The sequence below is a fragment of the Alnus glutinosa genome, chromosome 12, assembly GCF_958979055.1.
Source record: "Alnus glutinosa chromosome 12, dhAlnGlut1.1, whole genome shotgun sequence".
Taxonomy (NCBI): domain Eukaryota; kingdom Viridiplantae; phylum Streptophyta; class Magnoliopsida; order Fagales; family Betulaceae; genus Alnus; species Alnus glutinosa.
Genome location: NC_084897.1, coordinates 14,461,347 through 14,533,435, shown reverse-complemented (window position 1 = coordinate 14,533,435; position 72,089 = coordinate 14,461,347). Strand labels below are relative to the sequence as shown.

The 72,089-nt window shown below is 36.4% G+C and overlaps 4 protein-coding genes across 4 annotated transcripts; 1 reads left to right on the top strand and 3 right to left on the bottom strand.

Annotated features, from left to right (window-relative positions):
• Nucleotides 1-7,523: 7,523 nt before the first annotated feature.
• On the bottom strand, nt 7,524-8,875 carry LOC133883052 (putative F-box protein PP2-B12). The gene is made up of 3 exons (XM_062322238.1): nt 8,470-8,875; nt 8,263-8,381; nt 7,524-8,180 (listed from the first exon to the last, which is right to left on the bottom strand). Exons 1-3 carry the CDS (start codon nt 8,755-8,757, stop codon nt 7,676-7,678), a joined length of 912 nt encoding a protein of 303 aa, XP_062178222.1. The 5' UTR covers nt 8,758-8,875; the 3' UTR covers nt 7,524-7,675.
• An 8,644-nt stretch (nt 8,876-17,519) lies between these two features.
• Nucleotides 17,520-22,335, top strand: LOC133852576 (uncharacterized). The gene is made up of 5 exons (XM_062289349.1): nt 17,520-17,714; nt 17,811-18,497; nt 18,609-18,921; nt 21,083-21,222; nt 21,358-22,335. The coding sequence occupies exons 1-5, from the start codon at nt 17,520-17,522 to the stop codon at nt 22,333-22,335; spliced, it is 2,313 nt and encodes a 770-aa protein (XP_062145333.1).
• A 21,099-nt stretch (nt 22,336-43,434) lies between these two features.
• LOC133852415 (F-box protein At2g02240-like) lies at nt 43,435-44,763 on the bottom strand. Its single transcript, XM_062289172.1, has 3 exons — nt 44,476-44,763; nt 44,257-44,375; nt 43,435-43,938 (listed from the first exon to the last, which is right to left on the bottom strand). Exons 1-3 carry the CDS (start codon nt 44,761-44,763, stop codon nt 43,446-43,448), a joined length of 900 nt encoding a protein of 299 aa, XP_062145156.1. The 3' UTR covers nt 43,435-43,445.
• Nucleotides 44,764-48,823: 4,060 nt separating this feature from the next.
• LOC133852575 (putative F-box protein PP2-B12) lies at nt 48,824-49,639 on the bottom strand. The gene is made up of 3 exons (XM_062289348.1): nt 49,533-49,639; nt 49,071-49,272; nt 48,824-48,991 (listed from the first exon to the last, which is right to left on the bottom strand). The coding sequence occupies exons 1-3, from the start codon at nt 49,637-49,639 to the stop codon at nt 48,824-48,826; spliced, it is 477 nt and encodes a 158-aa protein (XP_062145332.1).
• Between the last annotated feature and the right edge of the window lie 22,450 nt (nt 49,640-72,089).

Genomic DNA, 72,089 nt, shown 5'->3' with positions numbered 1-72,089 from the left:
CTGTCAACACACATGCGCCAAGAACCATCTTTCTTTGGTACTAGCAGGGTAGGAACTACACATGGGCTCATGCTTTCACGGATGTAGCTCCGATCTAGCAACTCTACCACTTGTCGCTACAACTCTTTCGCTTCCTTGGGACTGAGGCGATCAAATCGACCTAGGAATCATGTCAATATGATGTTGGATATCTTGCATAGGTGGTAGTCCATGAGGAAGATCTTCTTGCATTAGGTCAAAAAATTATGCTAGCAGCTGCTGGACCTCTGGTGGCAAATCTGGAGTCTCATCTACTGCACTATTCCCACAAGCCAGTAAAGCATAAACTCTATCTTCATGCTCAACTTTGACTAAAAACCTGGACATAGAAAGCAGGTTAGTATTATCGACTACCGGGGCAGGATTGATTCCTTCCCAACGAGGTGCCAACACAATCTTCTTCCCTTTGATGCTAAAGGAATATGTATTCTTCCTGCCATCATGCACCATAGTGCGATCATACTGCCAAGGTCTGCCTAACAATATATGACAATCGTCTATAGATACTACATCACACCAAGTATTATCAAAATACTTCCTGCCAACAGAAAAGGACACTAGGCATCGTCTATCTACTTTTACCTTACTCCCTTTGTTGAGCCACGACAGCTTGTATGGCTTGGGATGACAATCTGTCTTCAACTGCAATTTCTGGACAGCCTCTTTAGACACTATGTTCTCACAACTGCCATTGTCAATGATCATTTTGTAGACTTTGTCGACCACTGTGCAAGTTGTGTGGAAAATATTGGTTCTCAACCAATTGTCTCTAGAGTCGCCCTTGGGAGTCAGTAGACTCTTACGAATGACCAAAGTCTCTTGGCCATCCCCATATAGTACATCTTCATCTCCATCATCGTCATACACTGAATCTCCAATCTCCTCATACGTGTAGTCTACCACCTCTTCCTCAAGTAGAAGGTTCTTGCCCTTCTGGTTGGCAGGTTTCCTGTAATCAGTCGCCCTATATCCCTATTTACCACATCTAAAGCATTTAATATTAGGGTTAAAATTACCCTGCGTTGGCGGCTGGACATGATGGAATTCTTGGGGCCGAACCTGGAGATTGCCTTGATCGCTTCTGACCACTGGCCACTTATTCTGCTGCTTCTCTGTGACAAGTGCACTCTGATAGGCCTCAGAAACGGTCTACAAGGAGTGCAAGCTAAAGGCATCTTGTAGGGGCTGTCGCAATCCTCCCAAATATCGCGCCACCATCTGCTCTTCTGTCTCAGATAGATCGTTCCGTGCAACCAACTGATAGAACTCCTCTGTGTAATCATCCACTGATCACATGCCTTGCCTCAACGAGTGAAGTCGCTGAAATAGGGTTTGAGTGTAGCCGAAAGGAAGGAAGTGACTCTTCATCTTGTTCTTCATCTTCTCCCAATCGGTGATCTTGGCCTTGCCTTGCCTCTCTCTTGACCGCTTCAACTACTCCCACCACTCAGATGCTCTACCTTTTAATTTGATGGCGACTAGTTTCACTTTGTCGCGATCGGGGACTTCCTTATACTCAAGAATCCGCTCTAACTCATTCAACCAATCGATGAAACATTCAGGTTGTAACATGCCAGAAAACTCGGACAGGTCTACTTTGAAACTAAGGCCTCTATGATGACTTTCCTAACCACGGTACTCCCGGTATGGAGCAGGATTGTGATACGGGTTGTCGAAGGTGGAATCGGAATCGGAGTCTCCATCTCACAATTGCCGACTTCCTGCGTCCCTAGGCGCTGGGTTAACTCTGCAACTTGTCTCTGCAAATCCTCAATCATCACATCCTGAACGTGATGATCACGATGCGGAGCTTCCTCATTCAGAACCTACCCATGACGACCACCAGGTATCGAAACTGATGAAGAACTCTTCTCAGGAAAGTGTTGAAGCTCTTATCCCAATTGAAGCCGGGCAGAATAGTGATTATTCTGTAGGCTATTCAAAAGGCAGTTTGCAAGGAAGAAAACAGAAAAAATTATCCCAAAACACAGAGACAATCTCTGAAATTCAATGAAAATATCAATAATTAGTGGTGCCGGAAAACACTCACAAGTCAGGCTAATATAGCTGAAAATTCGACCTTTAGTAGGGTTTTACCAAAAATAGCAAAACCCTAATAACCCTAATAAAAAGAAATACAGAATAAAATAAGTAGGCTGCCAAAAATCTGGCCCAAATTGGGCTCAAATCACCTCTTAAACAATAAATGGAAAGTTACCATAAATGGAAAAAAAAAAAATCTAAAATTATGTTTTTTTGAAGGGAAAACAGCAGATTTTGGGATAGAAACGAGGCGCACCAAGCATAGCTAGGCAGCCATGACGTGCGCGCCAAAGAGAACTTTCCGAATTGGGGTCATATGCGCGAATCGGACACTCGTAACCAAAGTTATGACCAAAATACTGCCGCACACTTGGAAATTGCCCCAATTAGGCCAAATCACGATTTCTTGTCAATCTTGCGCTGATCTGCCCGCTTCAGGTAATTCAGCGCCATCAACGTGCAATCTGACAGCTCAGCATTGTCTGATTCGGATCCCCTTGCATCAATTTCTTTACTCAGTTTGTGAGTAACGGCTACTGCATTTCTAGTTTCTGCATTCCTAAGCAAACTTGTGACATACCAAATCAGGCTCTCTGCTTGTGACATACCCTTTCCTCTAAGTCATCTCTCATCTCAGCAATAATTCTTCACAACATTCAACAAACAGAAGCTCCTTAGGTTGGCAGCAACACCCTGGTCAACGAATAGCTGCTGTAGCTGCCTATAGTTCCTAGATTCCAAGATTCTTGTTTTCTGCTTCTGACATGTAATCAACTTAGGATTATGTTTTATATTTGTTTATTCTTTGCACTGAGGTTTAGACATTTGTTTGTATTCAGACTTTTGGTTGTATTCAACTCATTGGACTTCACCGTGTAATATGTGACCATTATAAATAAGAACTAAACCTCTGTTCTTCGTAAGTAACCAAGCAGAGACTTCTTAAATTCTTACACCTGATTCACTTTTTTGTATGTATTTTCTAGGTGTACTCATTGATCTTCGACCTTTTAGTTGATCTGGGTCCTGTGCTTGTCTACAAGTTCCAATTACATTTGTTGATAGCGTATACGGAAGTTCAAAGCTTGAACGATCTGAAATTGTGGAATATCTAAAAGGCCTTGCATATCTATTGGTTTAGAGATGTCGTTTAACGATCGAATGGAAGCTAGGTTTTTTGAATCATGTTATTGACAGCAGAACAATTTCTTTGCATTAGTATCATAGTTTAAGTTATATGTATGTGTAATCATTTTTTGAATTGTAATGATTACGATTATGTTGGTTGTTTAAAGTATACTATTTGTGTATCTTAACTTTAAGCAATGTTTATCAAGTTGTATCGGTTGGTTTTTTGTTTCATGCTCGTTGTGCATACATTATTTGTGAATCAGCCAATCAGGTATTTTAATTGGCCTAGAAAAGAAAAAAAAAATGAAAGAAGTTGAAAAAAATAATAATTAATTAATGCCGCTAAGCGGGCATTAATACATTTAATGCCGCTTCTCCTCAAACGGCATAAATTAACGCCGTTTGCGTCCTAAGCGGCAGGAAATTAATTTAAGACCGCTACATTAATGCCCTTTGAGAAGCGGCATTAATTAAACGGCATAAAAATAAGGACATTAAATGTAGTTTTTTTTGTAGTGTCATGTTGTAGCACAAATGGTTGAGACATATAGAGACAAATCCACTTCATTACCTTATGTCGACCGCATAACCAAACTGCTAAAACATCTTGGGTTAGTCATTCCTCATTATGAGCCTAGTCAAGTGCCTCAAGGATACTTTGGAAAGGCTATCGTAGGAATGTACTGATCATGAGCTCAAGTTCAAGCTTGCGAGGTGGCTCTTGAGGTACCTGCACCAACAGTTGGTGGCCGGTGACTCTAGAGCCTTTTCCTATTCATCCTCTATCTCCATGGCTGCGTTCATGGAGCAAATCAATGCTTTAACTCAAATGTTAGGCAGTGTGGACAAGAGGATGGCATTTATGGATGATCAGCACCAGATAGCAAAGGAGAAGAAGCAAAGCTGAAACGGCATATCAATTGGTGGCTATAGTGTAACGCCGCTAAACAATTAATTAACTAGTAGTTAACTTAGTACGCATCCTAAAACTTATTTACCAAGTAAATAAGTTCCAAGCGATCACTCTGTAACACCCCCAGATTTAATTAATATAAATAATTAACTTAGAGAGTTACTAGCACAATTTCCTAAACTAATAAACTCGTAACTAACTTGGAAAAACTACCCTAAACAACTATCAGATTGATTAAAATAGCAGAATTTGAAAAATAAAATACAATGATCTGATCGGCCATGATTTAAACCTCTATAGACCACTCACATAATTATTACTCAAAAACCTTAAAGATAACAACCTCAAACTATCACAAAATACACCATTGGAATACAACAAAACGTACAGAAATAAAACTCAAACACCCTTGAAATACCACTTACATTATTAAATAGATCGAAGTACCTGCATGAGGATCCAGTGGAGGATCACGAGGGACCAAAAGATGACCCAAAGGAGGATCCAGAGTAGTGGGATGATGAGGATCCTAGGTTGGTAACCCTTTTACGTAGTAGATTATGTTCTATGTATTACCAGATTTGGGGTTAGCCTAAATTACATTATTATAAGGGGGAAGAATTAGTGTAGCACCCTGTATTTTAGAATTAGGTTGGGCGTTAAGTGAGCCTAATGTCTTGGGCTTAGAGTCTCCAGACCCATCTATTTGGGCCTATAGTAAAATAAGTAATTGATCATAACTAGAAACCTTTCACCCCTAAAGAATTTATTTCTTAGAGACAAAATCTGATTTTGATATGTTTTTAACAAAACTTGTTTCTCAAGTTCTGATCCATTCGGTTACTATTTCGGCCCTAAAAGTTTGTTTTTGGACTTTGAGCTCAAATAATTATAAGTTGTTTTAGACTTTGAGTTTGAGTTGATCTAAGCCCATAGAAGAGATCCTAGTTAGGAGGAACGATAGCCTAAGTGGGCCAATCCTGACTCAGTCCCCATGGTAGAATGTAAGCCCATCAAGAGTAATGGAGGGCCCAATTAGACGACATCTAATAGCCAATCATATTGGGTGATGAGTAACCTCACAAGGATTCAACACATTGGTGGGTGATGCCTCACGTCTTCTCAAAAGCTCTTTTGTTTATCACTCAAAAAAGGCTCTCGGCTTATATGTTGTTCATAAATATATTTACAATATTATATATTTCAAAAGTAATTCATAATCTACGAATGAGATATTGCCATGTAAAGAAAAACTCTTGTTTTTCACTCACAAAAGGCTCTCAAAAGTGAAAATACCCAAAATACCTCTCTTTTTTTAAGGAAAAAAAAAATACTAGGATTTAAGTGTTTGTTAGAATTTATTCGATTTTGCAAAAATACACATACATGAATCTTTGAAAATTTTTATAATCTTTTTTTAAAAAAAAAAAAAATGAACACAGTGGTATTTTGAAAATTTTAATAGGATTTAACAGAAATTTCTAACAGGAAGCCACTAATTGAGACTTTCTGAAATTTCACCTAGAATTTAATTTGGTGGCGGGTGGCCCCAACCCACGTTCATGAATTGATATAAGATCCTTCAAAGATCATGCACAACCCCAGAATTCAGGACATAATTATATTGGAGGGTACAGTGCAACAGGTGAAAGATAATCTTCAAATATATGAACAAGTGAAAGATAATCTTCAAATCACGGGTTCGTTTGGTAAAACTTTTTAGAGCATTAGGAAGCTAGAATGACTAGAGCTAGGGAGAGATTACAGAAGAGTTTGTTATGTTTTACATATATATAAGTGATTATTTGTTGAAAACATTTTATTATGATGTTGCTGCAAATTCAGGGACGGAATTAGGGGTCAAAAAAAATTATTGGTAGGGCAGTAGGCTAAATTTTTATTTTTTTATTTTTTTAAATTGAGGGTCGATCATAGCTTATACCACCCCCCCTAAATCCATCCCTAGCAATGATTATTTATTAAGTTTATCTCGAAATTTTTGAAAAACTTTAAGCTTTTGAGGTTTGAATAAAAGTCATTTCATTACCCTTAAATAAGGCTTGAAATTTCTTGTTATTTCTCGTGCCTCTGACCCAATAAGTTAACTAATATATATATAGTCCTTACAAGCGGGATGTTACAACAAGTTTGGAATAAGAAATTGATAAAGTATAAACAATATTTCACCTCAAAAAATTTGTATATGCAAGAGAAGCTACAGCTTTCGTGACAGAGAGTAAAAATATATTTAAAATTCACGCTTGAAGAATTCAGTGACAAACATTAGATCCAATTACACTATAGTTAAAACGAGGCACCTTTTAGCTTATACCTAAAGAGAAATGACACTTAAAAAAAAAAAAAAAAAAATTATTTATTGCTGCGTGAATAGTGTCATTTTTGGGCAAAAAAAAGCGACACTATTCATTTAACGTCGCTTAAATAGTGTCGCTTTTGAAAGGTTATTAATCATAGGGTTGGGACTACAAATTAGAGTCGTTTTACTGTTAAAGTGACACTAATTAAAGTTGCTTTTGTTCAAGCAACTCTAAACAGTAAAAATCGATTGCTTGAACAGTGAACGACTCTAAACAGTTAGTGTTGTTTTACTATTCAAGCGACACTAACTGTTTGGTGTCGCTTGAACAATAAAGCGACATGCATTAAACAGTTAGTGTTGTTTATTGTTCAAGCGATGTTAATTTGAATAATTTATTAAAACAATAATCAATGGAGATCAAAGAAGAGAAGGAAAAAAAAGAGAAGAAAAGTACAAGAAGAAGGGTGAGATTCACGTAGAGGGAGAGAATAATCATTCCTTTAAGAATGAGAATGGTTATTAGTGGAAATGCAAGTAGTTGAAATCTAACAACTATTTTTATTTTTTATTTTAGTGACAACACATAATAATTCTTTCACTGAAATTAAATTAAAATCAAAATTCAGAAAATACTCAAGAATGAACCATTCTTGAGGTGGTGCGATCATCTCTAGAGACCCTATAGTGAACCCTTGAGGATCTACAGGAAAAGTGCAACCACCCTCGATGTCATTAGGAGTAGACAAGACAACCCTCAACGACCATGCACTATTAGCTAGGGGTGATTGTAGCTGCTAGGTGGCCACCCTCGGCCAAAATTAATTAAGAGTTTTTTGTATTATTATTATTATTTATTTTTATATATAGGTTTGAAGGAAAAAAAAAAAAAAAAAAAAAAAAAAAAAAAAAAAAAAAAAAAAAAAATTCTGAAAGCTCCATCTATTCTTTAAGCATTTTATACCAAGTAATATTGAAAAATCCTTCATGTAAATGGAATACAGAACAGATTTTATTAAGTAATGTTGAAATCAATTGTACAAATTAAGTCAAACTCATAACCAAAGAAAAGAGACAAACTTGAAAAAAACAAACACTCAATTAATCCCTCGTTGATGTCCATATATATATGTTGCAATTTAAAATGCAAAAGCCATTCTCAGTAACGGCTAATTGATGACTATTTCAACCTTAAAAAAAATGCAACAGATGGACAACAAATTAAAGCACCCTCACTCTTTTGGCCTGATCTCAATCCCTTGAACAATGAGGCCGCCCTTCCAGTTGCCTCCCTTCACCTCCAAAACACTCATTTCCATTTCCCCATCATCATCATCATCGTCTCCTCCATTGAAGAACTCACCCAGCTCGATCTCCAACCATCCATCTCCTCTCTCCTTTGGACACTCGCCATCCTCCTCCTCCTCTTCTCTAGGCTGCGGCGCCTGAAACCCCATCATCCGGTTGCGGTTAAAAAGCCCAACTCCCCGCGGTACAATCTGGTAACGCAGCCTCCGCCCTCTCTCCGCATCCAAAAAGACACTTCGCTTATGCCCTTCACTCCCAACAACTCCGACCGCAACCTCGACAGGTTGGTTTTCAAATCCGAATGATCCTGCCGTTACCTTGAACACAAGGTAAGATGTATACAGCGTGGCTGGAGACAGCATGCGAGTATTAATCTTTCCACGGATTTCCAGCCAACAAACACTGAGAAGCTCCGCCACCTCCGGGAACCTGTTTTTTGCATGTGAATGAAATCGATCAGAAAACCGCAAAAACGGTTGGGGGGAAAAAAAAAAGAGACAGAAAGAGAGACCTAGCTTCGGGTAAACAAGTCCGTCTCCAATAACAAGGAGCTTCCATCCAGACAATGGCGAGGTCCTTTGGAGATAGCATGTAGCATATCTTTCCACTCCTCCTCTCCAACGAAAAGCTCTGGGTTAAACGTCAATGGCACAGTCAGATGAGGGCATAATGAAACAACAAAACGTTGAAGGCGTCGAATATATATACATATGCATACCTTCCTGCCGTCGTCGATGAGGAGGGGATGATCGCAGAGACGGAGATAGAGCTCCTTCTTGGAAGAAAAAGCGAGCGAAGACGAATCGGCGGAACGGGAGATTATGCTCTGGTACTGGGGTGGAAGAAAGCTTTTCCAGAGGGCGTCAGATTCGGCCGCCGATCTGAAGTTTGTGGAAACCAATGACGACCTGCAGGCGTCCGACGGACTCGTGAACGACAGCACGCTGGCGATGCAGTCTTCGGGTAACACGTAGAACGAGCCCACCGCCTCTGTTTCTGTTGCCATACCCGAACAATCTCTCTCTCTCAATGTGAATTTGACGCAAATCGTTTTCAATTCCTTTTTTTGGTTCTCCCACTTGGCGGTGGTGTTTATATAAACGAGGAAATCTAGCAAAGCTTAGCGGCTAAGGTTCGTACGTGTGCAATTCGTGGCCAAGGTTCTAGATATAGAATAATATATATATATATTCAAGGAACATCTTCTTTTCTCCATTTTTTTTTTTTTTCCTAGTGGATAATAGGAAAGGTTAGATATTATATTTTTGGGTTAAATACATTTTTAGTACCTGAATTTTGATAATTTTATTTTTTGGTATCTGAGATTTAATTCGTATCGCAGATAGTACTTGGATAGACAGACTTGTTACCTCCATCTATTTTTTCGTCCAATATTTAACGGTCTGTCACGTGTCAACCGCTAAGGTTGACATGTGGCACTATATAAAAAAATATTTAAAAATTAATTAAAAATAATAAAATAATAATAATAAAAAAAAAAAAAGAAGAGCCACCCCTCCTTTTTTGTTTTAATTTTTTTTTTTAAAGTTCTGAATATTTATATTTTTTAAAAAAATTTATTAATTTTAATTTTAAAAGATTTTAATTTTAATTTTTTTAATTTTTTTATGTTGTGTCACGTGTCAACCCTCAAGCAGACCATTAAATATTGGACAGAAAAATTGATGGAGGTACCAAGTCCGTCTTTTCCCAAAACCTAAGTATTATCTGCGATACGAATTGAAACTCAAGTACCAAAAAAAAAAAAGTTGTCAAAACTCAGGTACTAAAAGGTATTTAACCCTATATTTTTATTAAGATAGATGTCACACACTATTATCTAGTTAATCTATAATTGGGCATTTTTTTTTTTTTTGTTTAGAGATGGAAACTAAATATTTTTCTTCTATCAAATATATATTCATCCAACGTGGGTGGCTGATATGTCACTCCTAACAAACCATTGAATTAATCTTTATTAAATAAAAATAAATAAAATCAATCATCGATTAATTTGGAGTGCTACGTCAATATTATTAGATAATTATAGCTAGAATAAAAATATAATACCTAGCATTACTTATAAATAAAACCTGCTATGATAGATTTTGGTTTGCCACAAGTGGTGTGAGGTGATTGCTTCAGAAGTAATAAAACGAAATTCTATAGTAATTTATTTAAGTAATTATTTTTAAAATACTAAATTAAAAAAAAAAAAAAAAAAACATTTGTTTGTAATATTTTATTTGTGATTTGTATGTTGTATTTCTATCCTGACCGAGTCCTAGTGTGATTTTTCCAATTGTTTCATGACATCGATCTAATATAATAGCAAATCAGATTGCGTGATGAATCGGTGATGCCTCACATCTTATCAAAAACTCTCTTGTTTTTCACTCACACGCGTACAAAAGTCTCTTTAAGGCTCTCAAAAGTCAGAAAACCGACCCATACAATGATAGTGGCTTATATGTTGTTTGTAAACATGTTTACAATGTTATTCATTTCAAAAGTAATTCATGATCCATGAATGATATTTAAGTAAAAATTTCCTGAGAAAATAAAGTTCTTTCGAGGATTATAAAGAGTTATAATCTTTACAATAAATTTTGGAGGATTATGAAGAGTTAATTGTAATATTTGAGGAAAGGAAGTAAAGAACCTTTGTGGTTATTGAGGTATATTTTATTTGGGCAAATAATATTGCATGCTGTGTAGGCAAGAATAGTTGAGGAATATTTTATTTGTGATTTGTATGTTGTATTTTTTATGTGCATCATACATCCGCAATGGAATAATCTAGGGATTAGAACTTTATAAAAATATAGAGAAATCATGCTATAAAAATTGTTAGAACAGTTTCTGGTATGACGTGAACGACGTGTTTTTTGACGTTCTTCACGTTCCTCAAAACACTGCAAAACCCTAGACTCCAAACAATTAAGTTTAGTCAAACCTGAATTAAGTTTTTTACTCCCACTTAAACTAGGAGTGCTTAGAATTTGATTTGGTTTGGGAGTCCTTAAAATATAAACTAGACTCCAAACAATACCTAGAAGTGGGGTTGAATAGGTGTATGACAATATAATACATAATGAAAAATTTAATCAACCACAAACAAAAAATCATCAAAATATGAAAAGCAATAAAACAATTGATACATGTATTTTGTGACGAAATAGAAACTCTTTGAACTCAAAGAGAAAAACCACTTCGGGTTAGCCAACCTAGGAAATCAATCCGATAACGAAGAATCTGCAAATTATAAGATGTTAAAATACTTACAAAACCTTTGCAGTCGAAACACTATTGAATTACAACAAGTGACTTACTTGTCTGCTTCTCTTCCAAAATCTCTGGAGAGTTCTTATTAATCTCCTTAAACGAAACTCTTGTTGGCTTTAATTGTTTAAGGTTGAGGGTTAAACAATAACCAAAACTCTAAGAAAGATTTAACATTAATAGTCCAGGTCTAAAACCCTCTCTGAAGGTACTGAATTATAGAGTAGAATCCTTAATAAATTTGTGCTTGGAAGTCCCTTTAAATAGACCTCTTAAGAAAATTCAATTTGAGTTGGAATAAGATTCAGAAAAATTCATCTAGATTTTCGGTCTTATATTGCTGGGCAATTTTGGACTAGTAAATGTTCGAATTAGAGAAAACCTCTATTTGAGATATTTGTTGACTTTTCTGCTAGCATTCCAACACCGCTAATTTCACTCTAATCCGATACTTGAACCAAAACTCATGGTTAAAATACGGAGACGTGCTCAATTTGGAATTGACAAATCCGATTTTAACTCCACTTAATTAAATTCCAATTTGCTCATTTCCTTGATTGATTAGGCTTAACCACATCTTCTAGGTCTTCCAATTTGAGTTGAATTCTATAATGCCCCAAATTTTAAGATATAAAATATTATATCTTAAAATAGGATTTAAGACCTAATAATAAGGTAAAAGAATAAATATGAATATTTATGCAAATAAATATTCATGAACTCCGATTTAATAAAACGGGAATTATTACTAGACTCTTAAAAAATATTATTGTGTTAATAAATAGACAGGCTTAAATAAATCAGTATTTTATTATGTTATTGATGGCCGTTGACTCACTTGAAAACATTTCAAGTATGGGATTGTGGAAGAATCCGCAATCACCTACTTATTGGTGCAGGTTCTAAAGATGGAGAAACATTTTATGCTAGCTTGAGGATTTTAAGGCTAGCGTTTATTTAGCCAGTTATACTTCTTTGTAAACACTTGTGTTTGTATTTCGTGTGGTATGTATGTTTTAGTAGGTTTTCCCTGTATATTTATGTGTCATCAGTGACATTTGTTGTAATGTTTTTAGTGTAAAGTTAAATGACTCTTAGTGAATGTTTAGAGGTATTTCAGTCGGCTCTGATACCAAACTGTAACGCCCTGTTTTTACAAAAAAGCCTAAGAAAAAATTTTGAATTTTCACATGACATTAAGACATCATCAAAGCTAAGATTTGGCAGCAGAATTTTTTTTTTCTTCTTAAAATTATGTGTATAAATACTTTTAATATGTGTAATCTTTTGTAATCTTGTACATGATTGTGTTTATTTACTCCTTTAAGTCGCTAAATAAATGACATGATTATTATTTAGGAAAAAAAAAATTAGGAAGGATTGAATGAACACTCTTTATCAAATTGAACAAATTTAGATGTTTACTATAGAAAGATGTGATGCTTCGACAAGATAAGAAAAGCCAAGATGTGCCCTCTACGAAATAATGATGGAAGGATTTCACCTCTATCTTCACTACGTGATTCCAGCCTTAGCTTGACTCATAGCCGACACTACTGAACAATCCACTGAGGTAATAGCACAAGTACTCCCGACGAGTCAAACGATTTGAACAAGTAAGTCATTTAGTGTGCAATATTTCTAATCAATAAATTTTGGTTTGAAAAATAAATGACTTCTTATTTTAACAAGTGTGTGCAAAAGTGTGCAACAAAATATCAAAATGCGGAATTAAAAGAGACAGATATTTTGTTGACGATGTGGAAACTTAGTTAAGAGAAAAACCACTCAGGGGCAGCCAAACCTAGGATATCCACTATTCAGAAGACAAAACTAGTTACAAAGTAGTAGCACTCACATAACCTTATGTAGTGGTCGTACCTTGAACTCTGACTTGTAACCCAACATGAACGCCTCACAACCAAGTCTCCTACTTGAAGGGGTCTTCAATGGAATCCTTTACCTTATGGCCAACCCCTAAGATAGACTTCAGTTCAGGACAACAACAACACTTGGAAACAGCTTGAGAGAGACTAACTCAGCACAATAACTCTAAAATATAACTCTCTAAGCACTATGGAATTCAATACCGAATTCTTACAATCAACATGCCTAGGGGCCTCTATTTATAGGCTATAGAAGACCTAAATAGTGTCTGATTAGATTTTCCTAGACCCCGTCCAGAAGGTAGACATAAGGCGTCCGGACGAACAACTGTGTGATCGGCTTTCCAAATTTCACAGAAATTCTTTCCTGATTTGAGCTGTGTTCGAACGGTGTTGCTCTGTCGTCCGGACGGTCGCACTTTAGCTGCACGCAATTTTCATATCAATGCTTTGCTCATCCGGACCATAGGATCTATCGTCCGGACGGTTAATCTGATGCACACAATTTTCATATATGAAGCTTGAGCGTCCAGACCATGAAGACTAACGCCCGGATGTTTTGATTTTGAATGCACGACTTGCCTTATGGATGAGAGCGTCCGGACGGAAATCCACATCGTCCGGACGGTTGCAGCTGTCTTCCCATATCTGTGTTTGGAAAGAAATCTCATAGCTGATCGAACACTGAGTGGCGTCCGGACGTGCTGCTGAAACGTCCGGATGGATGCAAGTTGGAGCAATTCGAAGCTTCTCAACACAGGGGAAGGTCCGGACGGAAAGTTCTTGTCATTCGGACGGATGATGCTTGGATAGTTGAGCGTCTGGACAGAATATCACGTTTTCCGGGCGGATGCACTGGAATGCTAAAATCTTCTCGAACTCTAAATAGCAACTGGACAATTTGCCATTATGTCTGGATGTATGCAACCTTGAATAGGTCGAAGTTTCTAGACAATGATGGGAGTCTGGATGGTATTGCCACCTCGTCTGGATGTAAGTTGCTGACTGATGAGTGTCCAGACTCTTAGACTGGGTCGTCCAAACGGAAACATGGGATCCGACTTCTCTGAGTTGGAATCTGCACAGAATCTTCCTTGAACACTGAAATAGCCTTCTTGAAGCTTGTGACACTTACAGCTTGTCATAATAAAGCTCTTTCCACATCAGAGAAATAAACTCTGAATATCTGAAGACTCTGAAATATACGGCATCCCTGTGAAAACAGCAACATTACATAGAAGTGATTTTGTCCAACAGAATGCAGCCAACACAAAAACTAACAAACTCTTCATTTGGCCATTCTGGGACAAAAATCACTTAACCGAGTTAAGAATACATTCTCGGTCCAAAACTAACATATACTCCTCCTTTTTGTCTCAAAGGGACAAAGGATAAACAGAGTATAGAAAGACCAAAGTAATAAAATGCTCCCCATTGATGTCTCAATAAGACAAGGGTAAACAGAGTATATAAAATTCACAGACAAAAAACGTTCTAAAATCCTAAACAATAGGAAAATAGAGAAGAGTCTGCAAGTGGCCCAAAAGAGAGCAACAAAAATCCTTGATGAGTGCCAAATATTGTATATTTGGACCCCTTAATTTGCATTAGTTAGACCTTTAGTTTTGTTATTTTATAATATTTTTGGTTAGTTTTTTTATTTTGGTATTTTGCAAATCCTAGAGAGAAAACCATAGTTTTAAAGTGAAAAAAAAATGCAAATTTTGGAAGTCAAAATCGGATTGGATTAAATTTCAAGTTCTGCACAAGTCATAGTATTTTGATCATAACTTTCAGCTCAAGTATTGGATTGAAGTGAAATTAGCGACGTTGGAAAGATAATTCAAAATTCTACAAATCATTGTGAAATATAATTTTCCCAATTCGAATGTCTGCCACGTCATAAATGCCTCGCAATATAAGAGCGCGAATTTTCTTGTTCCTGTCGACTGCAGACACTCCAAACCCTAGCATTCTTTTATCTAATTAGGGTTTTTGAGGGGTAGAGGTGCCATTTTGAAAATATGGCCCTAAACCCTAGCGTTCTTTTCTCCTATTAGGGTTTAGAGGGGTAGAGGTGCCATTTTTTAAAAGATTGGTTTAACCTAATCTTCTACTATAAATACCCCCTGCTAGGTACCACTTAGGGCATCAACTTTTCTCTTCAGAGCACTTGTCTTAGCTCTTTTCTTTTCTTTTGTAAGTTGTTACTCTTTCTTTTAATTTTAATTTATTCAAATTTCAGTTGTTCTTCTTTCTTTTCATTTTTATTTATTGCTTACTTTTTATTTAATTTTCGTTCTTTCTTTCTTTGACATTGTTATTTAATTTTCAATTGTTCTTCTTTCTTTCTCATCACTTATATTTTGTTTATTGTTACTTCGTTTCCGTTCTTCCTTTCTTTCCCATTGTTTTAATTTATTGTTTTTTTTTACTTTTTTTTAAAAAAAAAAAAAAAAACTTCTGTTCTTCTTTTTCTTCTTCGCTTTTATTATTTCATGATTTCATTTCACGAGTTGTTGGTGTTTTTAATCATGAGAGGCTAAAATCCTCAACTAAGGTTGATGATGAAACCTCATCAATGATAACACCTATACTCTTGTCATGATATTCATAGATTCATTGTTCTTATATATATGTTCAAATTCCACGTCAATTTATTTTTTTAGATTGATGATCTTTATTTAATGTTTGTTGTAATTCAATCGATGGATACATCGATTGATTTCTTTGAGATTGAGATATCTATTGTTATTTCCGGATACAATAGATGATTTCAATTTAAAAGGGATAATCGTTGTGATTTGTTTGAATTGATTTCTTCAAATGTTTTCATGTTTTGAATTTGAATATTGAGCCCATTGAATTGAATTTATGAATAAAATGCAAGAGTAGGATGTTTGATTTGGTTTGGTGAATTCCGATACCTTAGTGTCTTTCTTTATATATTGTTCTTATTTCGTTTTTTTTTTGTTTATTATTTTGTTAACAAAAATTCCAAAATCTTTGGGTCTAGGTTAAAACAAGATTTATTTAAATAGAAAGTGATTTTTTTTTTTTTTTTTTCACACACACTTCCCTGCGGATTCGACCTCGCACTTGCACGCACTATACTACATACGATTCGTGCGCTTGCAAGTTAAACAAATTTGCACATCAAGTTTTTGGCGCCGTTGCCGGGGAGGTGCTGATTTGTAAGAAAGAAATCAAGTTTTGTTTATTTTAATTTTGTTTTTCTACTAGATTTTTTCTTTTTCTTTTTCTTTTTTCTTTTTTTTCTCTCTCAATCTTTTTATTTTATTTCTTTGAAAAAAAAAAAAAAACACAAGAAAAGAGCAAGGGTTTCTGTTCTATGATTGTTTCAGGTTGTGCGGAATTTTGCGAACACAGGAGGCGGTACTTGGAGAAGTTCAGTAGCAGAAAATTTTTGCCAAAAAAAAAAAAATTTGGTCCAAACCTATAAGTTTCAATTCTTACCTTTTTCAGTGTCTTTGTTTGGTTGTATGCATTTGTGTTAGTCTTGGATTTTTTTTATTTATTCATTTTGTTTGTTTTTCTTTTAATCTTTAAAAAAAAATAAATAAATAAAATAAGAGAAAAGAGAAGACTTTGCTAGTGTGGGTCTACGGAACTATCTAAGGGGCAAAATCAAGGCAAATTCTGGCAAGGAAGGTCTTGGGATTTAAGTGTGTTCGATGTGACCCCCCTTACCTTCCTGGGAACTAACCTAGATTGCACCTTGGAGAATTTTGTTTACCTTACTTGCAATTTCTTTTCTCTATCTTGTTTATTTTTTATTTTTTATTTTTTAATTTTTGTCCTTCTTTTCTATCTTGTTTGTTTTGTGGTTAAATTTTGTTTGGAACTTTGTATGCTTGGTTGGAGATCCTTGAACTTAGAATTGTTACCCTTAGATCCCGATATAGATAGGGTGTTTAGGAAAAAGCGCAAAACACCTGTCCAAGCAAAAGTTGAGTGGAGAACAACTTCTGAGATGGGAGACAACACGGAAGGAAATCCCAATGTAAATGTGGAGCAGCCAAGAGCGGAAAATGTGGACTACACTAGATCACTCAGGGATTTATTTGCACCCGTTGCGACGAACTCTGCGTCATGTATAGTTTTGCCACCCACCAATGCCACCCACTTCGATCTAAAACCGCATGTCATCCAACTCTTGCCCTCATTCCATGGCTTAGATCTCTAAAATCCTTACAGCCATGTAAAAAAGTTCAAAGATATCTGTGCTACTTTCAAATTTCAGAACTTTTCTGAGGAATCTGTACATCTTAGACTTTTTCCGTTCTCTCTTCACGATAGAGCCAAGGCATGGCTGGATTCAAATATGCCCGGTTCTATCACATCTTGGGATAACTTGCTAAACAAGTTTTACAACAATTTTTTCCCAATGTCCAAGATGAATGAATGTAGAAAGGAAATAAGCTCTTTAACTCAGGAGGAGGATGAAAAATTTTTGGAGAGTTGGGAAAGATTTAAAGAAATGTTGATCAAGTGCCCTCCTCATGGATACGAGAAATGGAGACTCGTGCAGTTCTTTTACCAAGGATTGACTCAATCCAGCCGCAGCATGATTGAGTCAATGAATGGAGGCACATTTCTAAGTTTGACGGGAGAAGAAGCATATCGGACCTTGGATCAGTTGTCCGATAACTCCCAACAGTGGGATTTTTCAAGCTATCGGGATAGATCAGCTCGCATCCAAAAGAAGGGAGGCATCTATGAGGTGAAGGAAGATGTGGAGCTCAAGATGAAGTTAGATGCCCTTACTAAGAAGGTCGATGCCCTCGTCGTAGGGAAATCCATCAATGCGACGAACCCATTCCACGTGGATTGTTGTTCCATCTGTGCTAGTCCCATTCACTCGGCATAGACTTGTCCTTCTTTGCCAACGTTTGTGGAGTCATCACTGGAACAAGTCAATGCTTTCAATGACTTTAGGAAGCAATCCAATGGACCATTCTCTGAGACTTACAATCCTGGGTGGCGAAACCATCCTAATTTTTCGTGGAAGCAGAATCAACCAATGAATCAAGGGGGGTCCCCTCATCAAGCCCATAATCAATACCCCCCTAGATTCCATCAATCGGTTCAGGGTCGTCAAGTGCCGCCAGCACAAGCATACCAAGTTCCTACTCAATCCCCAGCCTCTTCTTCACATTCCACATTAGAGGACTCTCTCAAAGCCTTCATCCAGTTTTCTAACCAAACTATTAGTGAAGTGAAGAATGCCACATTGGTGAACACCCAATCTATTAATGAAGTGAAGAATGCCACCATGGTGAACTCTCAAGCAATTGCCAAGATGGAAGTTCAACTTAGGCAAATGGCAAATCAGTTGGGTGAGAGAGAGAAGGGGAAGCTTCCCAGCCAGCCCGTGCCAAATCCAAGGTTGCAGTTTCAAGAGGGAGGTTCATCCAATGCGGTGCAGGGGCAAGAGCATGTTCAAGCCATTGTCTCACTTAGGTCAGGGAGACAAGTGGACAACCAAGTGGGTCTTTCTGAAGAGAACCCTGTTGCTGAACAAGAGCGAAGAAGCGGTGGCACGAAGGAGAAAGATGTGGAACCATCTACAGCCACTGATGAGACCCCTCATAGGTCGTTTATACCTAAGGCGCCCAACCCTGACAGATTACTTGCGCCCAAGAAAGGAGGGAAGTTCGAGGACATTCTGGAGGTATTCAAGCAAGTGCAGATCAACATCCCATTTTTGGATGCCATCCAGCAGGTGCCGTCTTATGCCAAGTTCTTGAAGGACTTGATCACGGTGAAGAGGAAAACTAATGTCCCGAAGAAGTTATGTTTGACCGAGCATGTCAGTTCGATCCTGCAATGCAAACTGCCCATCAAGCACAAGGACCCTGGATGTCCGACCATCTCTTGCATGATAGGAGTTAGCCGCATAGAGAAGGCTCTGCTAGATCTTGGAGCAAGTGTCAACCTCCTGCCTTATTCGGTTTACCTGCAATTGGGGTTGGGAGAATTGAAGCCTACCTCTATGACGCTCCAATTGGCTGATCGGTCAGTGAAGGTACCACGGGGAATCATTGAGGATGTTTTGATTAAGGTGGATAAATTCTATTTCCCTGTGGATTTCATAGTGCTAGACACAGAGCTGGTCCAGAATGTAGGGATTCAAATACCGGTGATTCTAGGGCGTCCTTTCTTAGCCACGGCTAACGCCCTCATAAATTGTAGGACGGGGGGCCATGAAGATCTCTTTTGGCAACATGACAGTGGAGCTGAACATCTTCGACATCAGCAAACAGCCATTAGAGACTACTGAGATTGGAAGTTCATGCTTGATTGTGGAGATCATCGAGGATACTATTGATGAAACAAGCATTGAGGACCCCCTGGAGGCATGTTTTTCTCAATTCGGAGAAGATTTGGATTTAGATAAGTTACTTGAGCAAGCAAATGCTATGTTAGAGTTTGCTCCTCTGGAGAGCAACAAGGAAAATGAGATAGCAGTTCCTGAGCCTCCCAAGAAGGAACTTAAGCCATTACCTGACAGCCTTAAGTATAAGTTCCTAGGTCCAGCCGAATCTTTGCCTGTGACTATAGCCTCAAATTTAGTTGATACTCAAAAGGAGAAATTGCTAGATGTTTTAAGAGAGCACAAGGAGGCTATTGGTTGGACCATTGAAGATATCCAAGGAATCAGTCCTTTGGTGGTTATGCACAAGATACACTTGGAGGAGGATGCCAAACCATCGAGGGAGCCGCAAAGAAGGCTCAACCCAGCTATGCAAGAAGTAGTAAGGGCTGAAGTGATCAAGTTATTGGATGCAGGCATCATATATCCAATCTCGGATAGCAAGTGGATGAGCCCAATTCATGTTGTGCCGAAGCGGGCTGGATTGACGGTAGTGGAGAACAAAGATGGTGAGTTAGTGCCAACTCGTGTTCAATCAGGATGGAGAGTGTGTATCGACTACCGCAAATTGAATGCCGCCACTAGGAAGGATCATTTTCCCCTACCTTTCATCGATCAAATGGTGGAACGCTTGGCGGGGCATGCTTATTACTGTTTCTTGGATGGATATTCTGGATACAACCAGGTACCTGTGGACCCTGAAGATCAGGAGAAGACGACTTTCACCTGCCCTTTTGGCACGTTCGCCTATCGTCGCATGCCCTTTGGGTTATGCAATGCACCCACTACTTTTCAGCGGTGTGTGGTCAGCATCTTCTCCCATATGGTAGAACAATTTCTAGAGATCTTCATGGATGACTTCTCTGTCCACGGTTCATCTTTTGAGGAATGTCTGCACCGCCTCACGTTGATCCTAGTACGGTGCAAAGAGAAGAACCTGGTGCTAAATTGGGAGAAATGCCATTTTATGGTAAAGCAAGGGATTGTGCTTGGACATGTCATTTCTCATCGTGGGATTGAGGTGGACAAATCAAAGATAGATCTAATATCCAACCTTCCACCTCCACGTACTGTCAAAGAGGTTCGTTCTTTCCTGGGCCATGCAGGGTTCTATCAGCGATTCATCAAGGATTTCAGCAAAATCGCCCGGCCTTTATGCAAATTATTGGTAAAGGAGACCCTGTTTATATTTGATGAGGATTGCAAGAAGGCATTTGGGGCTCTAAAAAAGATTTTGACGTCCACACCCATCATCAAGCCACCCACCTGGGGTGTTCTATTTGAGATCATGTGCGACGCTTCGGACTATGCCGTTGGAGTTGTTTTGGGGCAGCGTATAGACAAACTCCCCCATGTCATCTATTATGCGAGTCGGACTCTTAACGACGATCAACTTAACTATTCAACCACGGAGAAGGAGTTGTTGGCAGTCGTATTTGTTTTGGATAAGTTTCGATCATACCTACTGGGTTCTAAAGTCATTGTCTACTCGGATCATGCAGCCTTGAGGTATCTTTTCTCCAAAAAAGATGCCAAATCTCGTCTCATCCGGTCGATACTACTACTGCAAGAGTTCGACATCGAAATACGGGATAAAAAAGGTTCTAAAAATGTGGTAGCCGACCATCTCTCCAGACTGTTTGTTGATTTTACTAAGGAGGCCACCCCCATCTCTGAGACCTTCCCCGATGAGCAATTGATGCACATTGCTCATACTCCTTCACCATGGTTTGCCGATATCGTCAACTATCTTGTCACGGGCCACATGCCTTCACATTGGGGACGGCAAGACAAGTCCAAGTTTCTAGCCATGGTGAAATATTTTTTCTGGGACGATCCTTACCTTTTTAAGTATTGTCCTGATCAGATCATTAGGAGATGTATCCCTGAGCATGACCAAGCTAATGTCATCTCCTTTTGCCATGATCATGCTTGTGGGGGCCACTTTAGTGCTAAGAAGACCGCTGCAAAGATTTTGCAGTGTGGATTTTATTAGCCCACCTTGTTTCGTGACTCTCATACCTACTGTGCCTCTTGTGAGCGTTGCCAGAAGCTAGGGAGTATTTCTAGAAGGAATATGATGCCTTTCAACCCCATTCTGATTGTTGAGATTTTTGATGTATGGGGCATCGATTTTATGGGACCGTTCCCAAACTCCTTTGGCCATCTTTATATCCTTGTTGCTGTGGATTATGTGTCCAAATGGGTGGAGGCTATTGCTTGCAAGACCAATGACCATAGAGTAGTGGTTCAGTTTTTGAAAGATAATATCTTTGCTCGTTTTGGTACTCCCCGAGCAATCATAAGTGATGGTGGCAAGCATTTCTGCAACAGGATCTTTGAGCAGTTGATGAAGAAATATTTCATCACCCACAAGGTTGCAACCCCATATCACCCTCAAACCAGTGGACAAGTGGAGGTATCTAATAGGGAAATCAAAAGAATTTTGGAGAAGACGGTAAACCCTTCATGGAAAGATTGGTCTCTGCGCTTGAACGATGCACTATGGGCATACCACACAGCCTTCAAGACCCCAATTGGCATGTCCCCATATCGGCTTGTCTATGGCAAGGCTTGTCATCTTCCGGTGGAGCTGGAGCATCGGGCTTATTGGGCCATCAAGCAGTTGAACTTCAATCTCACAAAGGCTGGTTCACAAAGGAAGCTCCAACTCAATGAATTGGAGGAATTGAGGAATGATGCTTACGACTGTGCGAGGTCTTACAAGGAGCGGATGAAGAGGGCCCATGACCAAAATTTTTTGAGGCGATCTTTTGAGCTTGGTCAGAAAGTCCTTCTCTACAATTCACGATTGCATCTCTTCCCGGGTAAACTCCGATCTCGATGGACGGGCCCATTTATTGTTTGCTCTGTTTCTTCTTATAGGGCCATTGAGATCGAGGATCCTACAAATAGTACGACTTTCAAGGTCAATGGGCAAAGGCTGAAACCATTCCTGGAGTTGAAGAGTCCGGAGATTGAGACGACTCTTTTGGAGGACTCGAGCTATTCCGAGTAACTGTTGTCTCTAGAGGAAAGTTTGGCTGAAGACTTAAAACTTAGCGCTTGTGGGAGGCAACCCTCATTCTTTCACTTATCACTTGATTGTTTGTTTGTTTGTTTTTGTTTTTATTATGTTTTTCAGGATACGTGTCTGTCATTCAAGTTTGGGGGAGCCTTGCTATACTCGACTTGCATCACCCAATCGATATTGTATTTCTGGTCACATTGGGGACAATGTGTCATTTTAGTTTGGGGGTGAGGTAGGTATTTCTGTCCCTGTCTGTTATTTTGTTGTTATCATACAATTCTTTTTAAGAAGAAAAAAAAAATTTGCTATATTGTTTATTGAGCATGATTACATCTTACTATGGTTTGCATAACATTGGTTTGCTTAACACTCTGAACGTTGCATATCATTAGAAATTTGAATCTGTTGACTCATCTGCTGGATTTGAGAGACCCCACTTGTTTTAATTAAAATTCACAAGCACATTTGCATTGATTTTGTGGGGTATGAAACTTGAATTGGGGAATGTGTATCATAAGAATTGTAGGATGATTGGTTGATAAAACCTCGGCTGTTAAAAAAAAAAAAAAAATCATCAGTTTGAGTTCTCATTGAGTAACCGGGCCTCTTGCCTCATTAAGCAATGAGTGTTCGAGTAAAAAGATGCGGAATTTAAATTTGATTGATTGTATGGCTAGTTTGGCTTCGTAGCCTTTTTGACTTGAGTAATTAAGCCCTTAGGAATGTTTCTACATCTAGTGCCCTAAAACCATTTGGTTTGGGAGTCATTGGCCCAACACTCACTACATAGGTTAATTAGAAAGCTTAAGGGAGTCAAGCATTGCACGGCCAACAAAAAAAAAAATTACAGCCTTGGTTGTTTTCATCTAATAAAATTCCTATGAATTTTGGGTACACAAACTTTGAGAAAAATTGAAACCTCATGAGTCTATGTTAAATCTCACTTTGCACTTATTGGAACATGTGTTTTCTCGATTTTCCAGCTATGAGTTAATTGATTTGTGATGGCTGATGTGATTGTGATGTTCGCCTTGTTAAGCCTACTCATGATGTATGAACCATGTGTTTGTATGGAAGTTTTTATCTTAACAACAACATAGTGCTTTAAAATGTTTGTGGGTATCATTTCTGGCAAACCCTCACGAGACTTCACTCGTTCTCTAGGGAGTCCTAGAGGTTTAAAAGGCTTATTACATACGCTAAATGCAATCGTCTCTCCCACGAAAGCGGATTTATGTTTCTTACTTTGATTTTATTTTATTTTATTCATTTTGTTTTGCTAAGGGACTAGCAAAATGTAAGTTTGGGGGTATTTGATGAGTGCCAAATATTGTATATTTGGACCCCTTAATTTGCATTAGTTAGACCTTTAGTTTTGTTATTTTCTAATATTTTTGGTTAGTTTTTGTATTTTGGTATTTTGCAGATCCTAGAGAGAAAACCGTAGTTTTAAAGTGAAAAAAAATACAAATTTTGGAAGTCAAAATCGGATTGGATTAAATTTCAAGTTCTGCACAAGTCATAGTATTTTGATCATAACTTTAAGTTCAAGTATCGGATTGAAGTGAAATTAGCGGCGTTGGAAAGATAATTCAAAATGCTACAAATCATTGTAATATAATTTTCCCTATTCGAATGTCTGCCACATCATAAATGTCTCGCAATATAAGAGCGCGAATTTCCTTGTTCCTGTCGACTGCAGACACTCCAAACCCTAGCATTCTTTTATCTTATTAGGGTTTTTGAGGGGTAGAGGTGCCATTTTGAAAATATGGCCCTAAACCCTAGCGTTCTTTTCTCCTATTTGGGTTTAGAGGGGTAGAGGTACCATTTTGTAAAAGATTGGTTTAACCTAATCTTTTGCTATAAATACCCCCTGCTAGGTACCACTTAGGGCATCAACTTTTCTCTTCAGAGCACTTGTCTTAGCTCTTTTCTTTTCTTTTGTAAGTTGTTACTCTTTCTTTTAATTTTAAGTTATTCAAATTTCAGTTGTTCTTCTTTCTTTTCATTTTTATTTATTGCTTACTTTTTATTTAATTTTCGTTCTTTCTTTCTTTGACATTGTTATTTAATTTTCAATTGTTCTTCTTTCTTTCTCATCACTTATCTTTTGTTTATTGTTACTTCGTTTCTGTTCTTCCTTTCTTTCCCATTGTTTTAATTTATTGTTTTATTTTTACTTTTTTTTTTAAAAAAAAAAAAAAAAAAAAACTTATGTTCTTCTTTTTCTTCTTTGCTTTTATTATTTCATGATTTCATTTCACGAGTTGTTGGTGTTTTTAATCATGAGAGGCTAAAACCTCAACTAAGGTTGAGGATGAAACCTCATCAATGATAACACCTATATTCTTGTCATGATATTCATAGATTCATTGTTCTTATATATATGTTCAAATTCCACGTCAATTTATTTTTTTAGTTTGATGATCTTTATTTAATGTTTGTTGTAATTCAATCGATGGATACATTGATTGATTTCTTTGAGATTGGGATATCTATTGTGATTTCCGGATACAATAGATGATTTCAATTAAAAAGGGATAATCGTTGTGATTTGTTTGAATTGATTTCTTCAAATGTTTTCATGTTTTGAATTTGAATATTGAGCCCATTGAATTGAATTTATGAATAAAATGCAAGAGTAGGGTGTTTGATTTGGTTTGGTGAATTCCGATACCTTAGTGTCTTTCTTTATAAATTGTTCTTATTTAGTTTTTTTTTTTTGTTTATTATTTTGGTAACAAAAATTCCAAAATCTTTGGGTCTAGGTTAAAATAAGATTTATTTAGATAGAAAGTGATTTTTTTTTTTTTTTCCACACACACTTCCCTACGGATTCGACCTCGCACTTGCACGCACTATGCTATATACGATTCGTGCGCTTGCGAGTTAAACAAATTTGCACATCAATTTTCCAAATACCAAATCCTGCTGATCCACTGAAATCAAGTAACGAAGAGAAAACCGTATAAAAAGCTGGATTTGTACTACTTCGGGTTCTAGCTCCGGAAGCCGGGAACCATGGACTGAAAAACCTTCAGTCGCTTGATTTTGCAAAGCCTGAACCTGGTTATCCGCAGATTGACATCCTCTAAGCAACTGGGCTGCAAGATAAATGAGACGATTCACCACTGATCCTCTAACTGATGCAAATCTAATGGAGATGCTACGAAAGGCTCTGCATGAGCGGGGGGGAAGAGCTCATCTAACACCAGAGACCTTTGGAAATATGAACAAATGACTTCAACGACAGTCTGTTTTCCAAAAGATCCATCTGTCAAACACTGTGTTGGGAGCCACTGCATGACATATTCCTGAACCAAGATTAAACAGAAATATCTCCAAAAATACCATTACCAAAAAAAATCAAATCCTGTTAGTTCCAAAAACAATATGGTATTTATGACGGCTGTCAAATGAATGCCAAAGAAACATATAAGCAATGCAGCAATTCATAAGGCATAAATATATCAAGATCAACCGAGCACATAGACAGAGTAGGTTTTTCATGCACAATATCTCAAGCAAATATCCCAATCAACAAATATTCCAATATTCTAAAAGCACAAAAAATTAAAAGAATAACAGAAGACATAATGAAGATCATGGAATGAGAAGAAATGTGCAAAGAATGCCAAAATCTCGGGAAAAATCCGCGAAAGAAACACACAACGTGACATGATAAATCAATAAAAATGCAGAGATGTGCGTGAGGCAAAGAAAGAGACACAAGTCTTAAACCTGTAGATATCTCGTCCAGATGTGTCACTTAACCGTCCGGACGGCTACTGCTAGGACAGCATACGGCAAGACTGCTCTCGTCCGGACATAAGAATAGGTCTATCCGGACCTTCACATTGAAAATCTAAAACTGGAGAAAAATTTGCAAAAAAAAATATTTTTCCTAAAGTTAGCTTCAAAATACGCATGTAAAATCGGCTGATAAAGCAGTCAAATAACATTGCAAAAATATGCAAAGATATAAATGAGAGTTAAGTATTCAATAAGCGCACATTTCCCTGGAGATAGAAATTTTAAATAGATTACTCAACTCATGCAATGCATGTGTGTGTGAAAGCTTTTTCAATAAGGTATGAAGTTCACTGATATGACTTAAAGCAACCAGATTTTCTAAACAAGAGAGAAAATCAATGAAAGATTAGTCAAAAGTCAAACCTTATTATTTACTAGAGCCTAGCCACCCTCATCTGATACACTCCCCCTAAGATGCAGCACTTAATTGTTTTTACTTAAACCATGAAGGACAAGGTAAAATTTTTACTTGCACCATAAAGGACAAGGTATAAAGCTAATTCAGCATAGAAGCAGTGAATATAAGCATATAGCAAGGAATTCAGAAAAATAACTGCTTATTTCTTTTTGGTGCTGTAAGCTAGAGAGAATGATAGAATTTTTAGGCTCTAGGTTTAACTAGCATGTTGGTCAATTTGACCATCTTATCAAAAAATCTCCCTCATTAGATTTTCCAGAAGCAAGAAGTCAGAGAGGAAAATGATGTACCTTAGGGGAGCCTTGGATAGTGCACAATATTTCATCGCATGAGAAAAACAACTATCTATCATTACGATGCAACAGGAAAACTTAGCAGATTTCAGACATAAACTCTCACTCATATATAAGCATATTCAATTAATGCACCATGAACTAAGATATTAGGCAAAAACACATATAATATCTGAAAAGCTATCAAAAGAAAGAAAAAAAAAAAAAAAATCTCCAAATTTTTTTATTTATTATTATTATTTTTTTTAATGTTGAAAACAATAAAACAGAAAAACAACAAGGACATGCTTATGGAGAAGGAAATAAAATCTAGTCCTAGCATGTAAGGTAAAATCAAACCTGTCTTCAGGGATAGAGGTTTTGAAATACCAAAACAGAAAAGCAACCGCCAGACATGCTTTAACTGTTATCACCAAAAAAATATCTGCAGAGTTTATCAAGACAACAAGAGAAAATATGGGGATAGAATACATGGTATGTTTGCATTTCATTGTTTATCATGCCATATCTTATTCATGTCTTTCATTTTATCAAAAACATCTCTCATTAGAATTCCAGAAGCAAGAAGTCAAAGAGGAAAATGATGTACCTTAGGGGAGCCTTGGATAGTGCACAATATTTCATCGCATGAGAAAAACAACTATCTATCATTAAGATGCAGCAGGAAAACTTAGCAGATTTTAGACATAAACTCTCAATCATATATTAGCTTATTCAATTGATGCACTATGAACTGAGATATCAGGTAAAAACACATACAATATCTGAAAAGCTATCGAAAGAAAAAATAAAATTCTGCATCTTCTCCCCCAATTTTTTATTTTATTTTATTTTTTATGTTGAAAACAATAAAATAGAAAAACAACAAGGACATGCTTATGGAGAAGGAAATAACATCTAGTCCTAGCATGTAAGGTAAAATCAAACCTGCCCTTAGGAAGAGAGGTTTAGAAATACCAAGATAGAAAAGCAGCCGCCCGACGTGCTTTAACTGTTATCCCCAAAAAATATCTGCAGAAGTTTCTTAAGACAACAAGAGAAAATATGTGGATAGAATAAATAGTTCATCAAACAGAATGCAAAGTGTGAATAAGATATGACATGATAAACAATGAAATGCAAACATACCTGACATGCACTAGGATTTAGGAACCAAAATCCTAGGCATGGTAAGACTTCACCTCTACTAGGTGAGTCTACTCCCCCTCAAGTGGTGAATGGTCTCATCATTCCTGACCCATACCTGCTTGATCCATGGCGGTGGTTTGCAAGTCTTGTTCATGTTGTCCATTCTTCTTAGCATACATTGCATTTGGCTTAGCAACCCTTCATAGCCATGGTTGCTAATGGGCTTCTGCAGCTTTCTCTTGAAGCGCATTGATTTGTTCTTCTTTGATTTGCCACTCTGATTGGCAGGAACAAACTTCAGTTGTCGCTGCTGATGCCGTGGAGCCTAAAATGCCGTTAAAGGTAGAGTGCCTGATGTAGCTCTTGTTGGCAGCTCCCTCTGAAACTTCGACTTCTGAGCCTGAAGATGTGGACATTTGGGTCGGATGTGACCGGTTATGCCACAGTGATGATAGGTGGGCAGACTTTTTCTGTTGGAATGCTGCTTGACTTTTTCTGCAGAAATATGGTTAGCATTCTTACAAACAATATTGCCCTTACTTTTTTTATATGTCTCCTATATGGAGGGACATATTTTGACGAGGAAGATTCTTCAACTTTACTTTTCCTCGGAGCATCCTACTTAATCCAAGATTTGTGGGTTGTTAACAGAAAACAATTTGGTCTAATATGACCAACCTTCCCACAATTAGAACAAGTAGGAACAAACTTACCATTAGCTTGTGTAACTGTATCTTTGGATTTTGGCTTCACACAATTATTCAAGCAAGAATTTTCAGAAATATCCAAACAAGCAGTGTCTACTATCACATGCTTAATAACAATAGAATTTAATTCAAAATCAGAAGCATGTGAAGTAGAAGCACTCAAATCATCAACAATTAAATCAGGCTTGTTAGGAAAATCTGAATGAATACAAAACATGCTCTGCAAATTATCACTAGAGAATTTTTTTAAGAGATCTTCAAATTCTTTTAATTTATTCTCAAATGTATCAATAATGTCAAATAACATGGTATTCTCAGATTTTAAAGAGTCAATCAAAGCATGTGATTCAGATAACTGAACAATCAAAGACTCTTTTTCTTGCTTCACCTTTTTGAGCTCTTTATTGGAGTTTTTAGAAGTTTTACTCAATTTATCAAAAATCTTAAAGAGCTCAATATCATAATTCTCTTTAGATAACTGAGAGAAATCCATGATAAAAGGTGTAATAAAAAAAATAGAAGTCACAAAGAGATAAGGATCACACTCAGGAATTAAATCCTTTCAACGGAGTGTACCTGCTCTGATACCAATTGAAAAATAACTGACTTCTAATTTTAACAAGTGTGTGTAAAAGTGTGCAACAAAATATCAAAATGCGGAATTAAAAGAGACAAATATTTTGTTGACTAAGTGAAAACTCAATTAAGAGAAAAACCACTCCTCGGCTGTCAAACCCAGGATATCCACTATTCAAAAGATAAGACTAGTTACAAAGTAGTAACACTCACATAACTTTATGCAGTGGCCGTACCTTGAACTCTGACATGTAACCCAACACGAACGCCTCCCAACCAAGTCTCCTACTTGAAGGGGTCTTCAATGGAATCCTTTACCTTAAGGCCAACCCCTAAGATAGACTTCAGCTCAGCACAGCAACAGCACTTGGCAACGGCTTGAGAGAGACTAACTCAGCACAAAAACTCTAAAATATAACTCTCTAAGCACTATGGAATTCAATACGGAATTCTTACAATCAACATGCCTAGGGGCCTCTATTTATGGGCTACAGAAGACCTAAATCGCATCTGATTAGGTTTTCCTAGGCATCATCAGGACGGTAGACATAAGGCGTCTGGATGGACAATTGTGCGATCGACTTTCCAAATTTCCTAGAAATTCCATCCTGATTTGAGCCGCATCAGGACGATGTTGCCCTGTCGTCCGGACGGTTGCACTTTAGCTGCACGCAATTTCTATATCAAGGCTTCACGTGTCCGGACCATAGGATCTGTCGTCCGGACGGTTGATCTGATGCATGCAATTTCCATATATGAAGCTCGAGCGTCCGGACCATGAAGACTAATGTCCGGACGTCTTGATTTTGATGCACGACTTGCCTTATTGATGAGTGCGTCCGGACAGTTGCAGTTGTCTTCCCATATCTGTGTTTTGAAAAGAAATCCCATAGCTGATCAAACACTGAGTGGTGTTCGGACATGCTGCTGAAACGTCTGGACAGATGCAAGTTGGAGTCCTTCGAAGCTTCTCGACACAGGGGAAGGTCCGGACGGAATGTTCTCGTCGTCCGGACAGATGATGCTTGGAAAGTTGAGCGTCCGGACGGAATATCACGTCGTTCGGACGGATGCACTGGAATGCTTAAATCTTCTCGAACTCTAAATAGCGGCCAGACAATTTGCCATTACATCCGGACGAATGCAACCTTGAATAGTTCGAAGTTTCTGGACACTGATGGGTGTTTGGACGGTATTACCACCTCGTCCGGACGTAAGTTGCAGACTGATGAGCGTCTGGACTCTTAGACTGGGTCGTCCGGACGAAAACATGGGATTGGACTTCTCTGAGTTGGAATCTACACAGAATCTTCCTTGAAAACTGAAATTGCCTTCTTGAAGCTTGTGACACTTGCAGCTTGTCATAATAAGGCTCTTTCCCCATTAGAGAAATAAACTCTGAATATCTGAAGACTTTGAAATATACGGCATCCCTGTAAAAGCAGCAACATTACATAGAAGTAATTTTGTCCAACAGAATGTAGCCAACACAAAAGCTAACATGGTTATTAAAGATTATCTCAAGATCGATCTTTATAGCCGAAGCCGAAATTCTTGTTTCATCACCAAATCTTGTCTCTCTAAAATTTCGGCCACTACATGGAATATCAAGATATGGTGGTTGATACCGAATAAGGTTAATACTCGTACATACCATAATTGATAAATCGACCCATGAAATAGATCATGGTACTATATAACAATTTTGTACCGTGATAAAATATTATTTTCTTACACTCTTTTTGAAAAGATAAGAACAACCGCTTATTATAGTTGAGGCCTTCACTTACAAATTAGATTCTTCCCTAAAAATGGTAGATGGAATTTCAATAATAATGATCAAATAAAAAGACCCCTAATGAGATAGTTGATAGAAAGAAAATATACATTATTTTCTTACATCCTTTTTCTCCCAAAATATTTTTTTTATCAATGATAGAATAACCTATAGTCAATAATTAGGCACTACACTTAAAAACTGTGTCGCGAGACTTAAGGATTTAAGAATCTAAATCTTCCCTTAAAGTAAGCTTTATGCGAAGCATAGTTTACGAATTTTGAGGACAAAATTTTGTTTAGGGAGAAGGGATATAACACCTCAGATTTTAAGATATAAAATATTATATCTTAAAATAGGATTTAAGACCTAATAATAAGACAAAAGAATAAATTGGAATAAATATGAATATTTATGAAAAAAAATATTCATGAACTCCGGTTTAATAAAATGGGGATTATTACTAGACTCTAGAAAATATTATTGTGTTGATAAATAGACAGGCTTAAACAAATCAGTATTTCGTTATTTTATTGATGGCCGTTGACTCACTTGAAAACATTTCAATTATGGGATTGTGGAAGAATCTGCAATCACATACTTATTGATGCAGGTTCTAAAGATGGAGACGATTTATGCTAGTTAAGGATTTTAAGGCTAACGTTATTTAGCCAGATATATTTCTTTGTAAACACTTGTGTTTGTATTTATTGTGGTATGTATGTTTTAGAAGGTTTTCCCTGTATATTTATGTATCATCAATGACATTTGTTGTAATGTTTTTAGTGTAAAGTTAAATGACTTTTAGTAAATGTTTAGAGGTATTTTAGTCAGTTCTGATGTGTTATATTCCTAAGTTTTAAGAAAAAATATATATATTTTGCTGTCAAATCTTAACTCTGATGATGTCGTAATGTCACGTGAAAATTCAAAATTTTCACTTACGCTTTTTTGTAAAAAGCGAGGCGTTACAAATTCAGTCTTGGATAAAATTATTCATCGAGCTAACCAGTAGACTAAAACTTATAATCAAATAAGTTTTGACACCAAATTTGCCAATACAAAAAGCCTATAAACAAGTCCTATCCCCATTCAACTGGGAGTTGGACATAGACTAGATTCTTCAATGAGTCCTTATTGGACCAGGATTGGGACTACTACCATAGTTCGACTTGGAGTATGATTATTCCCAACACAAATTAAACAACAAGAAGAGAAAATTTGTTAATTTCAGCCTCCTAGAGAATTTCTTAAGCATATTGAATTTCTTCCTCTTGCTATGAATCACGGCTACCTCTAGGATTTAGTGGGACCTTAGAGTCTTCTCTTCGATAGCTAAAGTTGACCAAATTAAGAGTGTGGGCTCTTCAATAGAAAAAGTCTTGTAGGTCGAATTGGAAGGAGTGAATTAGCAAATTAACTCTCTTAGAGGCTTCTCTATTTATAGAGGTGGGATTACTTAGAGGGGTAGGAATACTTGGAGGAGTAAGAAACAAGTTTCCTACTCCTACAATTCTGTTTTGGAACACTTCATTCGATCCACGTCTCAAAAACCCTATTTGATCCTCCACTAATTTCATTCGATCACAAATGACTTCATTCGAATGAACTCAATTTACCAAAATATTTTCTACGTAATATCCCATCTAAATTTGATTTATCTATCCACAATCTCTTCTATCATATCATACAACCTTAATCAACCAAAAATGCAATCCAAAATACACATGCAATGAACTATCAAAATTGATTTATTTGAATTAAAACCCTTAATCACTTTATTATTTTCCTATGACTTTTCAGTGGTAAAACTCTATTTTTGGAAATTTCTCTATGATAGTGGTTATCTTACCAACTAAGACATTTCAGTTGTAAAACTCTATTTTTGGAAACTCTATTTTTAGAGATATTTTCTAAAAATCGGTTGTATCTTATTATGAAAAGGTCAGTTTTTGTTAAACTTACTGAGCTGGAGACTCACATATCTACCTACCAATTTTTGGTAATTTCACAGTTACTACAAGAGAAGAGGTGGAGGATGAAGACCCTTACACGTGTTTACGATTTTGTGGATAAGGCTGACAAGAGCCTTAATCTTTTATATAGACTAACTTACATTACGCTGTCATATGTATATAAATGATGTACCGTCTGTGGCACCTTTTGTTAGACAATGTTTTTAGATATGTATATTTATCTAAGTCTGTAAATTTAATAATGTTAATAATAATTTAATCGAAGTTTATATAATAGCTCTAGTATGTTTATTAAGATGAGATTGTGATGTCAAAAGAGAGAGAAAAAAAATAGTAATTACCAAGTTTTCTAATATTATAAGAGGCAATAGAATAACACAAAAAATCTAGATATTTTTCGCTTGCAGTTTATTTTTCGAGCCAGAGCATTACACGGTAAGCGGTAGAGATGTATAACTAGTTGCAGTTGCAATTATTTCCTCATAACCACAACTGGTAGACCGACGGTTTTTAAAAACTAGTTATTAACCAGTAACTGTTTTTCATAAATTGTTTATTTTTTTATTTCTTTTCTTTTGAAATCCATAAAAAAATCTATCTAAAGTGAACTCGTGGAGTCTATATTATGGACAATTAAAAAAATACTAAACTTTCATTATATATATAAAATACTTATATGTACATTTTATGGGACCATGTACTTCATAATTCTTTCCTAGACATTTTAGCAAGTCTTTCTTTCTTGGTTTTCTATAGTCCACGAGATTTTTTATTTTTTATTTTTATTTTTATTTTTTTATAAAAGAAGTCAAAGAAATAGGAAAAGTTTTAGGTGCCCAAACGTGAGGGCCAACTCTTTTCAGTGGTCATCCATTTTTTCTATTATTAATGGGTAGTGGTTTGCTATGGATCGAGAGATTGATAGGTAATTGATTTACAGAAAGTCTTTAATTAGGTGATTGAGTGTGCAGTGTAACGCTCCAAATTTGAACCAGCAAATTCGTAAGTAGAAACTGGTTTTCACGTGACATTATTGCATTAGAGATAGAACTCTCGTAGCGGAATTGATAGTGTTAGTTTTATTGGCTACATTCTGTTCACAAAATCACTGCCATGTAAATGTGCTGCTGAAACAGGGACGCCGTAATTATTCAGAGATTATTTCTCTAATATGGAAATAGCCTTAATATGACAAGTATCAGTGTTACAAGTATCAAGAAGGCAATTTGAGAGTTCCAGGAAGATTCTGCGCAGTTTACAACTCAGCAAAAGTCGGATCCTTTATTTCCGTCCAGACGGACCAGAGACACGTCCGGACTCCCTTCTGTGTCAAGGAGATTCTGCACAGCTCAGCATGCATCCGTCTGAATGACAGGGCAACACCGTCCGGGCGCTAGTTTGTGTTCGAGAAGAATACGAAATCCTTTGCAGACACAGATTGGGAAGACAACTTGCAACTGTTCGGACACGGCCTTAATAAGGAAACACGTTATGGAAGTTGGTTGTAGCTTACCATCCGAACGCTCTCAGGCTACATCCGGACGCCGCCCAGAGAACTCTGAATCAGTATTGAAATATGTTTTCTTAAACCTATAAATAGAGGTTTCTAGGCATGTATTATTTACAGAATTCGGTATTGAATTCTCTTGAGCTTAGAAATTGTGTTTTAGGTAGAAATTGTGAATATCTGCTAGCTCTCTAAGAGTTGTCCATTGTGTGATTTGATCGTGTGAAGTCTAGCTTAGGGAGGAGCCATAAACTAAAGGATTCCATTGAAGACCCTTTCAACTAAGAGACTTGGTTGGGAAGCGTTGTTGTGAGTTTTAAAGTTCTCGCAAGCGCACGAATCGTTTGCAATATAATGTGTGTGTGCAAGTACAAGGTCGAATCCACACGAAATTGTGTTGCGAAAATTAATATCTATTTGAACCTAGTTCCAAATTTAGGGCTTTTTAACAAAAGATAACATAAACTAAATAAATCAAAAGATAGGGTTTTAAGGTTCAAGAATCTACACCCACCAAATCATGGCAACATATTCTCATGTTCATCAATACACATTTGAAGTTTTCACCATACAAATCTTATGTTTGTTCTACTATGCTTCAAAAATTGATTGAATCATTCAATGAATCCGTTCATTACACAAATCACAAAAGATATCTAGTTTTGACCAAATCATGAAATGTATCAGTAGAACGAAACACAATGAATATCCAATGTTTTGATAAATAAAAATCAACTAAACAATTAAATGAGACAATCTCAAATAATCACATGTATCCAAAAAACACAATAGATATCAGGAATCATCTCAATAATGGAATGGAAGTAGAACAATTAGAAATCAAAAGCCCATAAACTCAAATGGTGTAAACAAGTATGAAAACATAGTTTCTCTTCAAAGGTGAGGCTTCATCATCAACCTTAGTTGAGATTTTAGCCTCTCATGGCAAAAGAAAGCATAAAGAAGCTACAAGAATGCATTAAAATGAAAGAAACTTACAAAAGATATGAGTTCTAGGTGAAAAACACCTCAAAAACCCTAAAATACAGTGAGAACAGTTCCCTTGGCGCTCTGCCTAGCGTCCCCCTGAAAAAATGAGAAAAGAATGGTATTTATAGAGCTAGTTAGGGTTTCTGCGAGTCCACGTCAGCATAAGTGCGCTTGAGCGCACTCAGGCGTTCATTAGGGCTTCCGTTGCGTAGCGCACAAGCGCTGCTTACGCTGTGTACGGGGGATGCGCTTGAGCGTATTAAGATGCCCTCGATCGCACCGGTCAGAGGAAAAACAATCACCTCGCTTCTTTGCATTTCCACAAGAAAAACACAATTTTCCTCTCAACGACCTGCAAAACACAAAAACTAGCCAAAACATCATAAAATAACAAAACTAAAAGATTAGCTCATGCAAATTAAGGGGTCAAAATATGCAATATTTGGCACTCATCAAGCGTTCACGTATAAGTACATGTTAGAATGTAAGGTACAATCGCTGCATCAGGGATATGTGAGTGTTACAGCTTTGTTACTAGCTATGTTTTCTGAATAGTTGATATCCTGAGTTTGGCAGCCCCAGAGTGGTTTTTCTCTTAATTGAGTTTTTACTTCATTAACAAAATATCCGTCTTCTTTAAATTTCGCATTTAGATATTTTGTTACACACTTGATGATACACACACGATAAATTAGCAGTCTTATTATTTTTCAAATAACATAAGACATTAAAGCTGACTGAAATACCTTAAAACATATATTAGTTGTTACTTAGGTTTTTCATTGTATGTCACATGCATGCACATTAGGTACATCAAAATTAGTGACACAAACGACACATAAGCATGCAACATAAAGCATACCAAATAAAAGCATCATTCTAAATATTTTACATGCAGCAAAGAAAATAAACACAAATAGATACAACTAGCTATTTTCAAAGCTAACACATAATAATAATCTGTTAATGGTATTAGAAATCATCACAACTGGCATAGGGATCCATGCCTTCATCCCCCTGATCTGCATCAATAACTATCCAAATATAACGTCATCATATTTACATAGCCACAAACAAGTGAATCATCCATTTTCATAATATGAGTTACCATGATATTATAAATAGTTCATAAAGATAAAAAATGTGATGAATGTATGAATATGCATCGTAGTGACTAATTAGTTTGTATTTATGATTATCTTACTTCAGACCTCTCGTTTTTAGGTTATCTCAACTCATTCACATCCGTTAAACCTCCCACTTTGAAGTTTACTGGTTTTAACTGGAACCTACTGGTCCCAGCTTTAGTTATATATTAGGCCTTTGGACTGTTATTACCCAGTCCACTGTTAGCTACAACTTTTCAACTCTTTTATTATTATTTTTGGACCCAGTAGCTACTACTTGCTAGTTTGTTCATTAACACATATCTTAATCAATTAGGCACAATATGAATTTCATGAGAAAATATCCAAGCAATAAATAAATATAATATTAATTGTTTTAATAATGAAACATAGAATCATCTCCTAGTAAGTACTTCCATATTTACTCTCTTCAGTGTAATCTCTTAGCTTTTCTTCTGCAATAAATACATATATACAAAGAAGGTAACACATTTATCAGTTCTTTTTCCAAATATTAGATCCATCACTTTTACATCCATTTTTAGTCATGAACATCAAAAGGTGATTACTTATAAGTCTTTGACGCTAAGCTTTATGTTTAAATACCGTAGCAAGCTTAAAGCTTTGGTGACATAATGTTTAAACATAAACCTTTAGGTCAGCGTACTTTGTAAGTATTTTGAAGTAGTTATGATTATCCATAAGAATTACAAGTTAAATCAAGAGAACAACATAAGAATATCTATAAATAGATAGATAGATAGATAGATATTATTCCTTATGAAAGCCATAAGATTAGTCATAATGATTAGTTTACTACATTAATTCATGTTTAAACATTGAAACATAGGCGACATAATACTTAAACATGAATCTTAACAAGATATTTATGAAAATAAGTACTACAATGATTCATGTTTAAGCACCGAAACATAGGCTACATAATGCTTAAACATGAATCCTAATAAGATATATGTTCTATAGGTTATTTTCTTTATATCTTTTCTTTTTAAAATCATTTATTTGGTGTTCTAAGTTCCAGACAGTATATTAACATAAAATATATCTTAGAAAACACTTATAGAGCACTTAAACACATAGAGAACATACCAAACAATTGCTGAAAACAAAACTTATCTTTTAAGCTCAAAGTGGCCGAATTGGAGATTGTTTGTACAATTGTACTGTTTTCAGTTTCTGTTTCTATTCTACAAAGTTAAGCCATGAAAGAGTAAGGCAAGAGGTATTTTTAGCTCTCCTAAGGTTGCTGGACAGAAGAACAAAAGGCTAGAACCGAAAATTCTAATTTAATCTTTGACTTTGGCCGAGTAGTGCATAATAGGGAGTTTTAGTTCTTTTTTTGCATGAAACTTGAGTTCATCATTAAAAGAGTCAACTGTCACCAAATTGAATTCTGACTTCATTGGATGCAAGTACTATATATATATATATATATATATATATATATATATATATATATATATATATATATATTGAGTCATTATAAACTCTAAAAACACGTTTATCATGTCCTAATTTAGAAGTAAAACATTAACAAAAAGTGTCATTTGGCAACTAAATAGTTAATTTTCAAGGTTAAAAGTCAAGCAGTGGATTTGTAACGGCCCATCCTCAACGACACTATATTGTCTGCTTTTGGCTCCCCAGAACCATACTTTTAGGAGGTCACCCATCTCGGTACTATGACACCTGGGAAAATAACATGCTTAGATTAATAATGCATAAATATAAATATGTGCATGTGTGTGTATATGTATAGGATTTAATTAATTTACTTGTAAATTAATTAGTACTTGAAAATAAATATTGACTTCTAAAAGAACCAAGTGTGTGTTTGTGTGCAACAAAATATCTTAAATGCGGAATTTAAAGAAGACAAGATATTTGTTGACGAAGTGGAAACTCTGTGAAGAGAAAAACCACTCCGGGGCAGCCAAACCCAGGAAATACACTATCCAAAAACAAAGTAAGTTATAAAGTACTCGTACTCACAAAACCCATTGCAATAGTCATACCTTTAGCTATAACACGAAGCTCATCGTCAACGCTTCCCAACCAAGTCTCCTACTTGAAGGAGTCTTTGATGGAGTCCTTTATCTTAGCGCCGACCCCTAAGATAGACTTCACACGAACAAGGAGCACACATTGGCAACGTCTTGAGAGCTAGTGGATCTTCGATTCTCTCTAAACGCCATTTCTAAGCACTATGAAATTCGATACAGAATTCATTCAATTTACAAGCCTAGGGATCTCTATTTATAGGCTTACAAAAAACCTAAATCTGTTGAAATTCAGACTCTGGCTGAGCGTCCGGGCAGAAGATAGCCACGTCCGGATGGTTTTCTGCGACTGCCTTTCAGAAATAGCGTAATTCTTTCCTTATTAGGTCCACGTTCGGACGGCTTGGCCGAGTGTTCGGACGGTCTTTGCTATAACTCGTTTCTGCGTTCGAATGGAACACTAAATATTCTGAAATACTAGACAGCGTCCAGATGTGTTGCCACGTCATCCTGGACGACTTGCAGAGACTTCCCTAACATTGTCAACTTCTGAAATCCAACTCAATGTAGAATAATGATTGACCTAGTGTCCGGACACTGTTGCTCTGTCGTCCGGATGACTTCAACGTAATCTGCTAGACACTGCGGGGCGTCCGGACGCCTTCAAAGGCTCGTCCGAATGGTTGCACAGGAACCGGTTGATTTGGCTTGAAATTTGTAAGGAATCTTCATGCACATCTTCTAGAAGCTTGTGATCAGTCACATGCTTTGAAATGAACACTGTCCGATTACATGTAGACTCTGAATAAGAATCGATTATCCTGTTAATTTGCAACCATTACATAAAGTGTTTTTGTCATCCAGAATGAAGCCAACATAAAATACTAACAGTACTCCATATATATATATATCGAGCGACTTTGTTTTAGCCGAAGTCGATTGAATGACAATAGAGTTGATCGAGCAACTTTGTTTTAGTCGAAGTCGATCAAGCGACTTTGTTTTACAGTATGATGCAGTATACGTGTAAGCAATAGGTGTTGATCAAATTGCATTAAAATTTCGAACCCACTTCGTGTAGATGATTTCAGAAGATTAAAATTCATCTAGTTTGTATAGTTAACTGAGTTTGGTTCAAAACAAACTTAGTTTGGTATGCACGACATAATTATTACTTAAGACATGAAATATGATCTTAGAAGATATGAGATATAATCTTGGTAAAGATTTCACTAACCCATCTGTCGTTAATCCGGCCATAGAAGTCCTTCCTTGCTCGCTTGATCTCAGTCTTCCAGGATTTCTATATAAGACATTCATCAGAGATCAATTTTCATCAAGAAACCAAAGAAATTCAGCAAGTTTCTTTCACGTGAAAACAATCTCTGTTTCTTTTTCTTTTGAGTACAGAAACTCTAGCATAGAAACTCTCTTGTTTCTCCATGTTTCCAGCACTTAGTAAACTAAAATTGAAGCTTTAATCACTTTCATTTCGCCACAAAACCAGTAGAAAATTATATCAAAATCAGCCTCTGTTCTGGACCGTAAAAACAGAGTGCACAAACCAACCTTTGTGTTCTCTTAATTCTTGGACAGCAACTCTTCCTCTCTTGGGTTACTTTGGAGTAGCATCAGTAAGTATTTTCTTCTTCTAATTCTCTGAAATCAGTGACTTCTTTTCCTTTAGACCATGAATTGCTCTTCTTCTTCTTTGAAAAAGCAACAACCGTGTACATATATATATATATATATGAACCTCTCTTTGATTGTTAACCGAGGAATTTCCAGGGCGAAATGAACATCAAATCAGTAAGTTTGAGGCTTTAGAAAAACGTGTAAATGGGTGCGTGAGTTTACTGATTTGTGATATATATATATATATATATATATATATATATATATATTTATAGTTAACGTGTGTGTGTTGTGGTAAAAGTGTGTGAAACTCGTGGGTGTGTGAGTGTGCCTTGCTGTCTTACATGTGTTGAAATGGTGTTTTGCATGTGATTTTAGAGATAGGTAGATAATTGAAGTGTGTGGCAGTAAAGATGTTTGAATAAGTGTGTGTTTTGGACGGTGGGTGAACGTGTGTGCATGTTGTGGAGTGAAGAGAGATGTGAGTGTGTTGTGTGTGTTTCTAAGTGGAGGATGAGTGTGTGTTTTGATAAAAAGAGTTGCTGTGTGAATAAAAGTGAGATGTGTGTGTATGTGCTATATGAGTGCTTGATTAACAGTGGATGTAAGAAATGTGTTCTATATATATATATGCGAAGCTAAATAGTTTGTTAGAAATAAATTATATTTTATGGAAAATAGAATATTTATGATAATGCTGTTACGCTACTCAAATATTTTAAAATAATAATTGGCAAATAATATATATTAATGTTGTTATTTTGTCTAAATTAAAAGAACAGAATATCAATATTTTGCACTATTGTTTTTATTGGTATAAAAGAGTTATTTTATATGGGGTTATATATTTATAGCCGTTGTGATGTCCAAATTAAATAAATGGTTTATTTAATAGAGAACAGATAGATTCACTTAATATTATTTACTAATTTGTTAATACATAAATATAATTATGCAGTTATTGGGGATAATTTTTCAAGCGTAAACTGTAAGTATCTTTATACTTAATGAGAGTGATGTTAGTGGACTTTTCCTTAATATTATGAACACTTATTTATTTATTTGTTTACGCATGTGATTTTGCATATTTTCCATTTTAACTAAATTGGTTAATAACAAAACTAGTATGTAGCGCGCGCGCTGAGAGGGGGGGGGGGGGGGGGTGATGGCTGCCAGTGGAACCTTTGGCTTCCAGCAACAAACAAATAAACTTTAAGTGAGGGGGACCGTTGGCTCCCACAACATGTTAATCCGGACTATTGGTTCCATTATGAAAGGAATGCGAAAAGAGAAATAATCAATACATTGCATTTAAAACTGTTATATTACTGCTTTATGATTATGTCTATATTCAATTTATGTCTATGATTCGCGTCCGTAGACTATATATTGTGTATACATGTGATTATAAAGTCATATGCATTGTATTGCATTGTATAAATAAATCAGCATTCATTATATTTTTGGAAATAGTGGACTCACTTAGGTGTTTTTGTATTACTGTTTCCCCTTTATATTATATATTATTACAGGATATGAGGAGCAGGAGTATCAAGATTACCCAGACCTTTAGGTGGATCCTGTTAACAGTAGTTGAGGCTAGCTTGCCTCCTTTTTATAGACTGCTGTGTCTCAGTCCTTTATTATATTATTTTGAGAATGATATTTATATTTTTGTTGGTGTGTAATAATTATACTTTGTTGATATTTATTATGGCTTGTAAATTATATGTGCCATGTGTGGCACAAATACTATCTTATGTGTAACTATTCAGTTTCACTTTGTATATCCATGTTGAGGTATTTCAGTTAGAAGCTCTATTGTGTTATTTAATTCCAAGTTTGTTGGATAAATATATATTCCGTTGCCAAATCTTAACTCTGATGGTATCGTAATGTCACGTGAAAATTCGAAATTTTCACTTACATTTTTTTTGTAAAAACGGGACGTTACAAGCACGTTTAACTGTGGAGTTCTGATAGATTCATGGCCATCACGGCTTTAAAACGCATTGTGTTAAGAAAAGTGTGAATATACATATAGGCATATCCTCATTCCCATACCCAGGCGATGTGGGACGTCACAATAACCCTTTCTTGGGACCTAGCATCCCCGCTGGCGACTCTCATAGTCTTGTGCACGCTCCCCCAATCTCAAGCTGGGTAATGACTCTGATATCATTTGTAACAACCCACCTTCAACGACACAATATCGTCCACTTTTGGCTCTCCCGAAGCAGACTTTCTAGGAAGTCACCCACCTCGATACTACTCTCGCAAAAGCACGCTTAACTAAAGAATTCTGATAGGTTCATGGCTATTACTGCTTTAAAACGCGTTGTGTCAAGAAATGTGTGAATATACATATAAGCACATCCCCATTCCTATACCCAGGCGATGTGGGAAGTCACAGTGGACTTTTCAACAAATTTTACCATATAATCGATATTTCTTTTGTGAGCATAACGGGCTTTGAATTAACTAAATCTAAGTTTTTTAACCTGTTTTTTGTTTAGTCAAAGTTTTAAACTTAAATGTCAATTTTAAGGGTTTGAGACTTAATTTTTAAGCTAAAAACAACTCTAGGTTTAGTTATAAAAACTCATTGATATTGTCTTTTCAACAATATTAATGAATTATATAATAGATTTTAAGAGCTTTGAATTTCTTGGGTATTACATGTAGTGGTACAAGCAACTTCATTATGCGGTGAAAAAGAAAGAGAAAAGAAACCTATTGGCTAGAATTAGTTTTTAAATTATTTATATTTTTTTAATATATATATAACCGGTTACTCGGTTATTAACCGAATTTTTAAATCCCTATAACTGGTAATCGCAACCGGCCTAAGCAGTTATTCGGTTATACGGTTGTGGTTATTTCAGGTTATGCAATTATATAGTTATACGATTAGCGATTGTTGGTGATTATTAGTGATTAGCGGTTAATAACCATCCCGCTAGTACAACGACCATAACTAGTAGGCAGGCCAAGATCCAATAGTTATTGTTTGCCTCTTCACTATAAGGCTACCAAAGATTTAATCTTAGAACTACTACTAATTATGGAATACAGAAGACATAACATATATATTTTATTATGTAATCTTAAAAGAAATGCAGCACTCTCACTCTTTTGGCCTGATCTCAATACCTTGAACAATGAGGCCGCCCTTCCAGTTCCCATTGACCTCCAAAACACTCATTTCCACTTCCCTATCATCTTCTTCTCCATTGAAGAACTCACCCAGCTCGACCTCCAACCATCCATCTCCTCTCTTCTTTGGACACTCGCCATAGGCATCCTCCTTCTCTCTAAGCCGAGGTGCTTGATACATGATGCGGCTGCGTTTAAAAAGCCCAACTCCCGGTAGCTGTATTGGCCCAATCCCCAAATGCGGCCTCCATCCTCTTTCCACATCCAAATAGACACTCCGCTTATGCCCTTCACTTCCAGCAACTCCGACCGCAACCTCGATAGGTTGGAATCCAAACCCAAAAGACCCTGTAGTTACCTTGAACACAAGGCAAGCTGTATACAGTGTGGCTGGGGACAGCATACAAGAATTTATCTTCCCACGAATTTCCAGCCGAAACACACACAGAAGTGTGGCTGGGAACCTGTTTTTTTTGCATGTATATTAAATCAGAGAACCGCAAAAACGGTTGACAAGAACGGGGAAAAAGAAATCGACTAGAGAGATTCTCATGCAGCACACACACAGAGCCTCTAGTATTATTCATGTGCTTTTTTTTTAAAACTTACTTTTACCGTCTCTCGTTCAAAGTTTAAAAAATCTAAATTTAACGTATCAAAATTAAATTTTAATTTTTTTTGCAATTTCATTCATTAAGGATTGAGGTTAAATCAGATTGTCAAAGGGTTTAACAATTTGCTTTAGTGGCTTTGTTTGCTGCGCCAGAGACGGAAAGAGAGACCTGGCCTCGGGCAAAGAAGTCCATGTCCAGTACTTGGGAGTATCCATCCAGGCAATGGCGAGGTCCTTTGGAGATAGCATGTAGCATATCTTCCCGCTCCTTTTCTCCAACCAAAAGCTCTGCATGGGTTAAAGAAACGTCAATGTCAATCACACAATCACATATATATGCATAATGAAATAATGAGAAATGGAGGGGTGGGCGTCGGATATATATTACCTTCCTGTCGTCGTCGATGAGGAGGGGATGATCGCAGAGACGGAGATAGAGCTCCTTCTTCGAAGAAAAACAGAGCGAAGACGAATCAGCGGAGCGGGAGATTATGTTCTGGTACTGGGGTGGAAGAAACCTTCCCCAGACGGCGTCGGATTCGGCGACCGATCTGAAGCTCGTGGAAACCGATGACGACCTGCACGCGTCCCGAGGACTCGTGAACGACATCACGCTGGAGATGCAGTCTTCGGGTAACACGTACAACAAGTCCACCGCCTCCTTCGCTGTTGCCATACTCAAACAACCCAATCTCTCTCAATCTCAATGTGAATCTGACGCAAATCGGCTTTAATTCGTTTTGGGTTCTCTCACTTGGCGGTGGTGTTTATATAAATGAGAAAAATGTAGGAAAGCATAGCGGTTAAGGTTTCCGGGTGGCAAAGGTTCCAGATACACTCTATTAGCCACAAAAGTAAACTACAAGCATGCCAATAAGATACATCTTTCTTTTTTCTTTATTCTCTTTCTTTTCATTTATCTTTTTAAAAAGGATATGGCTTGCCTTGCCTTTGTGGGTGCTGTGGCATGCCTTGGTGGTTGCAATGTCTTTCCACTATTTGCCTTGGTGGGTGTCAAGGCATGCCATGGTGGCGCCATGGCATGCCATAACGCTTCAACACGTGCCACGATGCTTCTAAATTTTCTTACCAAATTCCTTCCATTACATCTTTAAAAGTATATTCTTAGCTTCTTTAAGTTATGCTTTTCATGGATAGAAATTTCTTCCAAACCAACTTTTAAAAGTAACATGTGTTCCTTGCATGTGAGAAATACATGTTTTTTTTAATAGCATGCTTTTCTAATAGCTTAAAGGACATGTGTCACTTTTATAAGCTGGTTAGTATGAGCTTCCTGTAATCCAGTATATAAAAATGACATGTGTCTCTTGAATATGTGAAAATCACATGTCACTTTTTTTAAAAAAAGCATGTGCATCGATCTTACATGCATGCTATTAAAAAAATAGACACGTGTCATTTTTTATAGATTAGGTAGAAGGAAGTTCCTCCAACCCAGTTTGAAAAAAAAAAAAAAAAAATTCCTACCTCCCAACTTTCCTCGTTTTAAAAATATGATTTTATTTCATTAGAAAAACCTTATGGATAAAGCGTGCTAGCTAGGGAGGATTTTTTTTTTTTTTTTAATAAATATTTGAAAACGAAATTACAAACTAAAGCCTTGACATACCAAAGCTTAACAGAAAACAAAAATTACAAACATGAAAGTAGAAAGGTAATAAACCCCGATCTGAAATTACAGTGCCTAAGTGGTAACAAAGGAGGGAATGGTGAGTTTTCAACTCTAAAAGAATTGAAAAGGTTCCGGCCCTATCAACCTTGAACAAAGTCAAAGATCTGTCCGCATAAGGCGGAGATAAAACCAAACCAGTGGAAAATAGGGGCATGACCCGTGCAAAGGCCTTTAACCCTGTCCAACAAAACAACCCTGTTGTAAGGGATGGGTGGGCACTGATCTGGATAAGGAAGTAACAACCCCATTGCAGGGGGTGAAAAGGAATTGGCACAACAATTTTCAGAGCAAGGAATATAAAAGTTGGTTCTACGAGAGAAACCGATACCCAACCACAGACAAAATAAATACAGAAAATATTACACTTAGTACAAATTAACAGTGACAATATAACCACTACGTGGAACCAGTGTTAGTGGCTGCTTAAGATGAAGATCAGCTTACATGGCATCAAACTCTGTCGCGTGGAGTGCACACTCCGGCATGTGAGTATCTGAAGATGAAGTAGCTGACAGTGGATTGAAGGGGAACAAGCCTGGAATCCGATGGTGTGGAGTGTATGGTGGAGAGGCCATCTGAAGTTAATAGATCTAAGTTGAAAAACATAAGATCTAAGAACTTCAAAATACCGGTGTTTTCCCAGCCAAGAACGGGCGCACAAGTCTAGTCCAGCTATATAGACACACAAAGATAATATAAAACCAATAGCAAGAGGACAAAACACTTCGGCCATTTCGCCGGCACCGGCGCGTGTACTCCACGCGCTAGCTCCGGACGAACATTCTCCGGATGTGGACGTCGTAGACAGCAAAAAACCGCCATCAATAGTGGCAGGGGAAAGCTGTGGAGGAGGAGGAGCCTTCACGCACTGATGAGTGTGAAACAGCCACTGGCTCGTGCAAGACACGCTCCATGGTGGTGAGAGTCGGACGATGATCGGGTGGTGTTGATGGAGGCGGAATACGACGGACTTCACACCTGAGAGGCGCATGACACACCGAAGGTGGAGCTGGCTTGTAGATCTAAGTTTAAAAACTTGGATCCAAAACCCTTCACAATTCTGTCGGTGGATCCGTGGTGGGTGTGTTGCAGAGACAAGAAATGGAAAAAACAAATAGGAAAGCAAAGAAAAAACCTCAAAAGAGGCAGATATGGCTAGAAAAAAATCTGGCCGGAAAACCTCGAGAGAGGCGGATAAGACAAGAACGAGCTCTTGCCGGATAGGAGCCTCCGAAGAGGCGAAAGCTGGGGAAAGGGGCAGGGAAGGAAGGAAGGAGGGAAGCATAGAGTTTCCCTCCTCCCATGGAAGCTTGACTAGGAGGCTGGTCAGGGAAGAAAGCTAGGAAGATGAGAGTGTTTTTTCTAAGTTCTAACTACCTTTTAGGGAGGATTTTGGTTTACGAAAGGGGGTGTAGATCAAGGTGATTGGTTAAGAAGTGATAAAAAACAAATTAAATGAAGATGAAGTAGAATTTCGACGTTATTTTTTTAACTAATTTTGTTTTAAAAAATATTAAATTATTATTTCAAATTAAATTAAAAAAATATATATTTTAAAATTTATTATTATCATATTTATCATTCTATTCTTTGATGAATACTGTAAAATTTTCGTAATTTAATTTAAAAACAATAATTGAAAATTATGTAAATCAGTACAACTTAAAATTAGGGCTGATAATTTTTTATATAATTTGTGAACACAACACAAAATTAATAGGTTAGGGTTTAACATAAATAGGTTCGGATCACAAACAGGTCAACTTGTTTAGTAAACGGGTCAATCATGAGTCAACCCGCTCGACCCATGTGTGTGTGTGTATATGTATATATATAGATATGTAAAAAAAAAAAAAAAAAAAAAGAGTAAAACCTACACTAGTGCCGCTCTCCCTCTCTCTGACTCTGTCACTCTCCCTCTCTCTAGCTCGCTGTGTACCGCCATGAATCAGCAAGAGAAAATATATTCTACTATTCTTGAGTCCTTTCGGGGTTAGCACGCAAGGCGTGAATTGCCGTGAATAAGCAAGGAAAACTCTCCGCCTCTCTCACCGTGAATCAATACAATCAACTGATTATTGAGGAAAAAGCAATCCCTTCAAGGAATACTATTTGTAGAGTCAGCACATTGCAAAGAGAGGCTGCATTTCAACCTTAAGTCACTCTTATATATGGTAGTGGAGAAGAAACTTTTATACTTTATTTGAGATACTCTTCTTTTCAAACTCTTATAATTGTAGTGGAACAGAAATTATGTAGGTATTTTTGTTTTTTCCTTTTTTATTTTTTTAGTATATCAATTAACGGATCAAACGGGTCATGTCGGGTCAGCCAGGTACGACCTATTTATCAAACGAGTCGTATCAGGGTTGAAGGGTTTAACTTGTTTAGCTAAAAGGATCATGTTCGAGTTGACTCTTAATGGATTGGGAGTCAAGTGGGTCCACCTGAACCCGACACACTAACCTGTTTTGCTTGCCCTAAGTTAAATAACCTAAATTTTCCAATGAATTTTGATCTACAATTGCAACCCAACAAAAATGACACTCTTTTTTGTAATCAGAATTAGTATAGAATTTTAAAGTGTGATCTAAATTTGTAACACCTAATCTTTAGTCCTTAAGATTAAGAAATTTTAATTTTGAGAATAATGCATATTTGTGATATTTTGTGGATGAAATAATAAATTTTAGAGGATTATGAAGTTTAAATCTTAAAGTGGGAATTGTAATATTTGATGAAATGAACCTTTTGGAGTTGTTGATGTATATTTTATTTTGGCAGATAATGTAAGATTTGACTTTGATTGTGAAGATTTTTAGGTAGCCAAATCCTGTAAATATTTGGGGAAATCGATAAAAGATGTTGTTTTAGGCTTTAAATTGGCAAGAAGGATTTAAGAGTGTTGGAATGTTTTATTGCAGACTAAGAAATGTTTTCGGAAGTAGTTTTGGGTTTTAGATGATAATTGAGAGATCAAAGAAAAACAAACACACAAATTAATCCCTCGATGCCCACTGCAATCTGAAAAAATGCAGCACTCTCACTCTTTTGGCCTGATCTCAATTCCTTGAACAATGAGGCCGCCCTTCCAGTTCCCACCCTTCACCTCCAAAACACTCATTTCCACTTCCCCATCATCTTCACCTCCATTGAAGAACTCACCCAACTTGATCTCCAACCATCCATATCCTCTCTCCTTTAGACAGTACTGGTTCAAAAGCACCATGTGATCACATGAACATAGCCATCCTCAGTTTGGAATGCGCCATGGTTCTATCCAAAAAGACACTCCGCTTACGCTTATGCCCCTCACTTCCAACAACGCCAACCGCAACCTCGATTGGTTGGTTTTCAAATCCACATGACACTCTACTTATCTTGAACACAGGGTAAGCTGTATACAGTGTCGTCGGGGACAGCATGCAAGTATTAAACTTCCCACAGATTTTCGGCTGAAACACACGCAGAAGTTCGGCCACTTCCGGAAACCTGTTTTGCATGTAAATGAAATCAGAAAAACTACAAAAAAGAAGAAAAAGAGAGCGACGAGAGAGACTAAATGCAGCACCGACAATTCTTTTTAGGATTTGGGTTTCGTTTTAAATCATGTTTTGCGTGGTGATGTTTATATAAATTAATCGAGGAAAATGTAGGAAAGCTTAGCGGTTAAGATTTCGGGTGGATGATTCATGGCAAAGTCCCAGATAATATATAACCACGTTAGCACTACAAAAAAACTTGGTATTCACCATGTGGCTACAGTAGCCGTTACTGTAGCCACATGGCCAGATAGCCACATGTCATAATGACCACGTGGCAAGATGTAGCGAGAAAAGCGAAATAGCCATCTGGCCATGTGCAATAATTACAAGTGGCTACATTGCTGTGCGCGTGTAATGGACCCACGTGGCCAGATGGACAAGTGTATAAATTACACGTGTCCACTTGGCCACGTGAATTAATACACATGCCCAAATAGCCACGTGGATTTATACACGTGGCCATGGCCACGTGGATTAATGCATGTAGCCATGTGGACACGTGTAATTATGGGACGCGACCATGTGGCTGCATGTCTGAAATCCACATGGCCAAAATCAACCACGTAGGTTAGAGCACATGGCCACTTGGTCAAATGAATGTGGCCACGTGGAATTTGGACACATGGCCATATGTCCGCCACGTGTCAATATGCCACGTGGCCAACTGTTGGCTTTTTTTTTTCCCCAATTTTTTTTTTAAAATATATATATATACACGCAATATAAATATTACTATATACATGCATAATGACTCGTTTTGTACCCTATGCATATAAGTCCTTGTACATTTTATACAAAATTAAAGTTTAGTTTTGTATACTATGCATATAAATCCTTGTATTTAATTTAATTTTTTTTATTTTTTTTTTAAAAAAGAAAATCTTATAATCATTACTATATACATGCATAATGACTCGTATATACCCTAACCTTAGATTTGTGCTATATATATATATATATATATATATATATATATATAGGTTTTATGGCTATATATAACATATACACTTAGGGTTAGGATTTATGGTTATGTGATATATGTAAATAGTATACTTAGGGTTTACGGGTTTAGTTCCTTATATAGTATACTTGTAAGTAAACCATAACCCTAATTAGGGTTAGGGTTTACATTTGTGGACGTACTATAAATAAATTTTGTTATTTTATACTTTATAAATTTAGTACTAATTTATTTCAACTCCCCTCATTTAGTCAAATCTCGTATAAGTCTTTGTATATTATATATATACATACATAATTCATATACATATACATATACAAGTGTTAATGGTATATTTTACTAATAGAACCCTAACTCTAGTTTAGTGCTATATGCATATTGTACAAAACTAAACCCTAATTTGATGCTATATATATAAAAACCTATAATTAATACCATATACATATATGCATAATGTATGCATGTAAGCGGTTTAAAAACTATATACATGCATAATGACCCGTATATACCATAACCTTAGGATTTATGGCTATATATAATAAATACACGTAGGGTTAGGTTTTAGGGTTCAGTGCTATATATAAATAGCACATTTAGGGTTTAGTTCCTTATATAGTATACTTATAAGTAAAGCATAACCCTAATTAGGGTTAGGATTTACATTTGTTGACATACTATAAATAAATTTTTATAATACATACTTTAACAATTTAGTACATGCAACTTTATTTCAACTATCCTAATTTAGTCAAATCTCGTATAAGTCCTTCTATATATATATATACACACACACACATAATACATATACATATACAAGTGTTAATTTTACTAATAGAACCCTAACTTTAGTTTAGTGCTATATGCATATTGTACAAAATTAAACCCTAATTTCGTGCTATATATATATAAACACTATAGTAATATATAGTATATATATAGCACCAAATTAGAGTTTAGTTTTGTACACCATCGCCTTAAAGTCCTTGTACAAATATATATATATATATAAATAAATAACCTATATAATTAATACTATATCCATGCATAATGCACGTAAGCGGTTTAGAAACTATATACATGCATAATGACTCGTATGTACCCTAACCTTAGGGTTTATGGCTATATATAGTACATACACTTAGGGTTAGGTTTTAAGATTCTGTGCTATATATAAATAGCACATTTAGGGTTTAGTTCCTTATATAGTATACTTATAAGTAAAGTACAACCCTAATTAGGGTTAGGGTTTACATTTGTTGATGTACTATAAATAAATTTTTATAGTACATACTTTAACAATTTAGTACATGCAACTTTATTTCAACTATCTTCATTTAGTCAAATCTCGTATAAGTCCTTGTATATACTATATATATATATATATATATATATATATATTGTATTTGTAAAACACAAATACGAACCTTAACCCTAAGAGTATGTACTATACGTAGTATTAATTAAGCCATAAGCCCTATATATATAATTATATATAATTATATATATATAGTATTTTAAATTTACATAAAATATTATATAGGAATGTGACGTGGCTAAATTATATATACTATATATATACATTTTTAAATTATTCATGTTAAAACATTTATATATATAGTATATATACTTAGGGTTAGGGTTCAGTTTTAAGATTAGGGTTAGGGTTTAGTTTTATGGTTAGGGTTTGGCTTAGGGTTTAGCACTATGTACAGTACATACACTTAGGGTCGGGTTAGGGTTTGTCTTTGTGTGTACACGTACAATATATATATATATATATGAAAAAATGCTACAATGGGCGACAATGGGCGACGTGTATTTTAAATATACGTCGCCCATTTGGGACGTGGCATAATGCCACTTCCCTGATTGGCCACGTGTTTGGCCAGGTGCCCCGCGCTGGGCAATTCTAGCGAGCCACCTGGCCAATTATTTTTTAAAAAAATAAAAATATAATTTAAATATATTAAATAAAAAAAGTAATAAATAAAAAAAAAAAATATAAATGTGTAGCTTCCAGAGGAAGCTACCCATTTCGACATTCTCTCTCCCTCTCTCTCTCTCTCTCCGTCACAGCACAGCTGGCGAGCGTCCCCATCACCGCCGTCCGGCCTTCTCTCCGGCGTGGTTTCCTCCACCGTTCACCACCGGTTATCTCTCACTCTCTCTCACCGGTTATCTCTCTCTCTCTCTCTCTCTCTCTCTCTCTCTAACCTAAAGGGACTACTCTCCGACAGTGGTTTTACTCCGGTAGTGTCGAACTCTCAGCTCAGTTTACTCTCTCTCTCTCTCTCGGTTTGTACAGATAGTATACTCACGTTTTCTTTTTCTTTTCTTTTTTCCCTTCCAAATATGCAGGTACATAGGCAACCCTAAATCCTTACACTACGAAATCTATTGTGAGTATTTTTTTTTTTTTTTTTTTCATTTTTTGTCTTGAATTTTTTCCTCTATCTCTGTACATTTTGTTGATTTGTTAGTGATATTTTCTCATTTTTTTGGACTGGGTAAACAGAACGTAGAAAAGTGTAATATATTTCCATAGATTTTTTTCTACCTTTTTTTTTTTTTTTTTTTTTTTTTTCTTTTTGCGATGTTACTGATTTATTGTAATTTGTATATATATGATTTTTATTTTTATATTTTTTTTGTCTATTTTGGTTTTGCTGTATTTGGTTATTACATGGATGATGGAATTTTTGTGTACATTGATTCAAATTTTTGGTTTCATTTTTTTTTCTTTTCTTTTTCTAGTGTTTATGTTACTATAATGTTGTGTTTTTATTATTTTTTATTTTTGAATTTTAATTGTTGATGCGAGAGGTTTTTATATATATTTTAATGTGCTATTATGAATTTTGGAGTTTTTTGGAAGTGGAAAAAATCAAACAATATCCATTATTACTTTAACGTTATTAAAATATGATATTAACCAATAATGACAAACTAAAATTTAAATACGGAATTATAATCAACAAATTGTGTTATGAATATGTATAAATTGTAGCAAAATTAAAGAAATTGTATTACTAATATACATAAATCCTGATGGTAATTTCGGAAAAGAGAAATGGAAAATAAAAAAAAAAAATAAAGAAGAAGAAGTAACAAAAAAACTTTTACCGTCCACTGTTTACAATACTATTCATATTAAAAAATTTAATCCTTACGTCATAAATGTGAATAATGTCGATTGTCCTTTTTTTCATTTATTTTTTACTTTAAACGTTAATGTGAGGAGATTACAGATTTATGAGAAGCATTTGGTACAATTCGCTTTAACAAAAAAAAAAAAAAAATCATAAAAAATAAAAATATCAAAAAATGAATTTTAAAAATGGTCCATACTTAAACCCACATATACAAAATCAGTAGTTTAAAATAAACATTAATCTTAAGCAAGTGTTCGGTACAATTTCAACATTTTCTTTTTTCGAAAAAAAAAAAAGTTTAAATGTTGATGTGAAAAGATTAATCATGATTTACGGTTAGGCTATGAACATTGATGAAATGGACTGTTTTCGACATAACCACAATATTATAAGAAAAAATTTCCACGTATGCATATTTAAAATAATATGCAAAATCAACTGTTGACAAGTTTATATTGTATTCAGAAAAGGGAAAAAAAAAAAAACAAAACGAAAAAAAAAAACAAAACGAAAGAATAATAGAAACATCAAATTTTAACAAGTGCAACGACCACGTGTTTATCAATTTATTGTTATATTTGTTAAAGTTTAATTGTTAACATGAGACAAAAAAGAGAAATTTAAAGCTGCTATGAATGTAGACCAATTTCGGTATATGTGACCAAAAATAAAATTTCTGAATAAAATTTTCGACTTATGCATATTTCAAATAACATGTGCAATAATTTATTTCAAGCAAACGTGATTTTAGTAATTTTAGTAATTTTTTTTAAGGCTTTTCAGTTTAACTATTGATATGAGAAGGTTGTCAAAATTTAAAGGTGCCAGTAACGCACACAAATCTCGATATATCCGATCAACATAAAATAAGGACAAGGTTGTGCGAGATGTGCATATTGAAAAATAACCCATGGAATGATTTGTTTAAAACAAACGTGAAATCTTATCAATTTTGAAAAATTATATGGACTTCTAATTTTAACAAGTGTGTGAACAGTGTGCAACAAAATATTAAAAGCGGAAATTAAAGGAGACAAATATTTTGTTGACGAAGTGGAAACTCAATTAAGAGAAAAACTAGTCTGGGGCAGCCAAACCCAGGATATCCACTATTCAGAAGACAAAGTTAGATACAAAGCAGTAACACTTACATACCCCTGATGCAGTGGTCGTACCTTGCTCTCTAACGTGTAACCCAACACGAGCGCCTCCCAACCAGGTCTCCTACCTGAAGGGGTCTTCAATGGTATCCTTTACTTTAGGGCCAACCCCTAAGATAGACTTCACAGCTGATCAAATCACACACTAGCAAAGCTAGAGAGCTAGCAGATCTTCAATATCTCCCTAAACACCCTCTCTAAGCTGTGGAGAATTCACCACCGAATTCTATGTTGAAAGCATGTCTCAAGCCTCTTATTTATAGGCTTTGGAAACCCAAAATTGAGTCAAAAACGGAGTCTGAGGCACATGCGTCCGGACGGGAGTCAGGGCCGTCCGGACGGGCCAAGTTTTTCTTGTCCGGAAAGTAATTTTGGAATTTTCTGCAAGGCCGTCCGGACGGGAAAATGTTTCCGTCCGGACAGGGTCCTTTCGGATGCTATTAATGGCCGTCCAGATGCTCAATTCACAGAACTTTTTCTTAGCTTTCCAACGACGCCGATTTCGTCCCAATCCGATATTTGAGTAAAACGTTATGACTAAAATACCCGAGGGTTTCCGGACGGCTTGACCGAGCGTCCGGACGGTCAACTGCAACCGCCTTTCCAAAGTAGCACTGAAAGCTTCCATAACAAGGCCACGTCCGGACGGTGTTGCCCGAGAATCCGGACGGTTGCACTTTAGCTGCACGAAATTACCATAATAAGGCTGATGTCCGGACAGTTGAACTGGTGCATGTCATTTCCATATTTGAAGCTTGATCGTCCGGACCATGAACACCGGCGTCCGAACAGTTGAACTTTGAGTGCACGACTTGCCTTATGGAGGACATCGTCCGGGCGGGATCACACATCGTCCGGACCGTAGCAGCCGTCTTCCCATAACTGTGTCTTGAGTCAGAAACCCTAATACTTGTCAAACACTGAATGGCTTTCGGACAGTATAACCACGTCGTCCGGACGGATGCCTTGGAACACTGGGATCTTCTCGAACTCTGAAGAGCGTCAGGACGATTTTCCATTACGTCCGGACGGATGCAACCTTGAACTGTTCGAAGCTTCTAGACACTGATGGGAGTCCAGACGGAAAGTTCTCGTCGTCCGGACTGATGTTGTTGACTGATGAGCGTCCAGGCGGAATACCACGTCTTCTGGACGGCTGATAGGGAACCGAAATAAACTTGCTTCAAAACTTCACAGAATCTTCTTGAAGAACATGGCTGAAGAGTAAGCAACATTCCTATGAAAATAGCAACATTACATAGAAGTGATTTTGTCCAACAGAATGCAGCCAACACAAAAACTAACAAATTTCAACAACCACGTCCTTACCTATATTTTTTAGTCTGTTCACTTTAAATGTTGATGTGGAAAGGTTTTATAAATATTAAGGTGCTATGAACAGATTACCAAAAGAAAATAACCACAAATTTGATATAGAACTATGGAAATTCAAAATTTATATAGTCAAACAACAATTTTTGGCGGCTAACATGAAATTTTGAGAAGACGTTTGGGTCATTGTTTTTTTATTAGTAATTTTTCTTGGATTCTCAAAATGTTAGGCCGTATAGTTATTTGCTCAAATTAAAAATAATATTGTGTTTCAGTCTGTTGATTCGCGTACAGACAAATATGGACAAGTCTTGGATGTCAGCCCGTAGGGGTACGACACAGTATAATGACGGGTGTAGAGCGTTCGTGAAATTTGTTGTTAGTAACTGTACAGCCGCCGATGGTAAAATTTACTGTCCATGTAAGTACCAACGAAATAACCAGCGCCACTCCCCAGATTATGTTCTTGCCCACCTGACAGGGGGTATGGGAATGACTCTGAGATACAGTTTGTGGTATATGCATGGTGAGACTGCGAGAGGGTCTGCTGTTCCTGGCCGGTGTTTGAGTCATTCCAGTGTCACAGATTCAGCGGCCGGTAGCACTGAACAGGGTGAAAGCACAAAACAGGGCGGAGGCCTGGAACAGGGTGGTGACATGTGCGCCATGTTGCGTGACGCCTTCGGCGTGCACAATGTTAGTGAAGCTGTCAGTAGCCAGCCGGAAGCAGTTAATGAAGGAACCTCTGGAGGGGACGTATTGAAGTGCTACGAGTTGTTAAAGACTGCCAAGAAGCCACTTCACCTTGGTACCAAGAATAGTAAATTGAGTGCTACTGTACACATGTACAACTTGAAGTGCGTTGGAGGTATTAGTTACAAAATTTTCTCTGATATTCTCAAGCTTATCAATTAGTTGTTGCCTCCTTGCGATGAGACATTGCCAGTTAATACATACAAGGTGAAGAAGCTCCTCAGTGACATTGGTCTCGGGTATGAGAAGATTTCGACGTGCCGTAATGACTGTATGTTATTCTGGAAAGACAACAAGGACTTAGATTCATGTATCGTATGTGGAGAATCTAAGTGGAGGGCTGATACACATTTAGATGAGGATGGTGAGGTCATATCACCGAGGAAAAAACGTCCAGTGAAGGTGTTGAGGTGGTTTTCACTCATCCCACGGCTACAGAGGCTATTCATGTCGGAGCATACTTCGCCCTATATGAGATGGCATGCATAAGGCCGCACCAAGGATGGTGTATTGAGGCACCCGGCCGACGGTGAGGCATGGAGATCATCCGACATTCTACATCTGGATTTTATAGCAGACAGTAGGAATGTGCGGCTTGGTTTGACAGCAGATGGATTTAATCATTTTGGGAACATGAGCACATCCCACAATACATGGCCCGTAATGCTTGTACCGTACAATTTGCCTTCTTGGATGTGCATGAAATAGACGTCGTTCATCCTATCACTGGTTATCCTTGGACCGAGCTCACCTAGTATGGATATCGATGTCTACCTTCAGCCATTGATTGATGAGTTGCCGGAACTGTGGAATGTAAGGGTACAGACATTTGATGTTTCAAAGATGGAAAATTTTAATATGCGAGCTCAGTTGATATGGACAATAAACGACTTGCCAACGTATGCATATTTATCCGGTTGGCCTAACAGGGGTGTGAAGGCATGTCCTTGCTGTATGCATTCAACAAGGTCTAAATATTTGAAGAACGGCAAGAAATTTTGCTATATAGGGCACAGGAGATACTTGTCAACTGAGCATCTGTGGCGGCTGAACAGAAGAACATTTGACGGTACTGAAGAATTAGAGTGTGCTCCAAATGTGCCATGCAGGGACGAGATCCTCCAACAGTTGGATGGAATTTTATTTGGGGATGAGAACATGGGTAAGAAGAAACTGAAGAAGCTGAAGACGGGTGCAGCAAGTTCTGATGATATTGTGTGGAAGAAGAAAAGTATTTTCTTAAGACTGTCATACTGGAAAGACAATTTGCTTCGGCACAATCTTGATGTCATGAACATAGAAAAAAATGGCATGGACAATATACTTGGCATTATTTTGGACATCAAAGGGAAAACGAAAGACAACCTGGCAACTCGGCTAGACTTGTAGGAAATGGGGTTGAGAACTAAATTGCATCCGTTCACAGCCGCAAATGGTAAAACATATATGCCCGCAGCTTGTCACACGATGTCCAGGGAGGACAAAGAGAACTTCCTGAAGGTTCTTCGAAATGTGATAGTCCCGGACAGATATGCCTTGAACATTTCACGGTGTGTTCGACTCAAGGAACGTACGATCTCGGGGTTGAAGAGCCATGATAGCCACGTACTAATGCATCAGCTTCTCCCCAATTGCATTGCGCCAGTCACTGCTAGATAAGGTGGTTAGACCTCTTGTGGAGATGTCTGCATTTTTCAGAGGCATATGCTCAACCAAGCTAACACAAGATGAGATGGACTGACTGCAGGGTGACGTCTGTATCACTTTGTGTAACCTAGAACAGGTATTTCCTCCAGGTTTTTTTACCAGCATGGTACACTTGGTCGTGCATCTTGTGCACGAGTGTAGACTCGGCAAACCCGTGCAGTATAGGTGGATGTACCCGGCAGAGAGGTAAAATGTGAATATATATATATATATATATATATATATATATATTAATTATTCGAATGTATATGGTTGGACAAACTGAAAATGTCTTGATATGCATGTGTGTGCACCAGGAGCTTTGGGGGGTTCAAGTCTAATATGCGCAATAAAGCAGCCCCTGAGGGGTGCATTGTGGAGGATTACATAGCAACCGAACTGGTGACGTTCTGTTCGAGGTATCTAGATAACGTACCAACTTTCCACAATAGACCTCAGAGAAATCCTGATGGTTCAAAGGGGGAGGGAACGCGAGTTAGCCTACACCTTTTGTCAATGAACCAGATTCACCGTTATATTATGTTCAACTCTAACGAGTTCCTTCATTTGCGGATGTAAGTAGTATTTACATATTTAACAGGGTCCAAATACAATTATTAATAATAATTAGTACATAATTATATCCGCTGAATATAGGACACACAAGGACATGCTTAGGCAATCATGCACTAGGGGTCGCATTACGAACGCTTTTATTGAAGCCCAACATCATGAGCAGTTTTGCGAACGGTACCGTGCATATGTAAGGAAATAGTGATATTTCATTATATAGTATATATACTGCATGTTCAGTGTAATGTAAGATAGGATTTACATGCCGTAATTAACCAACGTATATACTACGTGTTTATTAATATTTGTAATACGCACATAGGTTGATGGACTGGACGATCAACGTAGGGAGGAATTGGGCCATAAATTGGCTATGCATTATAGAGGGCTGAAGGAGACAGCAGTAAATTATAACAGGTACGTGGTCAATGGCAAACTATTCTGGACGCTTGCCCATGATGTGGGAAGGAGGACTCAGAACAGGACAACATACGTAATATTCAAGTGCAATTGGGCAAACCCCACGTTAGACAAGGGATTCAAAATAGACGATTATGGCCTAGTGTTTGTCAACTTCAATCACCTCGCCCACAGGGGAGAACTGATTACTGATGAGCCTTACGTGCTGACATCTCAGGTAGACCAAGTATTTAACGTCAAAGATAGAAGGAACTCAGATTGAGTTTGTGCCGTGAGGACTAAACTGCGAAACGTGTACGACGTTGGTTAGGGGGAATGGAGTCATGATGCAGGTGCTACCTATCACGAGTGTGTGCCGCTCGTATTAGCCACTGCTGACCTACATGATATGAATGATGAATTTGACCACGACAGGCCTGACATAGATCCGATTGATGCTCATGTTGGATGAGTGCTATATTAATTGCTAGTACAATTCACTTAAATTCAATACACAGTTTTAATTTGTGACATATAGTAATTAATAAATGCGATCATTGTCTAATTTGTGTGAATCACATTGTATAATTTGCATGTTCCTTACTAATTTATAATTGGGTAGTTACACTTTTAACGTGTTTAATAATTTGTCTATATTTGTTCGCAGGTTTCGATGGACCAGTACTCCCTCCTTGTGCACACAGGGCACCACGCCCACCCGTACCCTCCACAACCACTTCCACAGCCCAGGGGTCACTGTATACGGTGCCATGGCCACACCACCCAAATGGCGCTTATAGACCGTTACTGCGGGGATGGCCATGTCAGATCACAGGTAGAGTAGCTCCACTAGATATTCTTGCTCTCCATATTCGGCGCCGCTGTCGTTCTCGCAGCTAGGAATCACCTCATCGGGTCATGTGACTCGATGGTGGGTGCGAGAGGGTCATGATGGGATCAGCCCACTTTGGGCTAAAATGTTGTACACTTCGTACCCCTTTTCTATCCCTGTGCCATGTGGATCTGATAGTGAGACACAAGATGATAGGCTTCCGCTCTCACAGCCGGAGGAGAGGCAGATGCTAGCCACGGGGGTGAGACAGATGCCGGCTCTGGGACGGAGCCAGATGCCGGCTGCGGGGGAGAGCCAGGCGCCGATTTGTTGAACTTATAAAATTTATGTTTAAATTGCATGTGCAGGAGGAGTTTTATCTGCCCGTATCTGTAGATTTGCGCAAGGCGCAATACAAAGCGTGGGCTGATATTGGACGCAAGCACCGTTCGTGGAAGGCCAAATTTAAAAAAGAGCTACATATTCAAAAGGGTGACACGCCCGAAAGTATACGCGCAAGAGTGCCGGATAAAGTTTTAGACAAGTATGACTCAGCAGATGTGGAGCACCTGCTGAGCGATTGGTACACTGAGCAGAAAAGGGTATGTAGGTATTTGATTGTATTAATATAATGGAGAATTTTCAATAACTGTTCAATTAGGTTTATTACTATTTTAAGTGTGTCAATGCTTAAATATTATGAAATGTTCACTGCGTAGGCGACTTGTAAACGAATGAAGCAGATGCGGGAGCAGAACGACTTCCCCCATTGCTTGGGATCGAAAAGCTATGCCAGATTTAATCATGATGAGGTATGAACATATATATATATATCTAGATTTTATAATATTAGTATATAATTCTTTTTTTAAAAAGTAATATTACGGTTTGTTATTTATTTCAATGGGATGGCGACAACCAACTACTTCTGGCACGGCCCCAACTCGAGTGGAGTCGTTCGTGAAGATGCACACTAGGAAGGACGGCACTCATCCGAACGAACGTACACAGGTCCTATGCGTATGCTACTGATATATTTTACTAATATTTCTAAGTTATGCGTGTGATAAAGTATATATTGACTACATGTGTATTTTATGTTGACGACGTATATGAGAGGATGACACAAAATTTATCCAGTGATCCTGCCGCTACTTAGAGCGTGTCAGAAGACATGGTTCGTTGGGCACCGAACGACGCATACAAACAAGCGTTGGGGAGGCCTGAGTACGCAAAAAGGGTTCGGCAAGTTGGCCCAAACATTACTCATGTACGTGGGACGTGTTTCTCATACTGGGCTTGCTCACAAGGAGGATCATCCTAGTGCACATCTCGAGGCTGCTCCATACATGAGGGCAGGATGGCGACAATGGAGACATTGCTACAGGCTCAGACCCAAAGGAATGGCGCCTTGGAGCAGCACCTGCGACAACTCAAGGCTGTGCTCACCTCCATGGGAGTATCACATGCAAGCCTAGGTGCTCAGCAGTCTCCACCTGCAAACGGAGGTAGTACGTCGTTTGTTAGTAGTGCATCTGCAGGTATGCTTAATATTGTGTAAACTGCTTATTTTTAATCAATGTTATGGACTTGATATGCATATAACCAAATTTTTTAATTGTTTTCATTACTTGCAGTTAATGAGACAACGATTGGTCCGTTGTCGCCTATTAGACGACAGCTGAGCCAGCACTCCTCCATCGGGACACCATCCCTTGCGCAGCAATCGGCCGTTGGCGAGTACACGCCTAGCACGGTAACTCGTGATCCGCAGGGATGACCTTCAGATTTGTAGATATTTTGTGTAATTTACATTTGTTAGTAACAATAACGTTTATTAGTACATAATCTATTGTTGTGTTGGACTTATAATTATTGATTTGCGTAATTTGATTTTGTGTTTATGGTAAATTTCAAGTGTTGTCCTAATATTTTTGTGATATTTGGGTAAAAAAATGGATCGATATATTGTGTTTTTTTTTTTTTTTTTTTTTTTTTTTTTTGCAAAAAAAAAGGAGTATTTTGCCACTTGGCAGATGCCACCAACCGACTGTGGCAACATGGATTATGGTCCACGTGGCTAACTGTCGTCCACGTGGTCAATGTGCCACATGTATTAAATCCACATGGCTGAAACGTCAGCCACGTGTATATTACACGTGGCTGACGTGTCGCGGCATGTTCGGCGTGACACGTGGCACAGTGGCGACGTGGGCAGCGTGGACACGTGGTAAATTGTACATTTTGCAACAACCGGATCTACCATGCCGCGCACATGTGGCTAACAGTTTGCCACGTGTATGGGCCCCATACACGTGGCAACTTGCTAGTTTTTTTGTAGTGAGGGAATATAATACAAGGAACATCCTTCCTTTTTTTCTTTTTCTTTTTCTTTTTTTTTCACCTCTTTTTTGACTTTTTTCTTTTTTTAATAATATCTATTTATATAGAAAAATTCTTCATACTCATTTTCAAACCATCTTTGTCAATGTTCTCCCAAGCTATTAATTCAGTGTGATCATCTCAAACTACCAAAAATTGTAATGTCTCACTTGGGCTGCAAAAATGACCTTAAATTTTTTCAATAAAACAAAAAACCAAATCCTTATAGTTTTCATGGATGGTAGTTTGAAAGGAGTATGTGTACTTATGCTTATTTATTTTAAATAGAAAACCCTTATGAGTAAAATGTGCTAGAATTGATTTTCATTTGCGACAAGTGCTGTGGGGTGATTGGTTGAGAAGTGATAAAAGGAAATTAAAAATAATTTTTAGGAGGGGTTATTTAAGTAGAACTTTCTTTTTAAAAGAAAATATTGCAATTTATTATTTATTATAATCATATTTATCTTCCTATTATTTAATGAATATTGTGAATTTTTTTCTTATTTAATTTAAAAATAATAATTGAAATATAAGTAAATCGGTATAAGTTAAATAACCTAAATTTTCTAGTGAATCTTGATCTACAATTGCAATCCTACAAAAATTACACTCTTTGTAATCAGAATTGGTATAGAATTAATTTATAGAGTGTGAACGAAATTTATAGCTCCCTAAATTTTAGTCCCTAAGATTAAGAAATTGTTATTTTGAGAAAAGTAATGTTTCATGTACTACTCTTACACAATTCTAACAATTTTTTTTTTAGATCAACCATTGAATATTTAGTGTCTATATGCAGGAAAACAAATCTAATGGTTGATCATAAAAAATAAAAAAAAAAATAAAAAAATAAAAAAAAAATAAAAAAGGCAAGATTGTGAAAAGTTGTATTTTTGGGTGGTGTTGAATCATTACTCTATTTTATTTGGGTAGATAATGCTTTGAAGGCTTTTGTTAAAGGATAGAAATCCTTTGAGATAATTGATGATTTGTATCCTATAAACCAAGGGATTTAGATGATTTGATTACCGTAAATCAAGGAATTTGTTAACTCTAATATGTGAGATATGTTTGTATTTGAAATTATTCAAATTACATGTAAAGCTCTATAATTATAGCCTTGTTGTCAAATCAAATAATAAGGAAGGATGTAGCCTATAAGGCTTTAACGTATGGATATAGGTCATAAGCCAAACCACCTTAATCCCTGTGTTTTTATCTCTTTCCTTTATCTCTTTATATTATTATTAGTTTCTATATGATATTAGAGATATAGGCTAACACCATTTTTCGATCATGTGGATTTCAATTTTTTTTATTATGCTTCCCTTTATTCTCTTATCGTTTTGTCTCTGAAAACAAAATGAGATATGAGTCTATTTTTATTATTATTATTCTAGTTCTTGATAGTCAATACTTTTGCAGATCTTCTCACCATAGATCTTGCGTACTTGTATTTAACTGGATGAGAGCAAAAAAAAATAAAATTAGCACGTGAAAAGAGTCCTTTTCACTAGGCTTTGTTGTGCTGTTCAAAATCTATAATAGATTGAAAGAACTGTGTTTCAAGAAGTGAAAAAAAAAAATAGTTGAAAAAAAAAATAAGCCCAAGAGGCATTTGTGTGGCCCATGTAGCCCATTTTAGGCCCTATTCCACTCAAAGTTGCCGATGTCAACATTCTGATCAAACTAACCGATGCCGGCTAGAGTTGTTGAAGTCAAAGTTCTGGTTATAGCAACCGATGTTCCAATTCAGGCCATAGTAGCCATTTTTCAGCCATTCGATATTTAAGATCAACGATCGCTAACAAACCGTTCATCTTGCGAGGGCATGTTAAATGATATAAATCATTTGAAATAACTATTGATTTGTATCTCAAATCAATGGATTTAGATGATTTGATTACCGTAAATTAAAGGATTTGTTAACCCAAATCTAAGAGATATGTTTGTATTTGAAATTATTCAAATCACATTTAAAGCTCTATAAATAGAGCCTTGTACTCACATCAAATATAAAGAAAAGATGTAACCTATAAGAATTTAACGTGTGGATGTAAGTTATAGGCCGAAGCACCTTAATCTCTGTGTTTTTATCTCTTTCCTTTATTTCTTTATATTATTATCAGTTTCTATAGCTTTAACTTTGATTATCAAGAACTTTAGCTAAATTATGAAAATATTTAGGGTAATCAATAAAAGATGTTAAAACTTATTTATCATGGGTTGCAATGGTTTTGTAAATCATAATTTTTAGAGAGAAACTTTTCATAACTGTAAAACCAACAATATATACTATTTTCCTTTGTATGTTTATTTCCTCTTACTCGGAGTATAATGCGAATGAAAGGAGTTTGTAACATGTAGTAACGTAAAACAACAGTTAAATCTCTATTTGCTACATGTTATAATAAATCACTAATATGCTTATAAAACATGGACTTTTTATTCATCTTTTCCTTTATCTTGTTAAGCGTGTCACCTCTACTTAATCATCAAGTTTGTTAGTTCTTTTCTCCATATTTTGAGCTTCTTTAAGTGAATCATCCTCACTTATTTGTCTTTTCTCCCCCACTCTAACATTGAGGTACTAAGTGTATCGTCCTAGCTAACCGCTGAGTTGTTAGGCTTTTCTTTGCCTCTCCCTAAATTTGGGGTGTTACATATACAACACCTGACTTAACCACTGGGTTAATTAACTCGCACTTTTACAAATTATATTGTAAAATTACACTTTTCCTTCCAAACCTCATTCCCTTAAAAATAATTTTCCTTCAAAATTCAGTTTTTATTAAACGCATGTAAATTACATAGCAACATAGTTTCAAAAACTCATTCAAATATTCAAGGTTCCATATCACAAATGAAAGCATGCTCGTATTAATACATACATCATGTTACATGTGAAACAATTTGGTACCTGGTTGGCTGGTTAGTACGTTTGTATTTACAACTTTTGCGTATATTCTTGTTAAAATATCAGCACGTGCTCACACTTGCTTGCATCATGTTACATATAAAAATTAGATTTTTATTTCTTGGAAAAACTCTATCTATTTGGTTTTGGAACACTTCGTTTGATCAACGTTCCAAAAACCCTATTTGTTCCTGTACTAATTTTGTTTGATCCCAAATGACTTCGTTCAAATGAACTCAATTTACCAAAATATTTTCTATGTAAAATCTCATCTAAATTTCATTTATCTCGGCACAATCTCTTCTATCATATCATACAACCTTAATCAACCAAAAATGCAATCCAAAATACCATGCAATGTACTATCAAAATCGATTTATTTGAATTAAAACCCTTAATCTTTTTATTATTTTCCTGACTTTTCATTCGTAAAACTCTATTTTTGGAAACTTCTCAACGATAATGGTTATCTTATCAACTAAGACTTTTAAGTTGTAAAACTCTATTTTTAGAGATATTTTCTAAAAATCGACTACATCTTATTATGAAGATGTCAGTTTTTGTTAAATTTACTGGGCCGTAGACTCACATATCTACTTAGGAAATTTTGATAATTTCACCATTATTGCATGAGAAGAGGCGGAGGATGAAGACCCTGACGCGTGTTTAGGATTTTGTTGATAAGGCTGACAGGAGCCTTAATCTTTTGTTATAGACTAACTTATATTACTCTGTTATATGTACATAAATGATGTACCATTTGTGACACCCTTTTTTAGACTATGTTTTTGGATATGTATATTTATCTAAGCCTATAAATTTAACAATCTTAATATTTATTTAATCGAAGTTTATATAGCAGCTGTGGTATGTTTATTAAGATGAGATTGTGATGTCAAAAGAAAAAAAAAATATATTAGTAATTGCCAAGTTTTCTAATATTATAAGAGGTAATAGAATAACACGAAAAATCAAGATATTTTTTGCTTGCGGCTTATTTTTCATTATTATTTTTTTATCTTTTATTTTTTATAAAAGAAGTCAAAGAAATAGGAAAAGTTTTAGATGCCCAAACATGAGTGCCAGCTCTTTTCAGTGGTCATCCATTTTTTTCTATTATTAATGGGTAGTGGTTTGCTATGGATTGAGAGATTGAAAGGTAATTGATTTATAGAAAGTCTTTAATTGGGTTATTGAGCGTGCAATGTAACGCCCTAAATTTAAACCAACAAATTCATAAGCAGAAAGTGGTTTTCACGTGACATTACTGAATTAAAGATAGAACTCTCGCAGCAAATTTTTTTATTTTTTTATTTTTTTTGTAAGTCTTAGGAATTGATAGCATAACACATCAGAGCTGACAGAAATATCTCATAACATATATTAGTTGTTACTTAGGTTTTTCAGTACATGTCACATGCACACTTGGTGTATCAAAATTAGTGCCTCAAATGGCGAATAAGCATGCAACATAAAGCATACCAAATAAAAGCATCGTTCAAAATATTTTACATGCCACAAAGAAAATAAACACAAATACATACAACTAACTATTTTCAAAGCTAACACATAATAATAATCCGTTAATGGTATTAAAAACCATCAAAACTAACATAGGGATCTATGCCGGCCTTCACCCCCCCTGATTTGCATCAATAATTATGCAAATATGACGTCATCATAGTTACATAGCCAGAAACAAGTGAGTCATCTATTTTCATAACATGAGTTATCATCAGATTAGAAACAGTTCATAGAGGTAACAAATGTGATGAATATGTGAATATGCATCGTAGTGACCGATTAGTTTGTATTTTATGATCATCCTACTTCAGACCTCTCATTCTTAGGTTATTTCCACTCGTTCACGTCAGTTAAACCTCCCACTTTGAAGCTTACCTATTTTAATTGGAATCCTACTGATCCTCACTTTAGTTTTATATTAGGCCTTTGGACTGTTATTACCCAGTGCATAGGTAGCTACAACTTTTCAGCTCTTTTGTCATTGTTTTTGGACTCGGTAGCTACAACGCGCTAGTTTATTCATTAACACATCTTAATCAATTAGGCACAATATGAATTTAATGAGAAAATATCCAAGTAATAAACAAATATAATATTAATTGTTTTAATAATGACACATAGAATCATCTCCCAGTTACTTCCTTACTTACTCTCTGTAGTGCTGTCTCTTAGCTTCTCTTCTGTAATAAATACGTATATACAAAGAAGATAACATATTTATTAGTTCTTTTTTCAAATATTAGATCCGTCACTTTTGTGGCAACCCATTTCTTTTTTTCTTTATTTTTGAAAACATACATAAATGGATCTTTACAGTGGCATGACTACTTGTCGCTCAGCCAACATAACGTACACATTCTATAACATGTACCTGATATTCAGAGTTACATCTAACACAGCGGAATATAAATATCAATGTGCAGTGGAACACATATCATAAGTGGAAATACATCTAATACATAACTGTTAATTACAACAACAAGAGCTATTTACAAGTCTATCTATTTAAGGCTTATAAAACATATTACACTAGTTACATACTAAAATACAGGCTCAATAAATACATGTGCCATGTAGGACACGAACTATAAATAAAATACCCAAAATCGGACTACCCATGAGTCCATGACTTATGATTGTCGCGATGTGCTCCAATCATAGCATCCCATATGCTAGGTGGACGAGTCAATATCTATATCCGCAGAACTTGCAACCAAAGCATCAATGTCTGCATGGTTGCGGGGTTGCTGCATCCACACAGCTAGAATTATGAGGCCACCATTTTAGCATAAATAAATACACTAAGACCTCAGAGGTATACTATTCACTGAGTTTTCGCAAAGAACCAACCTTTCCTTTTTAGTCACGCGTACATTATAACAGGCACTAATTTTATAAACTTTTGTTTGAAAACCCCCATAACTGATATAGCAAATATTGACTAATAGAAAACATTTAAACATACTAGGCAGCTAAGATTATACGTAGAAGTTCTATTGTAAAAATAACTATGTACGACCTCACCTACGATAATACTTTGTGGTTTGTTTGCTCGGGTTTACATAACCCTTAAGTTAGAAAGCAATGGCATGTAAATCATGCAACCATCCGATAGAAATATGCATAAGCTCTTTTCTATTGACACTCTTATGCATACTAATATGTCTAGCAAAACTATTATATATAAAACATGCAACACATTCCATCACATCACAATGTGTGTATGCATATGCCTGTACCATGAGTCGTGGCTCAAGGTTGTGCTCTTATGGCACATAAGTAACCATGCTGTGCTCTTGTGGCACGTAAGGAACCATGTTGTGCTCTTGTGGCACATAAGTAACCATGCTTTGCTCTTGTGGCACGTAAGGAACCATGTTGTGCTCTTGTGGCACGTAAGGAACCATATTATGCTCTTGTGGCACGTAAGTAACCATGCTGTATGTCATATGCCTATGCTTCAAGCTTAAAACAATATACATTTCATTTCATGAATCATGCTTTTAACACATGCTTTCTTTATAAAACATGAACAGCTCAACATGTCATTTCTTAAATAATTTGCATAACTTAGATCTCCAAACTTTATTCTTACTCTAAAATCACATTCATGTTCCATTGTAATCACAGTTTTCAAAACTCCTAACCATAACATATAGTTACACCATTCATTCAAACTCCACATATCATATTCATATTTCAAAACATCATCATAATTTCAATATACTCAAAAGTACTCAAATCATAATCAACATACAGTTGGTTCAGGTTTGTAAAACAATATATATTTTGCAATTCCTCATATATGAAAATAAGATTTCTCAGTGAGTAGAATACACACCTTGGCTGGGCGGATTTAAGCACTAGGTCTCCTATACATCACCTCGCAATGCGTCACTGTGGAATAACACATTTAACTATTTAGCACTTGATAAGAGTCAAATGTTGCACATTCAAGCCCCTTAACTTATATATGTTAATTCCTTAGCATTGTTATTTGTTTGATTTTGTGTTGTTTTATTGTTTTCAGGTTTTAAATAAAGATGCAATTAATTCCATTGATTTTGGGCTTGAAGCACACTTTGAGAAGACTTAGAAGATATTTTTAAGGTTAACCAATCATAATAGAAGATCTATATGATGTGGTTAAGTTTAATCAAATCAAGTGAAGGATTAAATCAGAATTTCTCCACTAAGAGTCATAATCGGATTGGGTTCAAATTTGGATTCTGCACATGTCTTAGTGTTTGGATCATAACGTTTGCGTCAGATGTTGGATTATAATGAAACTGGTTGCGTTGGAAATCTAATAAAAAATAAAACAAATATGTCAGAAATAGGTTTTTCCTAATTCGGACGTTTACTATGCCAAAATATCCCCACAATAAAAGACCGCAATTCTGGACGAATTTGGAATCCTTTTCCTACTTGGATTGAAGTTTCAATCTCCTACTTGGACAAGATGACTCAAGAGACAATTTTTCCTGGAATTCCAAGGGCTTCTAGGACTTGTGTGCTCCCTATAAGTGTGCTTGGGCTTATGCTTAGATTTAGACAGAAAATTCTTCTTGGAGGCCTGACAAATTGAAGAGCTGAAGAACATGGCAGGAGGCCATCCCAGCACTACGATGAACGGCTAAATTCCTAATAGGGTGTTGATGTAGCCCTTTCCAAGTAACAATGATTTAATTGTATTTTAATTTGGGATTTTCTATATGCATGATGGTTGTATAACTGTGAGAATTGATTTTAATGTTTATATTCAATCATTATGAATTTCTTATCTTGTCTTAGAAAATCTTTTATATTGATTGAACTCAATCCTTCATATTTTCTGTGATTATGTGAATGATTGTTATACAACAGTTTTAATTGATATATGATCAAGAGGATTAGATAGGCCATGCCTAGGAAAGACGGATTGTACTACACCCTAGTTTAGTGTAATTTAGGTAGACAGTTCGTACCAACCGAAGATGGGTTATACTATTCCATTGATTGTGTGTATCCTATTAAAGACGTAGCTAATCCATGCTTAGGGAAGACGGGTCGTACCACATCTTAGCGGTTAGGTGGACGGTCCGTGCCAACCGAAGATGGATTATACTTATTCTTTAAAGGTAATTTCTTGACTATTCGAGTGAGACGAGCCCTTTATCATGCATAGAATGAATTTTCCTTGTTAATTTGTTATTAATCATTGTTATGCGGTGAGTGGTGAAATCAATCTCCTATTCTTTCTCTCATCCCTACTCTATTTATTTTTATGTCTTTTACTTTCATGTATTTATATTTAGAAAACAGAATCAAACATCTTTTAAATTAAGTTATATTTAATCTCTAAAAGATTGATAATAATACCTACGCAGTCCTTGAGGTTCGACACCCTCAACATAGCCCTATCCTATAAGGATTCGTACTATTGCGAGTGGTAATTTTATTATTGATAATTAACACCCTAATTAGCACTTGAATCGCTCAAGGCTAAACTGTTGGTAAACTTATAATATTTTAAGGGTTCCAAACTTCTACCCATAAATCCTAGATACTAACTAAAACTCAAACAATACTAACCCAAAGTATTTACTAAGGTTTAGATATTAAAATCACTATTTAACTATTTACTCATATTATTACTTACTAACCCGCAATTAATTTCACTAACCCATAAATTTTTTCCACTAACACTTATATACTAACATTAACCCTAAAATTATACTCACTAATTTTTTTACAATAATTACAAACTTATTAAAAACATTAACACGTTTAAAATAACATTATCCGTAAAATTACATTCACTAATTTTTTTACAAAACCCATAGCTAATTTGGGATTAATCATCACAATAACCACAATTAATCCCCAAATTAACAATCTAGGGTTTAGACATTTAAAAACCCCAAATTAATTTAACCCATCAAATTAGGGTTCCTAATCTTAAACCCAAATCACCAAAACACTACCCCAATTCATAATATTATTAACCCATAAGCATTTTACTAAGGGTTAATCTCATAAAAACACAACTAAAATTAAAAACTCAAAAGTTAAGGTTTGAGGAAACTCACCAAAAATTTACCAAACCAAAACCTATGATTTGGGTAACTTCAAGCAAGTTCCAAGTAACCTATTACCTAAAGAAAACACTAAATTAAACTCACATTCCAATATTTTAACCCAAAATCACAAAATCATGAGTTTAATGTTTTACCTCAAAACGATCGATGAAAACATAGATCCTTATGCGTAGAACACGTTTCCAAAGACGGATCGAATATTGGATCGTTAGATCTTTGTGGATCATGGGTTTTGTACAAAAACCCATGAAGAAATGAGAGAGGGAGAGGCATACTACCTCTCCTTTTCTTTTTCTCCGTTTTCACGAGATAAGGCGCATGGGTGCCTTATCCTCATTTTTTTTTTCTTCATCAAACAATAGAGGCGTATGCCTCTGTTTTGGAAAGGCCATTTGGCCTTTCCATTTATGTGAGAAGTGAGGCGCACATCTTCTATTTTTTTTTTTTTTTTCTTTTTCTGAATCTTCTACTTTCTTTCTTTTTTTCATTTTTTTTTTCATTTTCATTTTC

Excerpts from the sequence above, each read along its gene's own strand:
- LOC133883052 (XM_062322238.1), bottom strand. The coding sequence starts at position 8,757 with ATGGCAACAGAAACAGAGGCGGTGGGCTCGTTCTACGTGTTACCCGAA. Across the intron at positions 8,382-8,469 it reads TCATCGACGACGGCAGGAAG|AGCTTTTCGTTGGAGAGGAG; the intron begins GTATGCATATGT and ends CGTTTAACCCAG. Across the intron at positions 8,181-8,262 it reads ACTTGTTTACCCGAAGCTAG|GTTCCCGGAGGTGGCGGAGC; the intron begins GTCTCTCTTTCT and ends TGCAAAAAACAG.
- LOC133852415 (XM_062289172.1), bottom strand. The coding sequence starts at position 44,763 with ATGGCAACAGCGAAGGAGGCGGTGGACTTGTTGTACGTGTTACCCGAA. Across the intron at positions 44,376-44,475 it reads TCATCGACGACGACAGGAAG|AGCTTTTGGTTGGAGAAAAG; the intron begins GTAATATATATC and ends TAACCCATGCAG. Across the intron at positions 43,939-44,256 it reads ACTTCTTTGCCCGAGGCCAG|GTTCCCAGCCACACTTCTGT; the intron begins GTCTCTCTTTCC and ends CAAAAAAAACAG.
- LOC133852576 (XM_062289349.1), top strand. The coding sequence starts at position 17,520 with ATGAATGGAGGCACATTTCTAAGTTTGACGGGAGAAGAAGCATATCGG. Across the intron at positions 17,715-17,810 it reads TAGATGCCCTTACTAAGAAG|ACTTGTCCTTCTTTGCCAAC; the intron begins GTCGATGCCCTC and ends CACTCGGCATAG. Across the intron at positions 21,223-21,357 it reads CTGAGCATGACCAAGCTAAT|CGTTGCCAGAAGCTAGGGAG; the intron begins GTCATCTCCTTT and ends GCCTCTTGTGAG.
- LOC133852575 (XM_062289348.1), bottom strand. The coding sequence starts at position 49,639 with ATGGCCAGATGGCTATTTCGCTTTTCTCGCTACATCTTGCCACGTGGT. Across the intron at positions 49,273-49,532 it reads ACGGCTACTGTAGCCACATG|GTTTCCGGAAGTGGCCGAAC; the intron begins GTGAATACCAAG and ends CATGCAAAACAG. Across the intron at positions 48,992-49,070 it reads GGCATAAGCGTAAGCGGAGT|TACTGTCTAAAGGAGAGAGG; the intron begins GTCTTTTTGGAT and ends CTTTTGAACCAG.